Source organism: Salmo salar, chromosome 15 (assembly GCF_965601325.2).
Source record: "Salmo salar chromosome 15, fSalSal1, whole genome shotgun sequence".
Taxonomy (NCBI): domain Eukaryota; kingdom Metazoa; phylum Chordata; class Actinopteri; order Salmoniformes; family Salmonidae; genus Salmo; species Salmo salar.
Genome location: NC_138305.1, coordinates 98,847,501 through 98,901,662, shown reverse-complemented (window position 1 = coordinate 98,901,662; position 54,162 = coordinate 98,847,501). Strand labels below are relative to the sequence as shown.

Below are 54,162 nucleotides of genomic sequence, written 5' to 3'. Positions count from 1 at the left end.
AACCCTAAATCAAGACCAAAAAGCACATATTTGTTTTTATGAATTTTTACGATTGTCCCTTTTGACTTTGTGGCTGTGGTAACTAGTGGAAACACTGTATCCCAGCATGGGCCCGGAAGTTGTCTGGGATTCCCGGTTTCCACTAGATAACACAGCCACAAAGGCTATATCGTAAAAATGTATGAAAATAAAAATGTGCTTTTTATTCTTAATTTAAGGTTGGGGTTGTGCATAAGGTTACCATGAGGTTACGGTTATGTTTAAAATCTGATTTTAAGAAGAAATATTGTAGAAATAGGATGTATGACTTTGTGGCTGTGTTAACTAGTGACGACCGGGATTCCCAGGTAAAAGAAGATTCCGGATATGCTGCCGTTGTCAAAGATATCAACAAACAGATATTCTGACATTTAAAAACGACAAAATAGTCTTTCACCAGGTAAGGAAGATAGTGATGCATTTGCTAACAACGACGGTATGACATGAAAAGTGACATTTTGGCAAGGATGTGTTTCGGATTAGTTTAGATGTATGGCATTTGTCGGGTGGTGGGTGCCATAGCAACGGCTCAGAAGAAACAGTATTCTGCTAGTTTGACGTGTCGTTTTCGGATGGGGAAGTTCCCATCTAACGAGACGAATGTCTCCCATGAAGATGATTGGCACACCGCAGCGGCGGTACAGGCGCCTGTTGCTTCTGTACCGCCCCTGCTCATAGCTGCGGGAAGTAGCGGTGCTGCGGGTTAAATTGAAATAATTTTGCCAACATTTCTTTATAAAAAATAATTCCCCCCAAAATGGTATTACTCCTGTCTGAACAGACATAAATAAAAAATTCTAAATACTACACCAGAGAGCATAATTTATATACAGAGGATCAATAGCGTCTAGCTTCTTGGTTAAGGGCTTGTAAAGTAAGCATTTCACTGTAAGGTCTACACCTGTTGTATTCGGAGCATGTAACAAATACAATTTGATTTGATTCTAAAGAAATTACCTGTGGGTTAAGTTTTATCAAAAGCACTTACAGTCAGGAAGGCCGATTCTGAGCAAACAGCACTGTTTTTCAAAGTAGGTTCTTGAGATATTGGCACAAGCTCATTGGTCATCACAGGTGAGTAGCCTATGTCATCTTCATCATTGGGTGAGTCAGTGTCACTGGAAAATGAATGTTATAGACTAGTGCAGCCAATACTATGTATGTATGTATGTATGTATGTATGTATGTATGTATGTATGTATGTATGTATGTATGTATGTATGTATGTATGTATGTATGTATGTATGTATGTATGTATATATATATATATATATATAGTATAGGCTGCACTAGTCTATAAAATTAACATATATATATATATATATATATGTGTGTGTTTCCTTTTGTAAAATGTGGCACCTGACATGCTATAAATTAATAAATTAGGGATTCTGGCCAAATGAGCCACATTTACATGTCCTTAAAAACAGCCTATAACAAATTACAAAAACACTATTCCTTGTGTTTCGATGTGTAGCATATGCAAAACTTTATAGCCTATTGTTTTATTGGTTTTTACTTTCCTAAAACAATACTTGTCCACCTCACTGTTCAGCTGTCAGAGATTTGAGCACTAAATGCATCAGCGCATTGTATTCATAGGCCTATAGGTATTATATGAATATAAAACAAATATAAACAAAGAGAAGCTTAGGCCTAGCCGCAGAGAGAGATGCCGGCAGCATGCTACGACACCAACATGCCTTTCTTTATCCTTGTCAGATAGGCTATACAGATATCTGCTATACAGGTATAGGCATACAGAAGGAGGCTATTTCGTCATTTTTTTAATCCAAATATTTTTTGAAAGATAAGCATTATATTGTTTGCCGGTGCACAATGTCTTCATATCATAGGCCTGCAGTGTAGGCTAAAAGCCACACCACACCAAACCTTCACAAAAGTTTCTAAACTTTATTAGGGTAATATTAAAAGTAAGTCAAGCCATTGTTTATAGCGAAAATACGAGCAGGATAATACTGTATAACAGCAAACACAACGTTACAGTTGGAACTTAATTTGGCCAAAGCAAATGGCTCAACAGAATGAAACCAAACACTTGCAAACTGGTTTAAACCTTCACAAACGTTTTGAACAGGCTAGATTGCAGCAACTACCAAAAAAGGCTAGTGCCTACTGTAACCCAACAAATGATAGCAATAGGCTAATGATATTTATTTTACAAAAGGCCTACTTATAACGTAAACTAAATACGGAGCACACAATTAAAAATACAGATTTAACTTAATTTAGCCAACAAAAATGTCTCAACAGAATTAAACAAATTATGTTTTGCATATTTAAAAAACTGGTTTAGATTAATAAACAGGCCTACAATAATAACAATGATATACAATAATAATAATACAAATTATTATAAATGAGAAAGAAAAAAAAATTAAGTAAAACAATTGTATCCAACTTGCATATGGTCATTTGTGTGGTATGAAAAAATATTCTACTAATGTCTTCTATCATGTAAATGACATAGAATAGCATGAAATGCATTTATAAAAGGCCTGTGGAAATCCTAAAAATGTGTCTGCTCAACTGTATGCCACTACTCAAATGTGATTATAGATTCTGTCCCCAACTCCCCCCGAAACTCAAAAAATCTTCCTGCGGCTATGCCCCTGTTGTCTACTGCTCCAATGTCCTCTTTTGCTAATGGATGATTGGTTTTACGATGGCCCCGTCAGGCTCACTCAGTAACCAAAATGTTACCTTTGTTTCTGATTAGAATATCCATGCAATATTTAAAATATATGAAACTAATGAAATGTTATAATTGGTATACCTACTATGATGATAAACCTCAGAAATGTGATCAAATATATACCCCACATTTCCTGGGTATGTGTAGGTGTAGGAGGGAGGGCAGTTCAAGCAGTTACTGACTATAAATGTTGATCTTCTCATATGTGCATTTCCTGGCATCTGAGGATAGGTGAAGCTAGATAGACTAGAGCAAAGTACCAGTTAGACACACAATACAAAGACTTGTGTGAAACAATTTAATACTGCATTTATTGCAGCTTTACATTGGGCTTCAGACATATTTGAACCAAAAGAAATCTACTGCAAAGGATACATTTAACATGGTGAGCATCATACAATGGTATCCAAAATGGCATATATTTTTTTTGTTTTAGGACAGGTGGGTGTACATAAGATAAGATGAAGATTGTTGTATGCTAGGATATCTCATGTGTTGGACCATATCTTTGCTCTGACTAGTCTGTTTTTGTCTCTGTGCCACAGGCAGCTGGTGAGAGAATGAATGCTGATGACTGCAATGGACATTCATATATGTCAGGTAAGCAGAAAACTAAAAGTATTTTAAAGACTGGATAGATTAGAGAGTTTAATAGTCACATGTACAGGGTTGCAGATGTAATTGCAGGGTACAGTGAAAGGATTGACCTCCGAGATACAACAATGCAGGACAAAATGAAATAAAACATGACCAATATAATAAAAATAGATAATAATATAAATAATAATATATACATATTAACAATGTAATGATGGGGACAGAGAGAGCAGGTAGATGACTAGTGGCGATTCAGCAGCCTGATGGTCTGGGGGTAGAAGCTATTGGCCAGACTGACAGTTTTTGCCATGATGGTCCTATACTGCCTGCGTCTGAGTGATGGAAACGGGGAGAACAGGCCATGGCTCAGGTGGTTGGGGTCACTGATGATCTTCTTGGCCTTCCTGCAACACCTGGTGTTGTAGGTGTCCTGAAGGACATGCAGTGTATCCAGTATAATGACATAAAATGGCATCAAATGTTCCAACATTACATTGTGTTCACTTCACAGCCAGTGGAGGAGAGACGGCGACAGAGCGTGGTGATTTCTGTGGAGGTCTGAGGGTTCCGGCCGTGAGAACTCAACAGTCCTCTCTCAACCAATCTCTCAGTGGTCAGTCATTTTTTTAAGTCTTTATCTGTGATCTACAGTATATAACCTATTGAATGTACTGTATAATATATCACATGCAAAACTGACTGAAAGTTATAAAGAACACCAGCAGTTATCTCACTTGAGGAATTATTTCCATATAATACATTTTGCTATTTCAATTTATAAAGATTTACTTAATTGCAATAAAACAAAATACATTTCCCATCCCTTTCCCTATACTGTTCCATATGCTAAGTTATGATGAAGGTTTTGAACAAAGTGTCTCTCCCCTGTCTTCACTCTACCCAGTGAACTCTATTAAGGTAGAGGAGGACAGTGAAGATGAGCCTGTTGGTGCTCTACAGCCAGAGAGGAGAAAAGGAGAGAGGGATGACAGAGAGGACACAATAGAAGAAGGGAGTGGAGAGCTGGGAGGAAGGGTGGGTCGAGGGAGTGCAGGAAGTGGTTACGGGGAGCTGGCCAGTCCTCAGCCTGCGTCCCCTGGTCCCATCCGACTGCCCAATGGGAAGCTCCAATGTGACGTGTGTGGAATGAACTGTATCGGGCCCAATGTACTGATGGTGCACAAGCGCATCCACACAGGTGAGGCCAGATAAACAGACAGCAGACTAGGTTGAAAAATCCCCCTAGAAAACAACGGGCAAGTTTCCTGAACTGAAAACTGTATTGACCCCAACCCTGATAGGAGGTCTTTGTCTTCCTCATCAACATGAACCCTTTGACTTTTCTTTACATGGTGTTTATATGGTCCATACATTTTGACTGAATATTGCTCCACTGCTTTGTTCCAAGGTGATAGTCGGATTTGAAAAAAAAGACTGTCCATGTTGTTGTCAGGTGAGCGTCCATTCCAGTGTACCCAGTGTGGAGCCTCCTTCACCCAGAAGGGGAACCTGCTGCGCCACATAAAGCTGCACTCTGGAGAGAAACCCTTTAAATGTCCCTTCTGTAACTACGCCTGCCGCCGCCGGGACGCACTCTCTGGACACATCCGCACCCACACTGGTAAGACACAGTAGCCTGCTTTCTAATATCAAGCCAGGAAACTGGTAAGACCATTTGGGCTCTAAGTGGGCTCAGTGGGACCAGATGGGGAATAGAGCCGCTACCAGCCGCAGTCCCACTCTGTTGTGTAATTACAATGTATTGTAATAGCGAGTCATCTGTTTTCACAGTGTCTTCAATTCAATCATTTTTTGGGGTCCAATTGGATTTAGAACAACAAAATCATATATTTCTTGCATAAAAGTCCATTCATCTCTCTAGAGTGGGGCTCAGAGGAAATAGACAAATATCTATTGTCTTTACAGGAATGTACTTTACCACACGTGCAAAATATGACATTTAAAAGTATTCAAAACAGGATGTCCTGTTGGTGTTTTTCAATTTAATGAAGACATGCATTCAACAGGTGTTGATAGATACAGGCAGAGCATGGTGGGCCTGCTGTTCTGAACAAATCATTTCATTTTCAAAGAAAAGCAAACTTGCAAACCTCAGATTTCGGCGAAATGACGTCAGTCTCTGACTGCTCGGTAGAGGTGGAACATTGCGGTGGCAAGTTGGGTGTTTTAAAACGTCAAAGGTGTGGAACAGAGAACAATTTCTGGAATTCACAGAGAAGGGGGAGTCCATACCCATATGGAAAAGATATATATATATATATATATATATATATATATATATATATATATATATTTAACAAGATTCCTATATAGTTTATATCTGGAACATGTTAGTAATACATACGGCAGCAAATACACTGAGAAAATTCATAGAAGATTCTTGTAATATATTACTTATATGGGTGGGTAACATTTACACATAACAAAAATGTCCCATGTATTATATAAATCAAATCAAATCTGATTGGTCACATACACATGGTTAGCAGATGTTATTGCGAGTGTAGCGAAATGCTTGTGCTTCTAGTTCCGACAGTGCAGTAATATCAAACAAGTAATCTAACAATTCCACAACAACTACCTAATACACACAAATCTAAAGTGGTGAATAAGAATATGTACTTATAAATATATGGATGAGCGATGGCCAAGCGGCATAGGCAAGGTGCAATAGATGGTATAAAATACAGTATATACATATCATATGAGTAATGTAAGATATGTAAACATTATTAAAGTGGCATTATTTAAAGAGGCATTGTTTAAAGTGACTAGTGATCCATTTATTAAAGCGGCCAGTGATTGGGTCTCAATGTAGGCAGCAGCCTCTCTGAGTTAGTGATTGCTGTTTAGCAGTCTCATGGCCTTGAGATACAAGCTGTTTTTCAGTCTTTCAGTCCCAGCTTTGATGCACCTGTACTGACCTCGCCCTCTGGATGGTAGTGGTGTGAACAGGCCGTGGCTCGGGTGGTTGTTGTCTTTGATGATCTTTTTGGCCTTCCTGTGACATCGGGTGTTGTAGGTGTCCTGGAGGGCAGGTTGTTTGCCCCGGTGATGTGTTGTGCAGACCGCACCACCCTCTGGAGAGCCTTGTGGTTGAAGGCGGTGCAGTTGCGGTACCAGGCTGTGATACAGCCTGACAGGATGCTCTCGATTGTGCATCTGTGAAGGTTTGTCAGGGTTTTGGGTGACAAGCCAAATTTCCCCAGTCTTCTGAAGTTGAAGAGGCGCTTTTGCGCCTTCTTCACCACACTGTCTGTGTGGGTGGACCATTTCAGTTTGTCCATGATGTGTACGCCGAGGAACTTAACTTTCCACCTTCTCCACTGCTGTCCCTTCGATGTGGATAGGGGGGTGCTCCCTCTGCTGTTTCCTGAAGTCCACGATCATCTCCTTTGTATTGTTGACTTTGAGTGAGAGGTTGTTTTCCTGACACCGTACTCCGAGGGCCCTCACCTCCTCCCTGTAGGCTGTCTCGTCATTGTTGGTAATCAAGTCCACTATTGTTGTGTCATTTGCAAACTTGATGATTGAGTTGGAGGCGTGTGTGGCCACACGGTCGTGGGTGAACAGGGAGTACAGGAGGGGGCTGAGCACACACCCTTGTGGGGCCCGGGTGTTGAGGGTCAGCGAAGTGCAGATGTTGTTTCCTACCTTCACCACCTGGGGGTGGCCCGTCAGAAAGTCCAGGACCCAATTGCACAGGGCGGGTTGAGACCCAGGGCCTCCAGCTTGATGATGAGCTTGGAGGGTACTATGGTGTTGAATGCTGAGTTGTAGTCAATGAACAGCATTCTTACATACAGTGAGGGAAAAAAGTATTTGATCCCCTGCTGATTTTGTACATTTGCCCACTGACAAAGAAATGATCAGTCTATAATTTTAATGGTAGGTTTATTTGAACAGTGAGAGACAGAATAACAACAACAAAAAATCCAGAAAAACGCACGTCAAAAATGTTATAAATTGATTTGCATTTTAATGAAGGAAATAAGTATTTGACCCCCTCTCAATCAGAAAGATTTCTGGCTCCCAGGTGTCTTTTATACAGGTAACGAGCTGAGATTAGGAGCACAATCTTAAAGGGAGTGCTCCTAATCTCAGTTTGTTACCTGTATAAAAGACACCTGTCCACAGAAGCAATCAATCAATCAGATTCCAAACTCTCCACCATGGCCAAGACCAAAGAGCTCTCCAAGGATGTCAGGGACAAGATTGTAGACCTACACAAGGCTGGAATGGGCTACAAGACCATAGCCTAGCAGCTTGGTGAGAAGGTGACAACAGTTGGTGCGATTATTCGCAAATGGAAGAAACACAAAAGAACTGTCAATCTCCCTCGGCCTGGGGCTCCATGCAAGATCTCACTTCGTGGAGTTGCAATGATCATGAGAACGGTGAGGAATCAGCCCAGAACTACACTGGAGGATCTTGTCAATGATCTCAAGGCAGCTGGGACCAAGAAAACAATTGGTAACACACTACGCCATGAAGGACTGAAATCCTGCAGCGCCCGCAAGGTCCCCCTGCTCAAGAAAGCACATATACATGCCCGTCTGAAGTTTGCCAATGAACATCTGAATGATTCAGAGGACAACTGGGTGCTCCAAAATGGAGCTCTTTGGCATCTTTGGCATCAACTCATCTCGCCGTATTTGGAGGAGGAGGAATGCTGCCTATGACCCCAAGAATACCATCCCCACCGTCAAACATGGAGGTGGAAACATTATGCTTTGGGGGTATTTTTCTGCTAAGGGGACAGGACAACTTCACCGCATCAAAGGGACGATGGACGGGGCCATGTACCGTCAAATCTTGGGTGAGAACCTCCTTCCCTCAGCCAGGGCATTGAAAATGGGTCGTGGATGGGTATTCCAGCATGACAATGACCCAAAACACACGGCCAAGGCAACAAAGGAGTGGCTCAAGAAGAAGCACATTAAGGTCCTGGAGTGGCCTAGCCAGTCTCCAGACCTTAATCCCATAGAAAATCTGTTGAGGGAGCTGAAGGTTCGAGTTGCCAAACGTCAGCCTCGAAACCTTAATGACTTGGAGAAGATCTGCAAAGAGGAGTGGGACAAAATCCCTCCTGAGATGTGTGCAAACCTGGTGGCCAACTACAAGAAACGTCTGACCTCTGTGATTGCCAACAAGGGTTTTGCCACCAAGTACTAAGTCATGTTTTGCAGAGGGGTCAAATACTTATTTCCCTCATTAAAAGGCAAATCAATTTATAACACTTTTGACATGCGTTTTTCTGGATTTTTTTGTTGTTATTTGGACTCTCACTGTTCAAATATACCTACTATTAAAATTATAGACCGATCATTTCTTTGTCAGTGGGCAAACGTACAAAATCAGCAGGGGATCAAATACTTTTTTCCCTCACCATAGGTATTCCTCTTGTCCAGATGGGATAGAGCAGTGTGCAGTGTGATGGCGATTGCATTGTCTGTGGACCTGTTGGGGCGGTATGCAAACTGAAATGGGTCTAGGGTGGCCTGTAAGGTGGAGGTGATATGATCCTTGACTAGTCTCTCAAAGCACTTCATGATGACAGGAGTGCTACGGGGTGGTAGTCATTTAGTTCAGTTATCTTTAAAAAACATACGAGAGACATTGTCCCATATGGAAAAGATATCGAAGAATCTAACAAGATGATTATCTTCTACCTGGAACTTGGCAACAAATACACATACAACATTAATAGAAGATTGTTGTAATATCTGACTTATATGGGTGGGTAATCTTTAGACAGAAATATAAAACACATACGAGAGACATGTAAGGTAAGCTTTCTGAGGAGGTGGAGGATGGGGGGGAGCAGGAGCAGAGAGGAGCAGGCTGGGGTGGAGGAAGGAGCAGGAGGTGGAGGGGAGGAGGAGGAGGAGAAGGGAGGAACAGGAAGGGGTGGAGGGAGGAGCAGGAGAAGGAGGGGGATGAGAAGGGGGAGGGAAATATAGGTATAAATAGTATAATTGATGATACATAACTTAGAAAGTATAGTTACATTTCATTTGCTCTGTTAAACCTACCCTTTGGAATGGCTCGCTCAATAATCATTCTCACAATAGAACATTGGTAATAGTCAGTGACAAATATTAAAGTTAAGCTGGACTTGGTTAAAACCCTGGATGGGAGACAAAGGCATAGCTGTAGATTAATCAAATGTCCAGTAGGAGGTGCTGCCCAGCCTTAACCATGGAAACTCATACCTGAAAATGTACACTGACTATACAAAAGAACAGCTGCTCTTTCTATGACAGACTGACCAGGTGAAAGCTATGATCCCTTATTGGTGGTGCTTGTTAAATCCACTTCAATCAGTGTAGATGAAGGGGAGGAGACAGGTTAAAGAAGGCTTTTTAAGCTTTGAGACAATTGAGACATGAATTGTGTATGTGTGCCATTCAGAGGGTGAATGGGCAAGACAAAAGATTTAAGAGCCTTTGAACGGGGTATGGTAGTACCGATTTGTGTCAAGAACTGCAACGCTGCTGGGTTTTCCGCTCAACAGTTTCCCATGTGTATCAAGAATGGTCTACCACCCAAAGGACATCCACAGCCTTCCCTGTGGCTCAGTTGGTAGAGCATGGTGTGTGCAATGCCAGGGTTGTGGGTTTGATTCCCACAGGGGGCCAGTACAAAAAAAAAAAAAATGCATGAAATGAAAATGAAATGTATGTATTCACTACTGTAAGTCGCTCTGGATAAGAGCGTCTGCTAAATGACTAAAATGTCAAATGAAAATGTAAACATCCAGCCAATTTGATACAACTGTGGGAAGCATTGGTCAACACCTTGTAGAGTCCATGCCCTGTTGAATTGAGGGGAGGCGCAACTTAATGTTAGGAAGGTGTTCCTAATGTTTGGTATACTCAGTGTATAAAAACAATATACTTTTGTTATAAAATTCATAGATGACTTATATAAGTCATATTTTGTCTCATATGTCATACAATATCCATGTAGGAAAGTGGCCACTTTCCTACAAGGCCAAACATACACCATTTCAATATTGACATAGAATATACATACAAACCTTGTATTTGTATGTTACCAGATTCTTACCAATTTTTTGTGCAAAAAATCTACTTCTGCCATACAAGATTCATATTGTATTTTCATGCTTCTTTTCCATATGGTAGGCTAACATTTCTAGGTCATGAACAAGTATTAAAGGATGTAATAAAACTTAAATTATGCAAAACTACCGTAATTTCCAGACTATTAAGCACCTGAATATAAGCCGCACCCACTGAATTAATTTGTTTTTTATTATTTTGAACATAAATAAGCCGCAGGTGCCTACCGGTACATTGAAACAAATGAACTTTACACAGGCTTTAACGAAACACGGCTTGTAACAAAAATAAATAGGCTTTAATGAAACACGGCTTGTAACAAAAATAAATAGGCTTTAACGAAACACGGCTTGTAACAAAAATAAATAGGCTTTAATGAAACACGGCTTGTAACAAAAATAAATAGGCTTTAATGAAACACGGCTTGTAACAAAAATAAATAGGCTTTAACGAAACACGGCTTGTAACAAAAATAAATAAGCTTTAATGAAACACGGCTTGTAACAAAAAATAAATAATTTGCAGTAAACAGTAGCCTACCAAGAAAGTCATTGGTCACTATCTTCCTCCTCCTGTGCACTGAAACCACTGAAGTCATCTCCTTTAAAAAAAAATTGAAAGCGGGAAAAATCCATATATTAGCCGCATCATTGTTTAAGCCGCGAGGTTCAAAGCGTGGGAAAAAAGTTGCGGCTTATAGTCCGGAAATTACGGTACATGTAACTTTTTATTTTACTTACTTTCAGAAACAACTAACTTTCCTAGGACACAATATCAATAGTCTGGTCATATTTTGTAGATCTCATTTTACCAAAACAGACCAAAAGAGAAGCATTGGTGACCCATTGACTGACCCATGAATTGCTGTGTTTCTGGGCTGCAGTGCCCTCTCTGACAGTGGGTAAACCTTACAAGTGCAGTTACTGTGGTCGTAGCTACAAGCAACAGATCACCCTGGAGGAACACCTTGAACGCTGCCACAACTACCTAAAGTGTCTACAGAACCATCAGCCAGCACTCAGCACTGAACACACTGCACAGGGTAACATACACACAGACTCTTAATGTTAAATATACAGGGTAACACACATTGACTGTCATCATCCACACCAACACAAGATTACAGAAATACACTTTGCTCTTCCATGTTGTGTTAGTTCAGTCTGAGCTCACTGGACAAAGTCACTATGAACCAGAAAACACATCTGTTTTTGCATTATGATGTCAATGTGTATTTGAACAGAGTCTGTTGTGTTTTGTCCCCAGGCATGGAGCCGATGTCTGAGCCAGAGGCTGTCCTCCAGCCGTCCACTGAGAAACTGTCCTTTATAGACAGACTGGTGAACACCATCACCAAACGCAAGAGGTCCACTCCACAGAAGTTTCTGGGTGAGTTTTCTCCTGTTTATATATGTCCATGTTCCTGAAGGTATTGAAACTCAACAGGGTTATAACATGATGAGAGTCTTATGAATCTGAGGTTGTCAACACTGATGTGCCCTTTTCTTTACAGGAGAAAAGCACATGAGGCTCAACGAGCCTGATATAACTTCTGAACTGTCCCCTGGTCCTGAAAAGGAAAAGGATGGGGACCTGCACTCTGCACCCAACTCTCACCTTAAGGGAGAGGCTGGTGCTGCAGGGTTAGTGGGGATGGGGGGCAGGTATCTCCACAGGTATGGAGGTGATGAGGACCCTGGGTCTGAGCCCCCTCAGCTGGCCCTGCCCTACTCTGCCTGCCTATCTGACCCCAGCCCAGTCATCAGCTCTGTTTACAGCCACCCGATTCCTCTGGGTCCCCAGGTCAATGGAGCCGTAGGTGGGCGTGGAGGTGGGGTAGCAGCCAGGTTTGTGGAGCTCGCTGGATGGGAAGCAGGCAAGGGACACAATGACATACCCTCAGGTCAGAGCCCCACGGTCAGCAATGGCTACAGCAATGGCCCCAGCAATGGCTGCCATGATTTCAAAGACAAGTTCGACACAGAGAGCACAGCAGATGAGCAGCAGAGCACCGTTGTTACAGCTCTAACCAGCAACTCCAACAACTACCACCTCCTTCCTAACCTACAGTACATAGCCCCAGCCCTGCCCAGCAGCCGTCGTGACCGCCGTCCAAACCCCAATCCCAGACACGCCCAAGACCCAGATATAGAAAGGGAGAGAGGGTACACCGACACCACCATCCCCACCACTGTGAAGGGATCAGGGAGCCCTGGTCCAGGGTCACCATCCATCTCCGGGGAAGCTTCTATACAGGTACAGGTGGTGGACGGGGAGGGGCGAGCGGTGCGGTCATTCCGCTGTGAGCACTGTCGCATGTTCTTCCTGGACCACGTGATGTTCACCATCCACATGGGCTGCCACGGATTCCACCAGCCTTTCCAGTGCAACGTCTGTGGCCACTGCAGCTGCAACCGCTACCAGTTCACCTCGCACATCATCCGCGGGGAGCACCAGGTGGGCTGAGGACGGGAGCACCAGGTGGGCTGAGGACGGGTGCACCAGGTGGGCTGAGGACGGGAGCACCAGGTGGGCTGAGGACGGGAGCACCAGGTGGGCTGAGGACGGGAGCACCAGGTGGGCTGAGGACGGGAGTGAAGGGGGAGAGCCGGTCCCAACTGCCCTACCCCTTAGCCCTTCCCCTTCAATGTTTACACATCTGAAGGGTCTGGATAGGTATAATCAGTGTAGTGGTGGAGATTTCACTGTATTGCTTTCACATTACAAGGGAGTGGGAGTGAATTGAGACTGACTGTGGGTGAAGGGGATGGGTGGGGCGAGGGAAAGGCAGGGGTGTCTGCTTCTTTGAGGTGACATGGGCTGCTTGTTCTGCACCAGATTACACACAGACAGACACCCATTGCCTTAACTGTTACATAGAAGTAACCCTGGATGATCTTGCTGTGACTGAGAGAAGGCATATTGTTTACATTTACAACTGTTAATGTAATGACGGAGTACGTGATCATGTGTAAAGGACATTATGAACATGAAATATCCTGCCTTAGGTGATGTGGATCCTTCACTGTGGATGGTTACAGATTTTAACCATGGAGATTAAGAAAGCTAATAGGGGCCTTATAATACTGGTGCAGATCAGACTGTTGACCCATGTCCAGTGATGGATAGGGCTCGACTGAGGTGGTCAGGTAGACGAGGCTGCTACATCTAATGGAGGATTGCACTTCTAGATTATTGGTTTGAATGTGATAATAGTGTGACGTGAAAACTACTTTTAGCTTTGGAGGGTATTCAATCAATCAATCAATCAAATGTATTGATAAAGCCCTTCTTACATCAGCTGATATCTCAAAGTGCTGTACACAAACCCAGCCTAAAACCCCAAACAGCAAGCAATGCAGATGTAGAAGCACGGTGGCTAGGAAAAACTCCCTAGAAAGGCAGGAACCTAGGAAGAAACCTAGAGAGGAACCAGGTTCTGAGGGGTGGCCAGTCCTCTTCTGGCTGTGCCGGGTGGAGATTATAACAGTACATTGCCAAGATGTTCAACCCCACCCACTTTGCCAAAGCACAGCCCCCAGACCATTAGAGGTATATTTTCAAACCACCAACTTACTACCCTGAGACAAGGCTGAGTATAGCCCACAAAGATCTCCCCCACGGCACGAACCCTAGGGGGCGCCAACCCAGACAGGAAGATCACGTCAGGGACGGCATGGAAGAGCACCAGTAAGCCAGTGACTCAGCCCCCGTAACAGGGTTTGAGGCAGAGAATCCCAGTGGAGAGAGGGGAACCGGCCAGGCAGAGACAGCAAGGGCGGTTCGTCGCTCCAGTGCCTTTTCGTTCACCTTCACACTCCTGGGCCAGACTACACTCAATCATAGGACCCACTGAAGAGATGAGTCTTAAATAAAGACCTAAAGGTTGAGACCAAGTCTGCGTCTCTCACATGGGTAGGCAGAACATTCCATTGAGCTCTCTAGGAGAAAGCCCTGCCTCCAGCTGTTTACTTAGAAATTCTAGGGACAATTAGGAGGCCTGCGTGTTGTGACCGTAGCGTACGTGTAGGTATGTAAGGCAGGACCAAATCGGAAAGATGGGTAGGAGCAAGCCCATGTAATGTTTTGTAGGTTAGCAGTAAAACCTTCAAATCAGCCCTTGCCTTAACAGGAAGCCAGTGTAGGGAGGCTAGCACTGGAGTAATATGATACATTTTTGGGGGTTCTAGTCAAGATTCTAGCAGCCGTGTTTAGCACTAAGTTTATTTAGTGCTTTATCCGGGTAGCCGGAGAGTAGAGCATTGCAGTAATCTAATCTACAAATGACAAAAGCATGGATTAGCATTTCCACATAATATTTGGACAGAAAGTTTCAGATTTTTGCAATGTTACAAAAATAAAAAGCTGTCCTTGAAATATTCTTGATATGTTCATCTATTTTTCCTCCTGAGATTGCACTGATAAATTACAATGTAATGCTTTAAAAAAAAGAATGACTGTATAGGAAGAATGCTCTTCACACCAGATGAACAGTGTTTTTTATAGGGTTTTATTTATGAAAAGGGGCCATCTACAGAACTGGGTATTCTAATTGGTCTGTCCCTCTCCACTTGAAATTGGTGCTGAATTGACCATTGTTGGGGCCTTATTTTGGTTAATCATGTCACATTACCTTTATTTAAAGCATTTTCATCAAACTGTCCCTTTTCTTTTATGTCAGATGGTCCAGCACTGTCCTCAGACAATTGTCATATAATTCTAATTTCTGGAAAAGGCTTAAAATAAATGTTAAAATCCAGGTCATGTGACATGATTAACTGAAACACAGGGCCCTAACCATTGTGTGACTAAGATTGTCATCTCCATCCTAATTTAGAGGTGACTCAGATGTGAACATCCACATAATTGTGTAATTTCACACTGAATGGTTCAGGAAACAAGGACAATGTCTTGATGGGTTGACTCCAGTTGCACAAATGGACAGTGAGAAAAGTACTTAAAATATTTCAGCCTATCAAAGACAATTTTTCATGAAGTTTATCACTTTTGTATAGTTATGTGAATATCTATATGTTGTAGTGTGACACATTTAGCATTGCCTTGGTAGATGTGGTCAGCTTCAGCTATGTTCCAAATCTTGTCCAGCCACAGCGCAAGCAACCCATTGGTCCAGAAAAGGTTACCTCCTGTGATTTTAAAGCAACCGAAAACCTCTAAATGTATTTGTTTCCCATCGCAGTGTGGGGACTGGTGAACAATGTTTGAGACCAAATTCAGTATTTTATGTGAAATGTTGTCTGTTTGCATCCTCGTGTGAACAAATGAATATCTTATATCTATTGTACTATGAATGCACTTGATGTACATAGGATAATTCTATGACATATGAGTGAGAAAATGTAATTATCAGATTCTTATTTATCCTTTCCAGTGGCAGGTAGCCTAGCAGTTAAGAGCTTTGGGCCAGTATTTAAAAGGTCGACTAGGGGAAAAATCTTCCAATGTGCCCTTGAGCAAGACACTTAACCCTAATTGCACATGTAAGTCGCTCTGGATAAGCATTTGCTAAATTATTAAAATTGTGTGATAAATTAATTCTGTATGAACTGTGAAGTATCTTCAAGCAGCAGGTTAGTAACCTCAAGGATAGCTGTTCCTGTCATAGTTAGGCTTTAATTTAATTGCAATGTTGTAGAAATATTTTGTGAGAAGAAATGTAACATGACAAAGAAAAAACAATTTACCTCAAGATAACAGAGACACGAAACTGCCTCATTCTTTGAAATAGGTTACTTTTGGTATCAAGTGCTTTTATGGTGTGCAACCTAACTCTGTTCAAGTAACTCATGTCCAATAAAAATAAATGTAATGTTCTGATTGGACATTTTGTTCTCATTAATGTGACATTCAATATAAAGCAGATATTGATTTGGCTCTTCTACCAAGTCGGTATACAAATGTAACACTTCTGACATAGTTAAATCACTTTTATTTGTTTACATAAAAATGATAGTGATCCCTAGGATGGTCAATGACATTAACCCATGGGCTTTGGAGGAGGTCTTGGGGCACCACCCTAGAAGGGAGAAAAAACTGATTTAGTCAAATATTCTGAACATGCTTTTAATCTACTTTCCCTTAACTTCCTGTCCTTATAGGAGCTTCAGGATTCAGACTAGGTTCATTTAAATAGATTCAGATCATGCATTCAGGTTTGTAATCAATAAGTTGATTTTGCGAATTACCTTGACATTCTTAGACTACGTGGTTTTGGATTGAAAGCCCAAACCCAACACGCTATTCCAGAATCTATGCAATCACACGGAACCCAGTACTTCCAGCCGTTTGAGTAAAGGGATGTGCATTATTGAGATGCTTAACTTCACTAGGAGTTAAAAGGCATAGCCAAGTACACAGTGCTATAACTTACGCTGGGCCTGAAGCGGGGTGGTGGTGTGCGGTCCTTCCTGGCCTCGGTGGAGCGATTCCTCACCACCTTGCTGTGGATGGCACAGCTCACACAGTAGTGCAGCTTCACATACAGTTTGGGCAGCACGTAAGCTGGAGAGGGGAGATAACAATAAAGGCAGGGTTAGATCAATGGCCCCTCACAGTTAGGCCAGAATATTGATACTACAGTAGCCATTGTAGTCTAGGTCACAGTCATTCAATCCAGCCATAACATGTGTACAGGGAAAAATGTATTTTTATGCATCAGAGCTCATGATACTTTCACATTTCATCCTGTAAAATTTTCCCAAAGCGACAGATGTAAAAAATAAATGTGCCTTCCAAAAACCCGATTTCAGAATCTGAAGAGACTGACATTCCACCATCCTTATACGGCAATATTTTTTTACTGACATTCAGCAGCGACTTACCATCGAACACACTGGCCTCTGTGATGTCCCTCACCGCAGCAGCCTCCACAATGTTCCTGATGACAAACTTCTTGATGGCCTTGTCCTTGGGCACACACCGGGCACAGTTGGTGCAACGGATGGGCTGGACATGCCCACGGCCCTTCTTGGCACGGCCATTGTTCCTTCTCTTCTTAGTCTGGGGAGAATATATCACTTATTTACTTAACCTTTATTTAACTATTCCAGTCAGTTAAGAACAAATTCTTATTTACAATGACGGCCTAACCCGGATGACGCTGAGACAATTGTGTGCCGCCCTATGGGACTCCCGATCACGGCCAGTTGTGATACAGCCCGGTATCGAACCAGGGTCTGTAGTGACGCCTCTAGCACTGAGATGGAGCCACAGTTAGATTTAACACTATACAACCAATGTGATAGCCAGCAACAAGCCAAGTCTCGGGACCTGGCTTACAACATTCCTGAACTGATCAGGTTGTACAAATTCAACGCAATGTATATATAATCGATTTCCCCTATTCATCTGTGCCACATCATTCTGATAACGAAAACACCAAAAGTGTTTGCGCCTAGGAAACATGAATGCGTTAACTTGGCTAGTTTCCAAGCTAAACTACTACTAGCTGGCCAACCAACGTCAAAATCTATTATTGCTGTTGATCTGTTTACTAGCTATCCAACCAACTGTGTCGACAGACTAACCGATTATTATTCTGCTTGAATATGCAGTTTGGCGCAGATCACCTGGTTGACAATTTATATCAATGCATTACTATAGACGACCCCGGTTGTAAACGAACAGCCACACAAATCAAGCGCGTGCCTGTTGTAGCAGCGTGCGGCTAACCATATTTCACGTCATTCCTAGCTAGAAGCCCATTTTAAACACTACATCTGAAAAATGTATTACATGTTACTTTTTTTCTATACATAAACGACCAATCCAGTGGTGTATTTTCGTGTGTTTATTTCAATTGAACAGACTGGGCCTGTAGAAGAATCAGAGAAACGCTTACCATCGTGTCACGTAAGGGTGGAAAGAGAACGAGCCGGAAATAGGAGGAGAATTCATGTCTTCCGTCTGACAGGAGAGCAATGCGCATGTGCAAATCCAATGTGCGTTTTGTGTGGACGTCCGCTTGATGTCACTATTGACCGGTTTGTGAGATCAAGCTTGTACAGCTGTTCTTTTATATACTGAACAAAAATATAAACGCAACATCTAACAATTTTTATGATTTTACTGAGTTACAGTTCATATAAGGAAATCAGTCAATTGAAATACATTAATTATGCCCTAATCTATGGATTTCACATGCCTGGGAATACAGCACAGATACCTTAATGCTAATCACAGATACCTTAAAAAGAAGGTAGGAGCATGGATCAGAAAATCAGTCAGTATCTGGTGTGACCACCATTTGCCTCATGCAGCGAGACAGATCTCCTTTGCATATAGTTGACCAGGCAGTTGATTGTAGCCTGTGGAATGTTGTCCCACTCCTCTTCAATGGCTGTGCGAAGTTGCTGGATATTGTCGGGAACTGGAACACTCTGTCGTACACGTCGTTCCAGAGCATCCCAAACATGCTCAATGGGTGACATGTCTGATGAGTATGCAGGCCAGAAGAACTGGGACATTTTCAGCTTCAAGGAATTTTGTACAGATCCTTACGACATGGAGCTGTGCATTAAAATTCAATTGTGTTTGTTGTCCGTAGCTTATGCCTGCCCATACCATAACCTCACTGCCACCACGGGGCACTCTGTTCACAACATTGACATCAGCAAACCGCTTGCCCACACGACGCCGTACACGTGGTCTGCGGTTGTGAGGCTGGCTGGACGTATTGCCAAATTCTCTAAAACGGCTTAGGGTAGAGAAATGAACATTCAATTCTCTGGCAACAGCTCTGGTGGACATTCCTGCAGTCATCATGCAAATTGCACGCTCACAATTTTTTTTAGACAACTGTGTTATTGTACTGTGTGACAAAACTGCCCATTTTAGTGGCCTGTCAGTTGAATAGGTTATCTTGACCATGGATAAAATGCTCACTAACAGGGATGAAAATTTGTGCACAAAGTTTGAGATAAATAAGCTTTTTGTGCGTATGGATGATATTAGGCCTGCTTATGTGGCAAAGACACTTCTAGAGACTCTAAATCCCATTGTCTACACTCTATCTGGGCATTTGTCTTCTGCTGGCAGCACTATTCACTTAGTCAAATTCCTTGTAAGTGTAAATGTTCTTGGCGAATAAATTGATTCTTATTCTGATTCACGTGGAGGTGGTGGGTTACTGGTCAGATGACCTAGGGGGGAATTGCGTTTTACATGGGAATTGCTTTTACACGTGTGGCTCAGCTTGTAGAGCATGGTGTTTGCAACGCCAGGGTTGTGGGTTCGATTCCCACGGGGGACCAGTACGGAGAAAAAAATGTATGAAATGTATGCATTCACTACTGTAAATGCTCTGAATAAGAGCGTCTGCTAAATGACTAAAATGTAAATGTACTAATGATTGCATTTATTAAGTCATTGGCTACAATTTTATACTGTTTTTAACCATTTTTTTAAGGATTTAAATTTGAGACAGCCTCACACTAAGGCCAGGACTAGTTAGGCCAAGGGTTAGGCAGGCCATTGCCATGATGACATATCACATTATTACTGGGCTCAGTTGGCTATCATCAATAACATAAAAGTAACTTGACTGTTATCCTGATAAAGTTGGTGGAAGAGAGAGGACAGATTTGGAGGGTGCAAGCCATAGGTAACGTCCCAAATTGAACCCTATTCCCTACATCGTGCACTACTTTCGACCAGAGACTACAGGGCCTACAGAGCCCTGGTCGAAAATAGTGCACGATGTAGGGAATAGGGTGCCTTTTGGGACGTCACCTGATTGTCAGCCAATCTAAGTCAGGACAATGCTGCCTCTGGAAGCGATTACAGAGTTGGGTGAGCAGAGCAGTGAGAAAAGGCTAGGGTCACCAGAGCTAGTGTCTGTGTGTACACGTTCCTTCTCTCTGTGTGTGTGTACACGTTCCTTCTGTGTGTGTGTACACGTTCCTTCTGTGTGTGTGTACACGTTCCTTCTGTGTGTGTGTACACGTTCCTTCTCTCTGTGTGTGTGTACACGTTCCTTCTCTCTGTGTGTGTGTACACGTTCCTTCTCTGTGTGTGTGTGTACACGTTCCTTCTCTGTGTGTGTGTGTACACGTTCCTTCTCTCTGTGTGTGTGTACACGTTCCTTCTCTCTGTGTGTGTGTACACGTTCCTTCTCTCTGTGTGTGTGTACACGTTCCTTCTCTCTGTGTGTGTGTACACGTTCCTTCTGTGTGTGTGTATGTGTACACATTCCTTCTGTGTGTGTGTGTGTGTGTGTGTGTGTGTGTGTGTGTGTGTGTGTGTGTGTGTGTGTGTGTGTGTGTGTCGGAGAGGGCCCGTTAGCAGCAGTTCTCAGCATGCATGCAGACTGGATGATGTGTGGCTCCTGTGGTTGGCTGTTCCCTGTGTCACTGCCGTTAAAAACCCAGTGCCAAAAGAAATGTCTTCTTTACAGGGGCCGGCTGCCAGACTCTGGGAGGGAAAGAAGAAATGGCTCCACAGAACTTTGACTAACTGATAAAAAATTTGCTTGCCATCAAATTCGCAGCCGCTCATAGAACAGTCTTGCCACCACTTGTGAAAAAAATCCTAGGGGAAACACTTCAATGATATGATACATCAAGTGTCTCTCACTGAATCATTGCTGTGCTAGCGTCTTCTAGGGAAGTCAGTCACAGTATCATGTCACATGACCTGACCAGCCTGGGTTCATGGTGTTGTCCTCCTGGCTATGTTGGATAATGATGATGGTAGAAATGTCTAATGTCTGAGATGCAATGTTTATTGGGTGTTTAGGTTTGTGTTAATGAACGTGAAGAGGAGCAAGAAGAGTCGGGTGGTTGTGTGTGTGTGTGTGTGCGTGCGTGTGTGTGTGTGTGTGTGTGTGTGTGTGTGTGTGTGTGTGTGTGTGTGTATGTGTGTGTGTGTGTGTGTGTGTGTGTGTGTGTGTGTGTGTGTGTGTGTGTGTGTGTGTGTGTGTGTGTGTGTGTGTGTGTGTGTGTGTGTGTGTGTATGTGTGTGTGTGTGTGTGTGTGTGTGTGTGTGTGTGTGTGTGTGATACAGAGAGGGACACAGGAATGTGTCAGAGTTCCTGTAAGTCACCATTGCTCCTAAACTGCAGCAAATAAACATTCCTGTGCTGGTGTGTCAGAGTTGAGCCCTCGCCCACCATCGTTGTTGTAAAAACACTGCCGGTCAGTAATTAAAACCAAAAACACACCACTTTCCCTCTTTGTCTCTACATTCTGCAGCGGGTTGAATTTAGACAATGGCCCACTGATATCTGATATTACAATGTTCCCAGCCTTTGTGTGATCCCTACTGATGAGATAAGATATGTTACAGGTAGACAGACCCACAGGTAGATACTGTAGAGAGGTAGACAGGTAGACAGACCCACAGGTAGATACTGTAGAGAGCTAGACAGGTAGACAGACCCACAGGTAGATACTGTAGAGAGGTAGACAGGTAGACAGACCCACAGGTAGATACTGTAGAGAGATAGACAGGTAGACAGACCCACAGGTAGATACTGTAGAGAGGTAGACAGGTAGACAGACCCACAGATAGATACTGTAGAGAGATAGACAGGTAGACAGACCCACAGGTAGATACTGTAGAGAGGTAGACAGGTAGACAGACCCACAGGTAGATACTGTAGAGAGGTAGACAGGTAGACAGACCCACAGGTAGATACTGTAGAGAGGTAGACAGGTAGACATACGCACAGGTAGATACTGTAGAGAGGTAGACAGACCCACAGGTAGATACCGTAGAGAGGTAGACAGACCCACAGGTAGATACTGTAGAGAGGTAGACAGGTAGACAGACCCACAGGTAGATACTGTAGAGAGGTAGACAGACCCACAGGTAGATACTGTAGAGAGGTAGACAGGTAGACAGACCCATAGGTAGATACTGTAGAGAGGTAGACAGACCCACAGGTAGATACTGTAGAGAGGTAGACAGGTACACAGACCCACAGGTAGATACTGTAGAGAGGTAGACAGGTAGACAGACCCACAGGTAGATACTGTAGAGAGGTAGACAGGTAGACAGACCCACAGGTAGATACTGTAGAGAGGTAGACAGGTAGACAGACCCACAGGTAGATACTGTAGAGAGGTAGACAGACCCACAGGTAGATACTGTAGAGAGGTAGACAGGTAGACAGACCCACAGGTAGATACTGTAGAGAGGTAGACAGGTAGACAGACCCACAGGTAGATACTGTAGAGAGGTAGACAGGTAGACAGACCCACAGGTAGATACTGTATAGAGGTAGACAGACCCACAGGTAGATACTGAAGAGAGATAGACAGGTAGACAGACCCACAGGTAGATACTGAAGAGAGGTAGACAGGTAGACAGATCCACAGGTAGATACTGAAGAGAGGTAGACATGTAGACAGACCCACAGGTAGATACTGTAGAGAGGTAGACAGGTAGACAGACCCACAGGTAGATACTGTAGAGAGGTAGACAGGTAGACAGACCCACAGGTAGATACTGTAGAGAGGTAGACAGACCCACAGGTAGATACTGTAGAGAGGTAGACAGGTAGACAGACCCATAGGTAGATACTGTAGAGAGGTAGACAGACCCACAGGTAGATACTGAGGAGAGGTAGACAGGTAGACAGACCCATAGGTAGATACTGTAGAGAGGTAGACAGACCCACAGGTAGATACTGTGGAGAGGTAGACAGGTAGACAGACCCATAGGTAGATACTGTAGAGAGGTAGACAGACCCACAGGTAGATACTGTAGAGAGGTAGACAGGTAGACAGACCCATAGGTAGATACTGTAGAGAGGTAGACAGACCCACAGGTAGATACTGTAGAGAGGTAGACAGGTAGACAGACTCATAGGTAGATACTGTAGAGAGGTAGACAGACCCACAGGTAGATACTGTAGAGAGGTAGACAGACCCACAGGTAGATACTGTAGAGAGGTAGACAGGTAGACAGACCCACAGGTAGATACTGTAGAGAGGTAGACAGGTAGACAGACCCACAGTTAGATACTGTAGAGAGGTAGACAGGTAGACAGACCCACAGGTAGATACTGTAGAGAGGTAGACAGGTAGACAGACCCACAGTTAGATACTGTAGAGAGGTAGACAGGTAGACAGACCCACAGGTAGATACTGTAGAGAGGTAGACAGGTAGACAGACCCACAGGTAGATACTGTAGAGAGGTAGACAGGTAGACAGACCCACAGGTAGATACTGTAGAGAGGTAGACAGGTAGACAGACCCACAGGTAGATACTGTATAGAGGTAGACAGGTAGACAGACCCACAGGTAGATACTGAAGAGAGGTAGACAGGTAGACAGATCCACAGGTAGATACTGAAGAGAGGTAGACATGTAGACAGATCCACAGGTAGATACTGTAGAGAGGTAGACAGGTAGACAGACCCACAGGTAGATACTGTAGAGAGGTAGACAGACCCACAGGTAGATACTGAAGAGAGGTAGCCAGGTAGACAGACCCATAGGTAGATACTGTAGAGAGGTAGACAGACCCACAGGTAGATACTGTAGAGAGGTAGACAGGTAGACAGACCCATAGGTAGATACTGTAGAGAGGTAGACAGACCCACAGGTAGATGCTGTGGAGAGGTAGACAGGTAGACAGACCCATAGGTAGATACTGTAGAGAGGTAGACAGACCCACAGGTAGATACTGTAGAGAGCTAGACAGGTAGACAGACCCATAGGTAGATACTGTAGAGAGGTAGACAGACCCACAGGTAGATACTGTAGAGAGGTAGACAGACCCACAGGTAGATACTGTAGAGAGGTAGACAGGTAGACAGACCCACAGGTAGATACTGTAGAGAGGTAGACAGGTAGACAGACCCACAGTTAGATACTGTAGAGAGGTAGACAGGTAGACAGACCCACAGGTAGATACTGTAGAGAGGTAGAAAGGTAGACAGACCCACAGTTAGATACTGTAGAGAGGTAGACAGGTAGACAGACCCACAGGTAGATACTGTAGAGAGGTAGACAGGTAGACAGACCCACAGGTAGATACTGTAGAGAGGTAGACAGGTAGACAGACCCACAGGTAGATACTGTAGAGAGGTAGACAGGTAGACAGACCCACAGGTAGATACTGTATAGAGGTAGACAGGTAGACAGACCCACAGGTAGATACTGAAGAGAGGTAGACAGGTAGACAGATCCACAGGTAGATACTGAAGAGAGGTAGACATGTAGACAGACCCACAGGTAGATACTGTAGAGAGGTAGACAGGTAGACAGACCCACAGGTAGATACTGTAGAGAGGTAGACAGGTAGACAGACCCACAGGTAGATACTGTAGAGAGGTAGACAGACCCACAGGTAGATACTGAAGAGAGGTAGACAGGTAGACAGACCCATAGGTAGATACTGTAGAGAGGTAGACAGACCCACAGGTAGATACTGTAGAGAGGTAGACAGGTAGACAGACCCATAGGTAGATACTGTAGAGAGGTAGACAGACCCACAGGTAGATACTGTAGAGAGGTAGACAGGTAGACAGACCCATAGGTAGATACTGTAGAGAGGTAGACAGACCCACAGGTAGATACTGTAGAGAGGTAGACAGGTAGACAGACCCATAGGTAGATACTGTAGAGAGGTAGACAGACCCACAGGTAGATACTGTAGAGAGGTAGACAGACCCACAGGTAGATACTGTAGAGAGGTAGACAGGTAGACAGACCCACAGGTAGATACTGTAGAGAGGTAGACAGGTAGACAGACCCACAGTTAGATACTGTAGAGAGGTAGACAGGTAGACAGACCCACAGGTAGATACTGTAGAGAGGTAGACAGGTAGACAGACCCACAGTTAGATACTATAGAGAGGTAGACAGGTAGACAGACCCACAGGTAGATACTGTAGAGAGGTAGACAGGTAGACAGACCCACAGGTAGATACTGTAGAGAGGTAGACAGGTAGACAGACCCACAGGTAGATACTGTAGAGAGGTAGACAGGTAGACAGACCCACAGGTAGATACTGTATAGAGGTAGACAGGTAGACAGATCCACAGGTAGATACTGTAGAGAGGTAGACAGGTAGACAGACCCATAGGTAGATACTGTAGAGAGGTAGACAGGTAGACAGACCCATAGGTAGATACTGTAGAGAGGTAGACAGACCCACAGGTAGATACTGTAGAGAGGTAGACAGGTAGACAGACCCATAGGTAGATACTGTAGAGAGGTAGACAGACCCACAGGTAGATACTGTAGAGAGGTAGACAGGTAGACAGACCCATAGGTAGATACTGTAGAGAGGTAGACAGACCCACAGGTAGATACTGTAGAGAGGTAGACAGACCCACAGGTAGATACTGTAGAGAGGTAGACAGGTAGACAGACCCACAGGTAGATACTGTAGAGAGGTAGACAGGTAGACAGACCCACAGTTAGATACTGTAGAGAGGTAGACAGGTAGACAGACCCACAGGTAGATACTGTAGAGAGGTAGACAGGTAGACAGACCCACAGTTAGATACTGTAGAGAGGTAGACAGGTAGACAGACCCACAGGTAGATACTGTAGAGAGGTAGACAGGTAGACAGACCCACAGGTAGATACTGTAGAGAGGTAGACAGGTAGACAGACCCACAGGTAGATACTGTAGAGAGGTAGACAGACCCACAGGTAGATACTGTAGAGAGGTAGACAGGTAGACAGACCCATAGGTAGATACTGTAGAGAGGTAGACAGACCCACAGGTAGATACTGTAGAGAGGTAGACAGGTACACAGACCCACAGGTAGATAGTGTAGAGAGGTAGACAGGTAGACAGACCCACAGGTAGATACTGTAGAGAGGTAGACAGGTAGACAGACCCACAGGTAGATACTGTAGAGAGGTAGACAGGTAGACAGACCCACAGGTAGATACTGTAGAGAGGTAGACAGACCCACAGGTAGATACTGTAGAGAGGTAGACAGGTAGACAGACCCACAGGTAGATACTGTAGAGAGGTAGACAGGTAGACAGACCCACAGGTAGATACTGTAGAGAGGTAGACAGGTAGACAGACCCACAGGTAGATACTGTATAGAGGTAGACAGACCCACAGGTAGATACTGAAGAGAGATAGACAGGTAGACAGACCCACAGGTAGATACTGAAGAGAGGTAGACAGGTAGACAGATCCACAGGTAGATACTGAAGAGAGGTAGACATGTAGACAGACCCACAGGTAGATACTGTAGAGAGGTAGACAGGTAGACAGACCCACAGGTAGATACTGTAGAGAGGTAGACAGGTAGACAGACCCACAGGTAGATACTGTAGAGAGGTAGACAGACCCACAGGTAGATACTGTAGAGAGGTAGACAGGTAGACAGACCCATAGGTAGATACTGTAGAGAGGTAGACAGACCCACAGGTAGATACTGAAGAGAGGTAGACAGGTAGACAGACCCATAGGTAGATACTGTAGAGAGGTAGACAGACCCACAGGTAGATACTGTGGAGAGGTAGACAGGTAGACAGACCCATAGGTAGATGCTGTAGAGAGGTAGAGAGACCCACAGGTAGATACTGTAGAGAGGTAGACAGGTAGACAGACCCATAGGTAGATACTGTAGAGAGGTAGACAGACCCACAGGTAGATACTGTAGAGAGGTAGACAGGTAGACAGACTCATAGGTAGATACTGTAGAGAGGTAGACAGACCCACAGGTAGATACTGTAGAGAGGTAGACAGACCCACAGGTAGATACTGTAGAGAGGTAGACAGGTAGACAGACCCACAGTTAGATACTGTAGAGAGGTAGACAGGTAGACAGACCCACAGGTAGATACTGTAGAGAGGTAGACAGGTAGACAGACCCACAGTTAGATACTGTAGAGAGGTAGACAGGTAGACAGACCCACAGGTAGATACTGTAGAGAGGTAGACAGGTAGACAGACCCACAGTTAGATACTGTAGAGAGGTAGACAGGTAGACAGACCCACAGGTAGATACTGTAGAGAGGTAGACAGGTAGACAGACCCACAGGTAGATACTGTAGAGAGGTAGACAGGTAGACAGACCCACAGGTAGATACTGTAGAGAGGTAGACAGGTAGACAGACCCACAGGTAGATACTGTATAGAGGTAGACAGGTAGACAGACCCACAGGTAGATACTGAAGAGAGGTAGACAGGTAGACAGATCCACAGGTAGATACTGAAGAGAGGTAGACATGTAGACAGACCCACAGGTAGATACTGTAGAGAGGTAGACAGGTAGACAGACCCACAGGTAGATACTGTAGAGAGGTAGACAGGTAGACAGACCCACAGGTAGATACTGTAGAGAGGTAGACAGACCCACAGGTAGATACTGTAGAGAGGTAGACAGGTAGACAGACCCATAGGTAGATACTGTAGAGAGGTAGACAGACCCACAGGTAGATACTGAAGAGAGGTAGACAGGTAGACAGACCCATAGGTAGATACTGTAGAGAGGTAGACAGACCCACAGGTAGATACGGTAGAGAGGTAGACAGGTAGACAGACCCATAGGTAGATACTGTAGAGAGGTAGACAGACCCACAGGTAGATACTGTAGAGAGGTAGACAGGTAGACAGACCCATAGGTAGATACTGTAGAGAGGTAGACAGACCCACAGGTAGATACTGTAGATAGGTAGACAGGTAGACAGACCCATAGGTAGATACTGTAGAGAGGTAGACAGACCCACAGGTAGATACTGTAGAGAGGTAGACAGACCCACAGGTAGATACTGTAGAGAGGTAGACAGGTAGACAGACCCACAGGTAGATACTGTAGAGAGGTAGACAGGTAGACAGACCCACAGTTAGATACTGTAGAGAGGTAGACAGGTAGACAGACCCACAGGTAGATACTGTAGAGAGGTAGACAGGTAGACAGACCCACAGTTAGATACTGTAGAGAGGTAGACAGGTAGACAGACCCACAGGTAGATACTGTAGAGAGGTAGACAGGTAGACAGACCCACAGGTAGATACTGTAGAGAGGTAGACAGGTAGACAGACCCACAGGTAGATACTGTAGAGAGGTAGACAGGTAGACAGACCCACAGGTAGATACTGTATAGAGGTTGACAGGTAGACAGACCCACAGGTAGATACTGAAGAGAGGTAGACAGGTAGACAGATCCACAGGTAGATACTGAAGAGAGGTAGACATGTAGACAGACCCACAGGTAGATACTGTAGAGAGGTAGACAGGTAGACAGACCCACAGGTAGATACTGTAGAGAGGTAGACAGGTAGACAGACCCATAGGTAGATACTGTAGAGAGGTAGACAGACCCACAGGTAGATACTGTAGAGAGGTAGACAGGTAGACAGACCCATAGGTAGATACTGTAGAGAGGTAGACAGGTAGACAGACCCACAGGTAGATACTGTAGAGAGGTAGACAGGTAGACAGACCCACAGGTAGATACTGTATAGAGGTAGACAGGTAGACAGATCCACAGGTAGATACTGTAGAGAGGTAGACAGGTAGACAGACCCATAGGTAGATACTGTAGAGAGGTAGACAGACCCATAGGTAGATACTGTAGAGATGTAGACAGACCCACAGGTAGATACTGTAGAGAGGTAGACAGGTAGACAGACCCATAGGTAGATACTGTAGAGAGGTAGACAGACCCACAGGTAGATACTGTAGAGAGGTAGACAGGTAGACAGACCCATAGGTAGATACTGTAGAGAGGTAGACAGACCCACAGGTAGATACTGTAGAGAGGTAGACAGGTAGACAGACCCATAGGTAGATACTGTAGAGAGGTAGACAGACCCACAGGTAGATACTGTAGAGAGGTAGACAGGTAGACAGACCCACAGGTAGATACTGTAGAGAGGTAGACAGGTAGACAGACCCACAGGTAGATACTGTAGAGAGGTAGACAGGTAGACAGACCCACAGGTAGATACTGTAGAGAGGTAGACAGGTAGACAGACCCACAGGTAGATACTGTAGAGAGGTAGACAGACCCACAGGTAGATACTGTAGAGAGGTAGACAGGTAGACAGACCCACAGGTAGATACTGTAGAGAGGTAGACAGGTAGACAGACCCACAGGTAGATACTGTAGAGAGGTAGACAGGTAGACAGACCCACAGGTAGATACTGTATAGAGGTAGACAGACCCACAGGTAGATACTGAAGAGAGATAGACAGGTAGACAGACCCACAGGTAGATACTGAAGAGAGGTAGACAGGTAGACAGATCCACAGGTAGATACTGAAGAGAGGTAGACATGTAGACAGACCCACAGGTAGATACTGTAGAGAGGTAGACAGGTAGACAGACCCACAGGTAGATACTGTAGAGAGGTAGACAGACCCACAGGTAGATACTGAAGAGAGGTAGACAGGTAGACAGACCCATAGGTAGATACTGTAGAGAGGTAGACAGACCCACAGGTAGATACTGTGGAGAGGTAGACAGGTAGACAGACCCATAGGTAGATGCTGTAGAGAGGTAGAGAGACCCACAGGTAGATACTGTAGAGAGGTAGACAGGTAGACAGACCCATAGGTAGATACTGTAGAGAGGTAGACAGACCCACAGGTAGATACTGTAGAGAGGTAGACAGGTAGACAGACTCATAGGTAGATACTGTAGAGAGGTAGACAGACCCACAGGTAGATACTGTAGAGAGGTAGACAGACCCACAGGTAGATACTGTAGAGAGGTAGACAGGTAGACAGACCCACAGGTAGATACTGTAGAGAGGTAGACAGGTAGACAGACCCACAGTTAGATACTGTAGAGAGGTAGACAGGTAGACAGACCCACAGGTAGATACTGTAGAGAGGTAGACAGGTAGACAGACCCACAGTTAGATACTGTAGAGAGGTAGACAGGTAGACAGACCCACAGGTAGATACTGAAGAGAGGTAGACAGGTAGACAGATCCACAGGTAGATACTGAAGAGAGGTAGACATGTAGACAGACCCACAGGTAGATACTGTAGAGAGGTAGACAGGTAGACAGACCCACAGGTAGATACTGTAGAGAGGTAGACAGGTAGACAGACCCACAGGTAGATACTGTAGAGAGGTAGACAGACCCACAGGTAGATACTGTAGAGAGGTAGACAGGTAGACAGACCCATAGGTAGATACTGTAGAGAGGTAGACAGACCCACAGGTAGATACTGAAGAGAGGTAGACAGGTAGACAGACCCATAGGTAGATACTGTAGAGAGGTAGACAGACCCACAGGTAGATACGGTAGAGAGGTAGACAGGTAGACAGACCCATAGGTAGATACTGTAGAGAGGTAGACAGACCCACAGGTAGATACTGTAGAGAGGTAGACAGGTAGACAGACCCATAGGTAGATACTGTAGAGAGGTAGACAGACCCACAGGTAGATACTGTAGATAGGTAGACAGGTAGACAGACCCATAGGTAGATACTGTAGAGAGGTAGACAGACCCACAGGTAGATACTGTAGAGAGGTAGACAGACCCACAGGTAGATACTGTAGAGAGGTAGACAGGTAGACAGACCCACAGGTAGATACTGTAGAGAGGTAGACAGGTAGACAGACCCACAGGTAGATACTGTAGAGAGGTAGACAGGTAGACAGACCCACAGTTAGATACTGTAGAGAGGTAGACAGGTAGACAGACCCACAGGTAGATACTGTAGAGAGGTAGACAGGTAGACAGACCCACAGGTAGATACTGTAGAGAGGTAGACAGGTAGACAGACCCACAGGTAGATACTGTAGAGAGGTAGACAGGTAGACAGACCCACAGGTAGATACTGTATAGAGGTTGACAGGTAGACAGACCCACAGGTAGATACTGAAGAGAGGTAGACAGGTAGACAGATCCACAGGTAGATACTGAAGAGAGGTAGACATGTAGACAGACCCACAGGTAGATACTGTAGAGAGGTAGACAGGTAGACAGACCCACAGGTAGATACTGTAGAGAGGTAGACAGGTAGACAGACCCACAGGTAGATACTGTAGAGAGGTAGACAGGTAGACAGACCCACAGGTAGATACTGTAGAGAGGTAGACAGGTAGACAGACCCACAGGTAGATACTGTATAGAGGTTGACAGGTAGACAGACCCACAGGTAGATACTGAAGAGAGGTAGACAGGTAGACAGATCCACAGGTAGATACTGAAGAGAGGTAGACATGTAGACAGACCCACAGGTAGATACTGTAGAGAGGTAGACAGGTAGACAGACCCACAGGTAGATACTGTAGAGAGGTAGACAGGTAGACAGACCCATAGGTAGATACTGTAGAGAGGTAGACAGACCCACAGGTAGATACTGTAGAGAGGTAGACAGGTAGACAGACCCATAGGTAGATACTGTAGAGAGGTAGACAGGTAGACAGACCCACAGGTAGATACTGTAGAGAGGTAGACAGGTAGACAGACCCACAGGTAGATACTGTATAGAGGTAGACAGGTAGACAGATCCACAGGTAGATACTGTAGAGAGGTAGACAGGTAGACAGACCCATAGGTAGATACTGTAGAGAGGTAGACAGACCCATAGGTAGATACTGTAGAGATGTAGACAGACCCACAGGTAGATACTGTAGAGAGGTAGACAGGTAGACAGACCCATAGGTAGATACTGTAGAGAGGTAGACAGACCCACAGGTAGATACTGTAGAGAGGTAGACAGGTAGACAGACCCATAGGTAGATACTGTAGAGAGGTAGACAGACCCACAGGTAGATACTGTAGAGAGGTAGACAGGTAGACAGACCCATAGGTAGATACTGTAGAGAGGTAGACAGACCCACAGGTAGATACTGTAGAGAGGTAGACAGGTAGACAGACCCACAGGTAGATACTGTAGAGAGGTAGACAGGTAGACAGACCCACAGGTAGATACTGTAGAGAGGTAGACAGGTAGACAGACCCACAGGTAGATACTGTAGAGAGGTAGACAGGTAGACAGACCCACAGGTAGATACTGTAGAGAGGTAGACAGACCCACAGGTAGATACTGTAGAGAGGTAGACAGGTAGACAGACCCACAGGTAGATACTGTAGAGAGGTAGACAGGTAGACAGACCCACAGGTAGATACTGTAGAGAGGTAGACAGGTAGACAGACCCACAGGTAGATACTGTATAGAGGTAGACAGACCCACAGGTAGATACTGAAGAGAGATAGACAGGTAGACAGACCCACAGGTAGATACTGAAGAGAGGTAGACAGGTAGACAGATCCACAGGTAGATACTGAAGAGAGGTAGACATGTAGACAGACCCACAGGTAGATACTGTAGAGAGGTAGACAGGTAGACAGACCCACAGGTAGATACTGTAGAGAGGTAGACAGACCCACAGGTAGATACTGAAGAGAGGTAGACAGGTAGACAGACCCATAGGTAGATACTGTAGAGAGGTAGACAGACCCACAGGTAGATACTGTGGAGAGGTAGACAGGTAGACAGACCCATAGGTAGATGCTGTAGAGAGGTAGAGAGACCCACAGGTAGATACTGTAGAGAGGTAGACAGGTAGACAGACCCATAGGTAGATACTGTAGAGAGGTAGACAGACCCACAGGTAGATACTGTAGAGAGGTAGACAGGTAGACAGACTCATAGGTAGATACTGTAGAGAGGTAGACAGACCCACAGGTAGATACTGTAGAGAGGTAGACAGACCCACAGGTAGATACTGTAGAGAGGTAGACAGGTAGACAGACCCACAGGTAGATACTGTAGAGAGGTAGACAGGTAGACAGACCCACAGTTAGATACTGTAGAGAGGTAGACAGGTAGACAGACCCACAGGTAGATACTGTAGAGAGGTAGACAGGTAGACAGACCCACAGTTAGATACTGTAGAGAGGTAGACAGGTAGACAGACCCACAGGTAGATACTGAAGAGAGGTAGACAGGTAGACAGATCCACAGGTAGATACTGAAGAGAGGTAGACATGTAGACAGACCCACAGGTAGATACTGTAGAGAGGTAGACAGGTAGACAGACCCACAGGTAGATACTGTAGAGAGGTAGACAGGTAGACAGACCCACAGGTAGATACTGTAGAGAGGTAGACAGACCCACAGGTAGATACTGTAGAGAGGTAGACAGGTAGACAGACCCATAGGTAGATACTGTAGAGAGGTAGACAGACCCACAGGTAGATACTGAAGAGAGGTAGACAGGTAGACAGACCCATAGGTAGATACTGTAGAGAGGTAGACAGACCCACAGGTAGATACGGTAGAGAGGTAGACAGGTAGACAGACCCATAGGTAGATACTGTAGAGAGGTAGACAGACCCACAGGTAGATACTGTAGAGAGGTAGACAGGTAGACAGACCCATAGGTAGATACTGTAGAGAGGTAGACAGACCCACAGGTAGATACTGTAGATAGGTAGACAGGTAGACAGACCCATAGGTAGATACTGTAGAGAGGTAGACAGACCCACAGGTAGATACTGTAGAGAGGTAGACAGACCCACAGGTAGATACTGTAGAGAGGTAGACAGGTAGACAGACCCACAGGTAGATACTGTAGAGAGGTAGACAGGTAGACAGACCCACAGGTAGATACTGTAGAGAGGTAGACAGGTAGACAGACCCACAGTTAGATACTGTAGAGAGGTAGACAGGTAGACAGACCCACAGGTAGATACTGTAGAGAGGTAGACAGGTAGACAGACCCACAGGTAGATACTGTAGAGAGGTAGACAGGTAGACAGACCCACAGGTAGATACTGTAGAGAGGTAGACAGGTAGACAGACCCACAGGTAGATACTGTATAGAGGTTGACAGGTAGACAGACCCACAGGTAGATACTGAAGAGAGGTAGACAGGTAGACAGATCCACAGGTAGATACTGAAGAGAGGTAGACATGTAGACAGACCCACAGGTAGATACTGTAGAGAGGTAGACAGGTAGACAGACCCACAGGTAGATACTGTAGAGAGGTAGACAGTTAGACAGACCCACAGGTAGATACTGTAGAGAGGTAGACAGACCCACAGGTAGATACTGTAGAGAGGTAGACAGGTAGACAGACCCATAGGTAGATACTGTAGAGAGGTAGACAGACCCACAGGTAGATACTGAAGAGAGGTAGACAGGTAGACAGACCCATAGGTAGATACTGTAGAGAGGTAGACAGACCCACAGGTAGATACTGTAGAGAGGTAGACAGGTAGACAGACCCATAGGTAGATACTGCAGAGAGGTAGACAGACCCACAGGTAGATACTGTAGAGAGGTAGACAGGTAGACAGACCCATAGGTAGATACTGTAGAGAGGTAGACAGACCCACAGGTAGATACTGTAGAGAGGTAGACAGGTAGACAGACCCATAGATAGATACTGTAGAGAGGTAGACAGACCCACAGGTAGATACTGTAGAGAGGTAGACAGACCCACAGGTAGATACTGTAGAGAGGTAGACAGGTAGACAGACCCACAGGTAGATACTGTAGAGAGGTAGACAGGTAGACAGACCCGCAGTTAGATACTGTAGAGAGGTAGACAGGTAGACAGACCCACAGGTAGATACTGTAGAGAGGTAGACAGGTAGACAGACCCACAGTTAGATACTGTAGAGAGGTAGACAGGTAGACAGACCCACAGGTAGATACTGTAGAGAGGTAGACAGGTAGACAGACCCACAGTTAGATACTGTAGAGAGGTAGACAGGTAGACAGACCCACAGGTAGATACTGCAGAGAGGTAGACAGGTAGACAGACCCACAGGTAGATACTGTAGAGAGGTAGACAGGTAGACAGACCCACAGGTAGATACTGTAGAGAGGTAGACAGGTAGACAGACCCACAGGTAGATACTGTATAGAGGTAGACAGGTAGACAGACCCACAGGTAGATACTGAAGAGAGGTAGACAGGTAGACAGATCCACAGGTAGATACTGAAGAGAGGTAGACATGTAGACAGACCCACAGGTAGATACTGTAGAGAGGTAGACAGGTAGACAGACCCACAGGTAGATACTGTAGAGAGGTAGACAGGTAGACAGACCCACAGGTAGATACTGTAGAGAGGTAGACAGACCCACAGGTAGATACTGTAGAGAGGTAGACAGGTATACAGACCCATAGGTAGATACTGTAGAGAGGTAGACAGACCCACAGGTAGATACTGAAGAGAGGTAGACAGGTAGACAGACCCATAGGTAGATACTGTAGAGAGGTAGACAGACCCACAGGTAGATACTGTAGAGAGGTAGACAGGTAGACAGACCCATAGGTAGATACTGTAGAGAGGTAGACAGACCCACAGGTAGATACTGTAGAGAGGTAGACAGGTAGACAGACCCATAGGTAGATACTGTAGAGAGGTAGACAGACCCACAGGTAGATACTGTAGATAGGTAGACAGGTAGACAGACCCATAGGTAGATACTGTAGAGAGGTAGACAGACCCACAGGTAGATACTGTAGAGAGGTAGACAGACCCACAGGTAGATACTGTAGAGAGGTAGACAGGTAGACAGACCCACAGGTAGATACTGTAGAGAGGTAGACAGGTAGACAGACCCACAGTTAGATACTGTAGAGAGGTAGACAGGTAGACAGACCCACAGGTAGATACTGTAGAGAGGTAGACAGGTAGACAGACCCACAGTTAGATACTGTAGAGAGGTAGACAGGTAGACAGACCCACAGGTAGATACTGTAGAGAGGTAGACAGGTAGACAGACCCACAGGTAGATACTGTAGAGAGGTAGACAGGTAGACAGACCCACAGGTAGATACTGTAGAGAGGTAGACAGGTAGACAGACCCACAGGTAGATACTGTATAGAGGTTGACAGGTAGACAGACCCACAGGTAGATACTGAAGAGAGGTAGACAGGTAGACAGATCCACAGGTAGATACTGAAGAGAGGTAGACATGTAGACAGACCCACAGGTAGATACTGTAGAGAGGTAGACAGGTAGACAGACCCACAGGTAGATACTGTAGAGAGGTAGACAGTTAGACAGACCCACAGGTAGATACTGTAGAGAGGTAGACAGACCCACAGGTAGATACTGTAGAGAGGTAGACAGGTAGACAGACCCATAGGTAGATACTGTAGAGAGGTAGACAGACCCACAGGTAGATACTGAAGAGAGGTAGACAGGTAGACAGACCCATAGGTAGATACTGTAGAGAGGTAGACAGACCCACAGGTAGATACTGTAGAGAGGTAGACAGGTAGACAGACCCATAGGTAGATACTGTAGAGAGGTAGACAGGTAGACAGACCCACAGGTAGATACTGTAGAGAGGTAGACAGGTAGACAGACCCACAGGTAGATACTGTAGAGAGGTAGACAGGTAGACAGACCCACAGGTAGATACTGTATAGAGGTAGACAGACCCACAGGTAGATACTGAAGAGAGATAGACAGGTAGACAGACCCACAGGTAGATACTGAAGAGAGGTAGACAGGTAGACAGATCCACAGGTAGATACTGAAGAGAGGTAGACATGTAGACAGACCCACAGGTAGATACTGTAGAGAGGTAGACAGGTAGACAGACCCACAGGTAGATACTGTAGAGAGGTAGACAGACCCACAGGTAGATACTGAAGAGAGGTAGACAGGTAGACAGACCCATAGGTAGATACTGTAGAGAGGTAGACAGACCCACAGGTAGATACTGTGGAGAGGTAGACAGGTAGACAGACCCATAGGTAGATGCTGTAGAGAGGTAGAGAGACCCACAGGTAGATACTGTAGAGAGGTAGACAGGTAGACAGACCCATAGGTAGATACTGTAGAGAGGTAGACAGACCCACAGGTAGATACTGTAGAGAGGTAGACAGGTAGACAGACTCATAGGTAGATACTGTAGAGAGGTAGACAGACCCACAGGTAGATACTGTAGAGAGGTAGACAGACCCACAGGTAGATACTGTAGAGAGGTAGACAGGTAGACAGACCCACAGGTAGATACTGTAGAGAGGTAGACAGGTAGACAGACCCACAGTTAGATACTGTAGAGAGGTAGACAGGTAGACAGACCCACAGGTAGATACTGTAGAGAGGTAGACAGGTAGACAGACCCACAGTTAGATACTGTAGAGAGGTAGACAGGTAGACAGACCCACAGGTAGATACTGAAGAGAGGTAGACAGGTAGACAGATCCACAGGTAGATACTGAAGAGAGGTAGACATGTAGACAGACCCACAGGTAGATACTGTAGAGAGGTAGACAGGTAGACAGACCCACAGGTAGATACTGTAGAGAGGTAGACAGGTAGACAGACCCACAGGTAGATACTGTAGAGAGGTAGACAGACCCACAGGTAGATACTGTAGAGAGGTAGACAGGTAGACAGACCCATAGGTAGATACTGTAGAGAGGTAGACAGACCCACAGGTAGATACTGAAGAGAGGTAGACAGGTAGACAGACCCATAGGTAGATACTGTAGAGAGGTAGACAGACCCACAGGTAGATACGGTAGAGAGGTAGACAGGTAGACAGACCCATAGGTAGATACTGTAGAGAGGTAGACAGACCCACAGGTAGATACTGTAGAGAGGTAGACAGGTAGACAGACCCATAGGTAGATACTGTAGAGAGGTAGACAGACCCACAGGTAGATACTGTAGATAGGTAGACAGGTAGACAGACCCATAGGTAGATACTGTAGAGAGGTAGACAGACCCACAGGTAGATACTGTAGAGAGGTAGACAGACCCACAGGTAGATACTGTAGAGAGGTAGACAGGTAGACAGACCCACAGGTAGATACTGTAGAGAGGTAGACAGGTAGACAGACCCACAGGTAGATACTGTAGAGAGGTAGACAGGTAGACAGACCCACAGTTAGATACTGTAGAGAGGTAGACAGGTAGACAGACCCACAGGTAGATACTGTAGAGAGGTAGACAGGTAGACAGACCCACAGGTAGATACTGTAGAGAGGTAGACAGGTAGACAGACCCACAGGTAGATACTGTAGAGAGGTAGACAGGTAGACAGACCCACAGGTAGATACTGTATAGAGGTTGACAGGTAGACAGACCCACAGGTAGATACTGAAGAGAGGTAGACAGGTAGACAGATCCACAGGTAGATACTGAAGAGAGGTAGACATGTAGACAGACCCACAGGTAGATACTGTAGAGAGGTAGACAGGTAGACAGACCCACAGGTAGATACTGTAGAGAGGTAGACAGTTAGACAGACCCACAGGTAGATACTGTAGAGAGGTAGACAGACCCACAGGTAGATACTGTAGAGAGGTAGACAGGTAGACAGACCCATAGGTAGATACTGTAGAGAGGTAGACAGACCCACAGGTAGATACTGAAGAGAGGTAGACAGGTAGACAGACCCATAGGTAGATACTGTAGAGAGGTAGACAGACCCACAGGTAGATACTGTAGAGAGGTAGACAGGTAGACAGACCCATAGGTAGATACTGCAGAGAGGTAGACAGACCCACAGGTAGATACTGTAGAGAGGTAGACAGGTAGACAGACCCATAGGTAGATACTGTAGAGAGGTAGACAGACCCACAGGTAGATACTGTAGAGAGGTAGACAGGTAGACAGACCCATAGATAGATACTGTAGAGAGGTAGACAGACCCACAGGTAGATACTGTAGAGAGGTAGACAGACCCACAGGTAGATACTGTAGAGAGGTAGACAGGTAGACAGACCCACAGGTAGATACTGTAGAGAGGTAGACAGGTAGACAGACCCGCAGTTAGATACTGTAGAGAGGTAGACAGGTAGACAGACCCACAGGTAGATACTGTAGAGAGGTAGACAGGTAGACAGACCCACAGTTAGATACTGTAGAGAGGTAGACAGGTAGACAGACCCACAGGTAGATACTGTAGAGAGGTAGACAGGTAGACAGACCCACAGTTAGATACTGTAGAGAGGTAGACAGGTAGACAGACCCACAGGTAGATACTGTAGAGAGGTAGACAGGTAGACAGACCCACAGGTAGATACTGTAGAGAGGTAGACAGGTAGACAGACCCACAGGTAGATACTGTAGAGAGGTAGACAGGTAGACAGACCCACAGGTAGATACTGTATAGAGGTAGACAGGTAGACAGACCCACAGGTAGATACTGAAGAGAGGTAGACAGACCCACAGGTAGATACTGTAGAGAGGTAGACAGACCCACAGGTAGATACTGTAGAGAGGTAGACAGGTAGACAGACCCACAGGTAGATACTGTAGAGAGGTAGACAGGTAGACAGACCCACAGTTAGATACTGTAGAGAGGTAGACAGGTAGACAGACCCACAGGTAGATACTGTAGAGAGGTAGACAGGTAGACAGACCCACAGTTAGATACTGTAGAGAGGTAGACAGGTAGACAGACCCACAGGTAGATACTGAAGAGAGGTAGACAGGTAGACAGATCCACAGGTAGATACTGAAGAGAGGTAGACATGTAGACAGACCCACAGGTAGATACTGTAGAGAGGTAGACAGGTAGACAGACCCACAGGTAGATACTGTAGAGAGGTAGACAGGTAGACAGACCCACAGGTAGATACTGTAGAGAGGTAGACAGACCCACAGGTAGATACTGTAGAGAGGTAGACAGGTAGACAGACCCATAGGTAGATACTGTAGAGAGGTAGACAGACCCACAGGTAGATACTGAAGAGAGGTAGACAGGTAGACAGACCCATAGGTAGATACTGTAGAGAGGTAGACAGACCCACAGGTAGATACGGTAGAGAGGTAGACAGGTAGACAGACCCATAGGTAGATACTGTAGAGAGGTAGACAGACCCACAGGTAGATACTGTAGAGAGGTAGACAGGTAGACAGACCCATAGGTAGATACTGTAGAGAGGTAGACAGACCCACAGGTAGATACTGTAGATAGGTAGACAGGTAGACAGACCCATAGGTAGATACTGTAGAGAGGTAGACAGACCCACAGGTAGATACTGTAGAGAGGTAGACAGACCCACAGGTAGATACTGTAGAGAGGTAGACAGGTAGACAGACCCACAGGTAGATACTGTAGAGAGGTAGACAGGTAGACAGACCCACAGGTAGATACTGTAGAGAGGTAGACAGGTAGACAGACCCACAGTTAGATACTGTAGAGAGGTAGACAGGTAGACAGACCCACAGGTAGATACTGTAGAGAGGTAGACAGGTAGACAGACCCACAGGTAGATACTGTAGAGAGGTAGACAGGTAGACAGACCCACAGGTAGATACTGTAGAGAGGTAGACAGGTAGACAGACCCACAGGTAGATACTGTATAGAGGTTGACAGGTAGACAGACCCACAGGTAGATACTGAAGAGAGGTAGACAGGTAGACAGATCCACAGGTAGATACTGAAGAGAGGTAGACATGTAGACAGACCCACAGGTAGATACTGTAGAGAGGTAGACAGGTAGACAGACCCACAGGTAGATACTGTAGAGAGGTAGACAGTTAGACAGACCCACAGGTAGATACTGTAGAGAGGTAGACAGACCCACAGGTAGATACTGTAGAGAGGTAGACAGGTAGACAGACCCATAGGTAGATACTGTAGAGAGGTAGACAGACCCACAGGTAGATACTGAAGAGAGGTAGACAGGTAGACAGACCCATAGGTAGATACTGTAGAGAGGTAGACAGACCCACAGGTAGATACTGTAGAGAGGTAGACAGGTAGACAGACCCATAGGTAGATACTGCAGAGAGGTAGACAGACCCACAGGTAGATACTGTAGAGAGGTAGACAGGTAGACAGACCCATAGGTAGATACTGTAGAGAGGTAGACAGACCCACAGGTAGATACTGTAGAGAGGTAGACAGGTAGACAGACCCATAGATAGATACTGTAGAGAGGTAGACAGACCCACAGGTAGATACTGTAGAGAGGTAGACAGACCCACAGGTAGATACTGTAGAGAGGTAGACAGGTAGACAGACCCACAGGTAGATACTGTAGAGAGGTAGACAGGTAGACAGACCCGCAGTTAGATACTGTAGAGAGGTAGACAGGTAGACAGACCCACAGGTAGATACTGTAGAGAGGTAGACAGGTAGACAGACCCACAGTTAGATACTGTAGAGAGGTAGACAGGTAGACAGACCCACAGGTAGATACTGTAGAGAGGTAGACAGGTAGACAGACCCACAGTTAGATACTGTAGAGAGGTAGACAGGTAGACAGACCCACAGGTAGATACTGTAGAGAGGTAGACAGGTAGACAGACCCACAGGTAGATACTGTAGAGAGGTAGACAGGTAGACAGACCCACAGGTAGATACTGTAGAGAGGTAGACAGGTAGACAGACCCACAGGTAGATACTGTATAGAGGTAGACAGGTAGACAGACCCACAGGTAGATACTGAAGAGAGGTAGACAGGTAGACAGATCCACAGGTAGATACTGAAGAGAGGTAGACATGTAGACAGACCCACAGGTAGATACTGTAGAGAGGTAGACAGGTAGACAGACCCACAGGTAGATACTGTAGAGAGGTAGACAGGTAGACAGACCCACAGGTAGATACTGTAGAGAGGTAGACAGACCCACAGGTAGATACTGTAGAGAGGTAGACAGGTAGACAGACCCATAGGTAGATACTGTAGAGAGGTAGACAGACCCACAGGTAGATACTGAAGAGAGGTAGACAGGTAGACAGACCCATAGGTAGATACTGTAGAGAGGTAGACAGACCCACAGGTAGATACTGTAGAGAGGTAGACAGGTAGACAGACCCATAGGTAGATACTGTAGAGAGGTAGACAGACCCACAGGTAGATACTGTAGAGAGGTAGACAGGTAGACAGACCCATAGGTAGATACTGTAGAGAGGTAGACAGACCCACAGGTAGATACTGTAGAGAGGTAGACAGGTAGACAGACCCACAGGTAGATACTGTAGAGAGGTAGACAGGTAGACAGACCCACAGTTAGATACTGTAGAGAGGTAGACAGGTAGACAGACCCACAGGTAGATACTGTAGAGAGGTAGACAGGTAGACAGACCCACAGTTAGATACTGTAGAGAGGTAGACAGGTAGACAGACCCACAGGTAGATACTGTAGAGAGGTAGACAGGTAGACAGACCCACAGGTAGATACTGTAGAGAGGTAGACAGGTAGACAGACCCACAGGTAGATACTGTAGAGAGGTAGACAGGTAGACAGACCCACAGGTAGATACTGTATAGAGGTTGACAGGTAGACAGACCCACAGGTAGATACTGAAGAGAGGTAGACAGGTAGACAGATCCACAGGTAGATACTGAAGAGAGGTAGACATGTAGACAGACCCACAGGTAGATACTGTAGAGAGGTAGACAGGTAGACAGACCCACAGGTAGATACTGTAGAGAGGTAGACAGTTAGACAGACCCACAGGTAGATACTGTAGAGAGGTAGACAGACCCACAGGTAGATACTGTAGAGAGGTAGACAGGTAGACAGACCCATAGGTAGATACTGTAGAGAGGTAGACAGACCCACAGGTAGATACTGAAGAGAGGTAGACAGGTAGACAGACCCATAGGTAGATACTGTAGAGAGGTAGACAGACCCACAGGTAGATACTGTAGAGAGGTAGACAGGTAGACAGACCCATAGGTAGATACTGTAGAGAGGTAGACAGACCCACAGGTAGATACTGTAGAGAGGTAGACAGGTAGACAGACCCATAGATAGATACTGTAGAGAGGTAGACAGACCCACAGGTAGATACTGTAGAGAGGTAGACAGACCCACAGGTAGATACTGTAGAGAGGTAGACAGGTAGACAGACCCACAGGTAGATACTGTAGAGAGGTAGACAGGTAGACAGACCCGCAGTTAGATACTGTAGAGAGGTAGACAGGTAGACAGACCCACAGGTAGATACTGTAGAGAGGTAGACAGGTAGACAGACCCACAGTTAGATACTGTAGAGAGGTAGACAGGTAGACAGACCCACAGGTAGATACTGTAGAGAGGTAGACAGGTAGACAGACCCACAGTTAGATACTGTAGAGATGTAGACAGGTAGACAGACCCACAGGTAGATACTGTAGAGAGGTAGACAGGTAGACAGACCCACAGGTAGATACTGTAGAGAGGTAGACAGGTAGACAGACCCACAGGTAGATACTGTAGAGAGGTAGACAGGTAGACAGACCCACAGGTAGATACTGTATAGAGGTAGACAGGTAGACAGACCCACAGGTAGATACTGAAGAGAGGTAGACAGGTAGACAGATCCACAGGTAGATACTGAAGAGAGGTAGACATGTAGACAGACCCACAGGTAGATACTGTAGAGAGGTAGACAGGTAGACAGACCCACAGGTAGATACTGTAGAGAGGTAGACAGGTAGACAGACCCACAGGTAGATACTGTAGAGAGGTAGACAGACCCACAGGTAGATACTGTAGAGAGGTAGACAGGTAGACAGACCCATAGGTAGATACTGTAGAGAGGTAGACAGACCCACAGGTAGATACTGAAGAGAGGTAGACAGGTAGACAGACCCATAGGTAGATACTGTAGAGAGGTAGACAGACCCACAGGTCGATACTGTAGAGAGGTAGACAGGTAGACAGACCCATAGGTAGATACTGTAGAGAGGTAGACAGACCCACAGGTAGATACTGTAGAGAGGTAGACAGGTAGACAGACCCATAGGTAGATACTGTAGAGAGGTAGACAGACCCACAGGTAGATACTGTAGATAGGTAGACAGGTAGACAGACCCATAGGTAGATACTGTAGAGAGGTAGACAGACCCACAGGTAGATACTGTAGAGAGGTAGACAGACCCACAGGTAGATACTGTAGAGAGGTAGACAGGTAGACAGACCCACAGGTAGATACTGTAGAGAGGTAGACAGGTAGACAGACCCACAGTTAGATACTGTAGAGAGGTAGACAGGTAGACAGACCCACAGGTAGATACTGTAGAGAGGTAGACAGGTAGACAGACCCACAGTTAGATACTGTAGAGAGGTAGACAGGTAGACAGACCCACAGGTAGATACTGTAGAGAGGTAGACAGGTAGACAGACCCACAGGTAGATACTGTAGAGAGGTAGACAGGTAGACAGACCCACAGGTAGATACTGTAGAAAGGTAGACAGGTAGACAGACCCACAGGTAGATACTGTATAGAGGTTGACAGGTAGACAGACCCACAGGTAGATACTGAAGAGAGGTAGACAGGTAGACAGATCCACAGGTAGATACTGAAGAGAGGTAGACATGTAGACAGACCCACAGGTAGATACTGAAGAGAGGTAGACAGGTAGACAGACCCACAGGTAGATACTGTAGAGAGGTAGACAGGTAGACAGACCCACAGGTAGATACTGTAGAGAGGTAGACAGACCCACAGGTAGATACTGTAGAGAGGTAGACAGGTAGACAGACCCATAGGTAGATACTGTAGAGAGGTAGACAGACCCACAGGTAGATACTGAAGAGAGGTAGACAGGTAGACAGACCCATAGGTAGATACTGTAGAGAGGTAGACAGACCCACAGGTAGATACTGTAGAGAGGTAGACAGGTAGACAGACCCATAGGTAGATACTGTAGAGAGGTAGACAGACCCACAGGTAGATACTGTAGAGAGGTAGACAGGTAGACAGACCCATAGGTAGATACTGTAGAGAGGTAGACAGACCCACAGGTAGATACTGTAGAGAGGTAGACAGGTAGACAGACCCATAGGTAGATACTGTAGAGAGGTAGACAGACCCACAGGTAGATACTGTAGAGAGGTAGACAGACCCACAGGTAGATACTGTAGAGGTAGACAGGTAGACAGACCCACAGGTAGATACTGTAGAGAGGTAGACAGGTAGACAGACCCGCAGTTAGATACTGTAGAGAGGTAGACAGGTAGACAGACCCACAGGTAGATACTGTAGAGAGGTAGACAGGTAGACAGACCCACAGTTAGATACTGTAGAGAGGTAGACAGGTAGACAGACCCACAGGTAGATACTGTAGAGAGGTAGACAGGTAGACAGACCCACAGGTAGATACTGTAGAGAGTTAGACAGGTAGACAGACCCACAGGTAGATACTGTAGAGAGGTAGACAGGTAGACAGACCCACAGGTAGATACTGTATAGAGGTAGACAGGTAGACAGATCCACAGGTAGATACTGTAGAGAGGTAGACAGACCCATAGGTAGATACTGTAGAGAGGTAGACAGACCCACAGGTAGATACTTTAGAGAGGTAGACAGGTAGACAGACCCATAGGTAGATACTGTAGAGAGGTAGACAGACCCACAGGTAGATACTGTAGAGAGGTAGACAGGTAGACAGACCCATAGGTAGATACTGTAGAGAGGTAGACAGACCCACAGGTAGATACTGTAGAGAGGTAGACAGGTAGACAGACCCATAGGTAGATACTGTAGAGAGGTAGACAGACCCACAGGTAGATACTGTAGAGAGGTAGACAGACCCACAGGTAGATACTGTAGAGAGGTAGACAGGTAGACAGACCCACAGGTAGATACTGTAGAGAGGTAGACAGGTAGACAGACCCACAGGTAGATACTGTAGAGAGGTAGACAGGTAGACAGACCCACAGGTAGATACTGTAGAGAGGTAGACAGGTAGACAGACCCACAGGTAGATACTGTATAGAGGTAGACAGGTAGACAGATCCACAGGTAGATACTCTAGAGAGGTAGACAGGTAGACAGACCCATAGGTAGATACTGTAGAGAGGTAGACAGACCCATAGGTAGATACTGTAGAGAGGTAGACAGTTAGACAGACCCATAGGTAGATACTGTAGAGAGGTAGACAGGTAGACAGATCCACAGGTAGATACTGTAGAGAGGTAGACAGACCCACAGGTAGATACTGTAGAGAGGTAGACAGGTAGACAGACCCACAGGTAGATACTGTAGAGAGGTAGACAGGTAGACAGACCCACAGTTAGATACTGTAGAGAGGTAGACAGGTAGACAGACCCACAGGTAGATACTGTAGAGAGGTAGACAGGTAGACAGACCCACAGTTAGATACTGTAGAGAGGTAGACAGGTAGACAGACCCACAGGTAGATACTGTAGAGAGGTAGACAGGTAGACAGACCCACAGGTAGATACTGTAGAGAGGTAGACAGGTAGACAGACCCACAGGTAGATACTGTAGAGAGGTAGACAGGTAGACAGACCCACAGGTAGATACTGTATAGAGGTAGACAGGTAGACAGATCCACAGGTAGATACTGTAGAGAGGTAGACATGTAGACAGACCCATAGGTAGATACTGTAGAGAGGTAGACAGACCCATAGGTAGATACTGTAGAGAGGTAGACAGTTAGACAGACCCATAGGTAGATACTGTAGAGAGGTAGACAGGTAGACAGATCCACAGGTAGATACTGTAGAGAGGTAGACAGGTAGACAGATCCACAGGTAGATACTGTAGAGAGGTAGACAGGTAGACAGACCCACAGGTAGATACTGTAGATAGGTAGACAGACCCACAGGTATATACTGTAGAGAGGTAGACAGACCCATAGGTAGATACTGTAGAGAGGTAGACAGACCCATAGGTAGATACTGTAATGCATATGGTTATAGGTAGATTCTGTAGTTCATATGGTCATATGGACTCGAACCACTCAGTGCTCAGATTTAACAAAGTTGCATGTTGTTAACAGTTCTTTCAGATGTCTGTGAACAATGCAAACTAACGCACATGCAATCCCCTTCCATTACAGAACATTGATGGCATACCAGAGAATCTCTAGAATGTATAGTTTTGTTTTACTGTTGGAGGCATAGTCCCTGTTTTCCTCCTCTGAGACATTTATAAATGCTCCTATTAGATAAAGGTATAGAAACCTGCCTTTTGATAGTTCACATTACAATTGTTTTGTTTAAATGTTTACCTTGTTAATACAATGTTGGGAACCCTCTCATTATTGCTTCATCACTCCTGTTCTTACACCAAAAAATACCGAGGTGGCCCCTATTCCTACCTATCAAGGCAGGCTACATGTAGCCCATTCAGCAAGCTTGGCTGTGTTGTCATTGAGGACTCTATCTGTGCTGCAGTCCTGTGGTTTAGAAGATTATTTAGTCTGAATGAGATGCTAACAGGCCCACTGGGAAGGAGCAGCCCGTCCCGTCAAGCCAACAGATAATCAAGGGGTCATGGACTGTATGTGTGGGGGGTTAATAATGAATTATTACAACACACACACACACACACACACACACACACACACACACACACACACACACACACACACCACACACACACACACACACACACACACACACACACACACACACACACACACACACACACACAGTGGTTTCACAGCATCTGTCTGGAGTGGTGGAGAGGAGTGATTGTCTGTATCTCTCTCTCAATCCAATTCAATTGAATTCTATTTGCTTTATTGGCATGACATAACAATGTACATATTGCAAAAGCTTACTTTGGATATGTACAATATTAACACAATTAAAATAATAATAATCAATATTGTCAATGGGAATTGTCAATGGGACAACAGCAACAACAATAATCAAGGGTCAAAATAACCATACCTTGAACAATAGCAATAAGCATAGAGGACATGTGCAGGTTGGTTGGTCTGTCAGACGCTGTCCTTCATCTTATGGCAGGCATCAGCTCTCCCACAGCTCTCTGCGTTCTCCCCCAACAGGACGGATAGCCTATTCTCATCAGAGAGGTCTTTGAAACCTTGAATTAGGGTTTAAAATTTGGGGAAATGACACGCTTGAATTGTTTTATATATTTGACATTTCGTCAGGAAATGCAGCTCTGTTTTGGGTTCTCTGTCTCTTTCTCTCTCTCTCAATGCAATTCAAAATGCTTTATTGGCAATGGAAACATGTTTACATTGCCAAAGCAAGTGAAATAGATCATGAACAAAAGTGAAATAAACAAAAAACGCAGCGTGAACATTACACTCACAAAAGTTTAATAAATATAGAGACATTTCAAATGTCATATCATGTGTATATATACAGTGTTGTAACAATGTGCAAATAGTTAAAGTACAAAAGGGAAACGAAATAAACATAAATATGTGTTGTATTTACAATACTGTTTGTTCGTCACTGGTTTCCCTTTTCTTGTGGCAACAGGTCACAAATCGTGCTGCTGTGATTGCACACTGTGTCAATTTCGGGTGTAGAAGAGACGAAGTCAGGTGCAGGAGAGAAGCGAAATGTAACCAAGCGCACTTTATTATAGTTCCAAAACACGAGAGCACTACATAAATAAAAATGCGCTCAAAACCACGGAACATAACCAAAGTAAAACGCGTAAATCAAACACCACGAAAAACATGATGGGAAACAGAGGGTTAAATACAAGTAGATTAATTGGGGAAATGATAACCAGGTGTGTATGGAAACAAGACGATACAAATGGATAATAGAAAAATGGAGCGGCGATGGCTAGAAAGCCGGTGACGTTGATCGCCGAACGCCGCCCGAACAAGGAGAGGAGCCGACTTCGGCGGAAGTCGTGACAGTAACCCCCCCCCCCTTGACGCACGGCTCCAGCGGCACGCCGACACCGGCCTCGAGGACGACCTGGAGGACGAGGCGCAGGGCGATCCGGCCGGCGACGGTGAAACTCCCACAGCAGTTCAAGATCCAAAACATCTGCAACCGGAACCCAGCACCTCTCCTCCGGCCCGTACCCCTCCCACTCCACGAGGTACTGAAGGCCCCGAATCCAGGATGGAACGAACGATATCCGCCGGGGCCCCCTCGATGTCCAAAGGGGGAGGAGGGACCTCCCGCACCTCAGATTCCTGGAGCGGACCAGCCACCACCGGCCTGAGGAGAGACACATGGAACGAGAGGTTAATACGATAATCAGAGGGAAGCTGTAATCTATAACAAACCTCTTTCACCCTCCTCAGGACTTTAAATGGCCCCACAAACTGCGCACCCAGCTTCCGGCAGGGCAGGGCAGGCAGAGGGGCAGGTTACGGGTCGAGAGCCAGACCCGGTCCCCCTGTGGTGACGGTCCACGTTGGCTTTCTGGCGATGCGCGGCTCGCTGCAGATGGACACGGACAGCCTCCCATGTCTCCTCCGCGCGCCTAAACCAGTCGTCCACCGCAGGAGTCTCGATCTGACCCTGATGCCACAGTGCCAGAACCGGCTGGTACCCCAATACTCACTGAAAGGGGGAGAGGTTAGTGGAGGAGTGGCGAAGCGGGTTCTGTGCCATCTCGCGGCCCAGGGCACAAACACTGCCCACTCCCCCGGCCGGTCCTGGCAATATGACCGCAGAAACCTGCCCACATCCTGGTTGACTCTCTCTACCTGCCCGTTACTCTCAGGGTGAAAACCTGAGGTAAGGCTGACCGAGACCCCCAGACATTCCATGAACGCCTTCCAAACTCTCGACGTGAACTGGGGACCCCGATCAGACACTATATCCTCAGGCACCCCGTAGTGCCGGAATACATGTGTAAACAGGGCCTCCGCAGTCTGTAGGGCCGTAGGGAGACCAGGCAGAGGGAGGAGACGACAGGACTTAGAAAAACGATCCACAACGACCAGGATAGTGGTATTTCCCTGTGAGGGAGGAAGATCTGTTAGGAAATCCACTGACAGATGTGACCAAGGTCGTTGTGGAACGGGTAAGGGATGTAGCTTACCTCTGGGCAGGTGTCTCGGAGCCTTACACTGGGCACACACCGAGCAGTCCTTAGCCAAAGTGGGCCACCAGTACTTCCCAGTCAGACAGCGCACCGTCCAACCGATCCCTGGATGACCAGAGGAGGGAGATGTGTGGGCCCAAGAGATCAACTGGTCACGGACAGCAGACAGAACGTACTTACGCCCAACGGGACACTGGAGGGGAGCGGGCTCTGTATGCAACGCCTGCTCAATGTCCGCATCCAGATCCCACACGACCGGCGCTACCAGGCAGGAGGCCGGGAGTATGGGAGTCTGATCCATGGGCCGCTCCTCTGTGTCATACAGCCGGGACAGTGCGTCTGCCTTCTTATTCTGGGAACCTGGTCTGTAGGATAGGGTAAACACAAAACGGGTAAAGAACATGGCCCACCTTGCCTGACGTGGATTCAGTCTCCTCGCTGCCCGGATGTACTCCAGGTTGCGGTGGTCAGTCCAGATGAGAAACGGGTGTTTAGCCCCCTCAAGCCAATGTCTCCACGCTTTCAACGCTTTAAGCACAGCCAACAACTCCCGGTCCCCCACATCATAGTTACGCTCCGCTGGGCTGAGCTTCTTCGAGAAGAAAGCACAGGGGCGGAGTTTCGGTGGCGTGCCCGAGCGCTGTGAGAGCACGGCTCCTATCCCAGCCTCGGACGTGTCCACCTCCACTATGAATGCCAAAGAGGGATCCGGATGGGCCAGCACTGGAGCCGAAGTAAACAGAGCTCTTAGTTGCCCAAAAGCCCTGTCCACCTCAGCCGTCCACCGCAACCTTACAGGACCCCCTTTCAGCAATGAGGTAATGGGTGCAGCAACCTGACCAAAACCCCGGATAAATCTCCGGTAGTAATTGGCAAACCCTAAAAATTGCTGCACCTCCTTTACCGTGGTGGGAGTCGGCCAATTACACACGGCTGCAATGCGGTCACTCTCCATCTCCACCCCTGATGTGGAAATGCTATACCCTAGGAAGGAGACAGCCTGCTGAAAGAACAGGCATTTCTCAGCCTTGACGTACAGGTCATGCTCCAACAGTCGTCCAAGCATCTTGCGCACCAAGGACACATGCTCGGCACGTGTAGCGGAGTAAATCAGAATGTCATCGATATACACCACTACACCCTGCCCGTGCAGGTCCCTAAAAATCTCGTCTACAAAGGATTGGAAAACTGATAGAGCATTCATCAACCCGTACGGCATGACGAGGTACTCATAACGCCCTGTGGTGGTACTGAACGCTCTCTTCCACTCATCTCCCTCGATACACACCAGGTTATACGCACTCCTGAGATCCAATTTCGTGAAGAAGCGCGCCCCATGCATTGACTCAATCGCTGTGGCGATAAGAGGTAGCGGGTAACTGTACCTCACCGTGATTTGATTGAGACCTCTATAGTCAATGCACGGGCATAAACCTCCATCCTTCTTCTTCACAAAAAAGAAACTCGAGGAGGCGGGTGAAGTAGAGGGCCGAATGTACCCCTGACGCAGGGATTCAGAGACATATGTCTCCATAGCCACCGTCTCCGCTTGCGACAGGGGATACACGTGACTCCTGGGAAACGCAGCGTCTGCCAGGAGATTTATTGCACAATCCCCCTGTCGATGAGGTGGTAATTTAGTCGCCTTCTTTTTACAGAAGGCGAGAGCCAAATCAGCATATTCTGGGGGGATGTGCACGGTGGAGACCTGGTCTGGACTTTCCACCGTGGTAGCACCAACAGAAACCCCTATACACCTTCCTGAGCACCCTCGCGACCACCCCGTGAGAGCCCTCTGTTGCCAGGAAATAGTGGGGTTATGCAGAGCCAACCAAGGAAGGCCTAGTACCACAGGAAACGCAGGAGAGTCAATGAGAAAGAGACTGATTCTCTCCTCATGACTCCCCTGCATAACCATAGCCAAGGAGATGGTGGCCTCCTTGATTAGCCCGGACCCTAATGGTCGACTATCTAGAGCATGTACCGGGAAGGGTCTAACTATAGGAAAAATGGGGATCCCTAACCTAATGGCTAATGCTCTGTCTATAAAATTCCCATCTGTGCCTGAATCGACGAGCGCCTTATGCTGGGAATGTGGGGAAAAGTCAGGGAAACAAACAGGCACAAACAGTTGATCAACAGAGGACTCTGGATGAGTGTGGTGCAAACTCACCTGGGGTGACGCCAGAGTGCCCTGCCTGTTGCCTCGACTCCCAGAGGAACCAATCTACAAGTAGATTGATTGGGGAAATGATAACCAGGTGTGTATGGAAACAAGACAAGACAAATGGATAATAGAAAAATGGAGCGGTGATGGCTAGAAAGCCGGTGACGTCGATCGACAGAACGCTGCCCGAACAAGGAGGCGGAAGTCGTGTCATACTGTGGTATTTCACCCAGTAGATACGGGAGTTGATCAAAATTCGATTTGTTTTCGAATTCTGTGTGTATCTGTGTAATCTGAGAGAAATATGTGTCTCTAATACGGTCATACATTTGGCAGGAAGTTAGGAAGTGCAGCTCAGTTTCCATCTCATTTTGTGGGCAGTGTGCACATAGCCTGTCCTACGGCGGCCTTTCTTTCTCTCTCTCTCTCTTTCTCTCTCTCTCTCTCTCTCTCTCTCTCTCTCTCTCTCTCTCTCTCTCTCTCTCTCTCTCCTGAATCTGTCATTGATCCCTCAACAACACCATTCATATCTCATTCTCTGTCTGTAGACATGTGAAATGAATGAATGGATTTGGAATCATTTGGTTGTATGCATTCATTGTTTAAGAGAGCTGGTGATAGAATATAACGCTTTCTGATTTGTAAAGTTCCTTTTAGGATTGTGCACTAACAGTGTGGATGCGCTGTTATGAATGTAATGTTCTATCTGCTCTGTGACATGCCTATCATGGCAGGGGTTGTGAAGTGATGGAGATGTTACAGCGGAGCTGCCATTGTGTTGCAGGGTGGCTGTTACAGCGGAGCTGCCATTGTGATGCAGGATGGCTGTTACTGCGGAGCTGCCAGTGTGTTGCAGGGTGGCTGTTACTGCGGAGCTGCCATTGTGATGCAGGATGGCTGTTACTGCGGAGCTGCCAGTGTGATGCAGGATGGCTGTTACTGCGGAGCTGCCATTGTGATGCAGGATGGCTGTTACTGCGGAGCTGCCATTGTGATGCAGGGTGGCTGTTACTGCGGAGCTGCCATTGTGATGCAGGGTGGCTGTTACTGCGGAGCTGCCAGTGTGATGCAGGGTGGCTGTTACTGCGGAGCTGCCATTGTGATGCAGGGTGGCTGTTAGTGCGGAGCTGCCATTGTGATGCAGGGTGGCTGTTACTGCGGAGCTGCCATTGTGATGCAGGATGGCTGTTACTGCGGAGCTGCCATTGTGATGCAGGGTGGCTGTTACTGCGGAGCTGCCATTGTGATGCAGGGTGGCTGTTACTGCGGAGCTGCCATTGTGATGCAGGGTGGCTGTTACAGCGGAGCTGCCATTGTGATGCAGGATGGCTTTTACTGCGGAGCTGCCATTGTGATGCAGGATGGCTGTTACAGCGGAGCTGCCATTGTGATGCAGGTTGGCTGTTACTGCGGAGCTGCCATTGTGATGCAGGATGGCTGTTACTGCGGAGCTGCCATTGTGTTGCAGGGTGGCTGTTACTGCGGAGCTGCCATTGTGATGCAGGATGGCTGTTACAGAGGAGCTGCCATTGTGATGCAGGTTGGCTGTTACTGCGGAGCTGCCATTGTGATGCAGGGTGGCTGTTACTGCGGAGCTGCCATTGTGATGCAGGGTGGCTGTTACTGTGGAGCTGCCATTGTGATGCAGGATGGCTGTTACTGCAGAGCTGCCATTGTGATGCAGGATGGCTGTTACAGCGGAGCTGCCATTGTGTTGCAGGGTGGCTGTTACTGCGGAGCTGCCATTGTGATGCAGGATGGCTGTTACTGCGGAGCTGCCATTGTGATGCAGGTTGGCTGTTACTGTGGAGCTGCCATTGTGATGCAGGGTGGCTGTTACAGCGGAGCTGCCATTGTGTTGCAGGGTGGCTGTTACTGCGGAGCTGCCATTGTGATGCAGGATGGCTGTTACTGCGGAGCTGCCATTGTGATGCAGGATGGCT

At 46.0% G+C, this 54,162-nt stretch overlaps 2 protein-coding genes across 2 annotated transcripts; one reads left to right on the top strand and one right to left on the bottom strand.

Moving 5' to 3' along the window:
* Window positions 1-2,983: 2,983 nt before the first annotated feature.
* Window positions 2,984-14,842, top strand: LOC106572682 (zinc finger protein Eos). Its single transcript, XM_045696316.2, has 8 exons — window positions 2,984-3,140; window positions 3,301-3,355; window positions 3,864-3,965; window positions 4,257-4,550; window positions 4,806-4,973; window positions 11,342-11,500; window positions 11,725-11,847; window positions 11,972-14,842. The coding sequence occupies exons 1-8, from the start codon at window positions 3,138-3,140 to the stop codon at window positions 12,922-12,924; spliced, it is 1,857 nt and encodes a 618-aa protein (XP_045552272.1). The 5' UTR covers window positions 2,984-3,137; the 3' UTR covers window positions 12,925-14,842.
* A 1,232-nt stretch (window positions 14,843-16,074) lies between these two features.
* Window positions 16,075-18,327, bottom strand: rs26 (40S ribosomal protein S26). Its single transcript, NM_001141164.1, is given in 4 exon segments — window positions 16,075-16,495; window positions 16,850-16,980; window positions 17,301-17,478; window positions 18,320-18,327. Coding segments are annotated over 4 exon segments (351 nt in total). The 5' UTR covers window positions 18,323-18,327; the 3' UTR covers window positions 16,075-16,456.
* Window positions 18,328-54,162: the final 35,835 nt, after the last annotated feature.

Excerpts from the sequence above, each read along its gene's own strand:
- LOC106572682 (XM_045696316.2), top strand. Across the intron at positions 3,356-3,863 it reads TGGACATTCATATATGTCAG|CCAGTGGAGGAGAGACGGCG; the intron begins GTAAGCAGAAAA and ends TTCACTTCACAG. Across the intron at positions 11,848-11,971 it reads CACTCCACAGAAGTTTCTGG|GAGAAAAGCACATGAGGCTC; the intron begins GTGAGTTTTCTC and ends TTTTCTTTACAG.